General features: G+C 48.0%; 1 protein-coding gene across 1 annotated transcript; it reads right to left on the reverse strand.

Moving 5' to 3' along the window:
- Positions 1 to 17916: 17916 nt before the first annotated feature.
- Positions 17917 to 27936, reverse strand: LOC149439016 (uncharacterized). Its single transcript, XM_089659579.1, has 4 exons — positions 27619 to 27936; positions 23676 to 23939; positions 20645 to 20748; positions 17917 to 18394 (listed from the first exon to the last, which is right to left on the reverse strand). Exons 1-4 carry the CDS (start codon positions 27926 to 27928, stop codon positions 18365 to 18367), a joined length of 708 nt encoding a protein of 235 aa, XP_089515705.1. The 5' UTR covers positions 27929 to 27936; the 3' UTR covers positions 17917 to 18364.
- Positions 27937 to 72089: the final 44153 nt, after the last annotated feature.

The following is a 72089-nucleotide window of genomic DNA, read 5'->3' on the forward strand; positions in this document are numbered from 1 at the left end:
CTACTCAACAAATCATAAGACATTCTGGGTTTTTTATTTTTCCATATATATCTTGTTAACATCTTTTTAATTACCTTAAAAAAACCTCTGGAAGTTTAATTGGAATCATCTGGAATTTGTATAAGATTTTAGGTGCAGTTACCATTTTTATCAGATTTATACGCCCTATCCAAGACGGGTTACCTCCTCCCAATTTATTTAGTTCCCCCTTAATCTCATTTAAAAGTGATATATACCGTATTTTTCGCTCCATAAGACGCACTTTTTTCCCCCAAAAAAAGGGGGGAAAATGTCAGTGCGTCTTATGGAGCGAATATAAAGCGTCCGGTCCGGTATTTTTGCGGCCAGCATGTCAGAATACCGGGCCGGCCGCTCAGCTGTTCTCTCCTGCAGGGCCTTACCTGTTCCTCGCTCCAGCGCTGCACAGTCTTCCCGCGCTGGCTTCTGTGACAGCCGGGTGCCCACTGCGCATGTGCTGCGCTTTGTGAATGATCCGGTGTCTTCTGGGACACATGAAAGGTCCCAGAAGGCGCCGGGCCATTCACAAAGCGCAGCGCTTCTCGCACATGCGCAGTGGGCACCCGGCTGTCACAGAAGCCATCCCGGGAAGAAGAGGGAAGGCAACTCCGCGGAAGTGGGAGCGGGTACCTGTCAAATTCAGGTACCCGCTCCCCCTCCCTCCCAAAAGGTCAGCAGTCTCTGGTCATTCCCTGCACTGTCCACAGTCTCTGGTCATTCCCTGCACTGTCCGCAGTCTCTGGTCATTCCCTGCACTGTCCGCAGTCTCTGGTCATTCCCTGCACTGTCCGCAGTCTCTGGTCATTCCCTGCACTGTCCGCAGTCTCTGGTCATTCCCTGCACTGTCCGCAGTCTCTGGTCATTCCCTGCACTGTCCGCAGTCTCTGGTCATCCCCTGCACTGTGTCCGCAGTCTCTGGTCATCTCCTGCACTGTGTCCGCAGTCTCTGGTCATCTCCTGCACTGTGTCCGCAGTCTCTGGTCATCTCCTGCACTGTGTCCGCAGTCTCTGGTCATCTCCTGTACTGTGTCCGCAGTCTCTGGTCATCTCCTGTACTGTGTCCGCAGTCTCTGGTCATCCCCTGCACTGTGTCCGCAGTCTCTGGTCATCTCCTGTACTGTATCCGCAGTCTCTGGTCATCCCCTGTACTTTGTCCGCAGTCTCTGGTCATCTCCTGTACCGTGTCCGCAGTCTCTGGTCATCTCCTGTACCGTGTCCGCAGTCTCTGGTCATCCCCTGTACCGTGTCCGCAGTCTCTGGTCATCCCCTGTACCGTGTCCGCAGTCTCTGGTCATCCCCTGTACTGTGTCTGCAGTCCATTGGTTCAGAATATTTTTTTTTTCTTGTTTTTCACCTCTAAAACCTAGGTGCGTCTTATGGTCAGGTGCGTCTTATGGAGAGAAAAATACGGTAATTTATCTTATACAAATTCGTATATGAAGCAGTGAGTTTAACCCCTAAATATTTTATCTCTCTATCTTTCCATATAAAAGGGGATTCTTTTTGAATCTTTTCTTTTTCACTATTTGGAAGATTTACATTTAAGATCTCAGTTTTTGTTGGGTTGATTTTCAAATTTGCTAACTCCCCATAATCCTTTAGGCTCTTCATTAAATTTGGGAGTGTTATCCTAGGATTTACCACATAGAACAACAGGTCGTCCGCAAAGGCAGCCACTTTGTGTTCAATTCCTCCTATCTGTATTCCTTTTATATCCATATTTTTCCTAATTGTTGCCAATAAAGGTTCCAATGACAACACATACAGCAATGGGGACAGTGGGCATCCTTGTCTTGTTCCATTTGCCATCCCAATAGGTTCCAACCTCTCTCCGTTAACCAAAATAACCGCGGAGGGCTCTCTATACAATTTTCCTATCCACTCTATCATTCTAACTCCCAATCCTAGAGTCTCTAAGGTGTCCATCATAAAGCTCCAGTCTACTCTGTCAAATGCCTTTTCTGCATCGATCGAAAGCACCACCGTCGGGATTTTCCCCTTCCTAGCTTTCTGAATAAGCAACAAAGATCTCAACCCATTGTCTCTACCCTCCCTTCCTGGTACAAATCCCACTTGGTCTCCTTGGATCCATTCTGGCATTAAATCTTTCAACATATTTGCTAAGACCTTTGCATATAACTTAGTGTCTATGTTCAAAAGTGAGATTGGTCTATAACTAGAGCACTGAGAAGCATCCTTCCCTTCCTTTTGAATAAGCACCACATGGGCCTGTAACGATTCTCGCCTCATCTCCATCTCCCCACCTAGGGCGTTCATATATTTTTTCAGTTTTGGTATTAACAATTCACTATATTTTCTATAGTACCTCACAGTATACCCATCTGGGCCTGGGCTTTTCCCCGTCATGGTACTTTTTAATGCTATTTTTATTTCCTCCTGCGTGATTTCTAAATCAATGGAATTCAGTTGTTCTTCACTTAACTTCGGTAGTCCTGCGTTTTTTAAATATACCCTTCTTTTTTCTCTACTCGCATTTCCACTTTTATTACTGAGAAGTAATATTATACAACTTACTATAATATTCCTTAAACACCTTGGCAATCTCTTTAGTAGAATAAACCATTTCTCCCTTGGGGTTTTTTATTTTTTCTATATAGTTCCTGTTTTTCTTTTTCCTCAAGGCTTTCATTAAATATTTTCCTGGTCTATCTCCCCATCTATACCTCTCACTTGCCACTTTATTGAAAACCCTTCTCCTCTCCTCTTCCATCAGTATCTCTAGTTCTTCTTTCTTTTTTATTACCTTCTGTCTTATCTCTTTTGTTTTTCTATTTTTATGTAACTGCTCCAGATAAAATATTTCTTTTAACAACCCAGTAAGTTTCTCTCTTCTTTCCCTTTTCTTTTTTGCCCCGGACGCGATCAATATACCTCTTATGTAGGCCTTGTGGGATTCCCATACTGTAGCCACCGACACTTCCCCTGTCTCATTCTCCTGAAAAAATCTTTCAATCTCTTCCCTAATCTTCTGATCAATCTCCTGATCCAGGAGAAGAGCCTCATTCAACTTCCATCCCATACCACCTGTCAACCGCCTCCCCCACCCTATTTTCAATGTAACAGGGGCATGGTCTGAAAGAGACATTGCCTCTATTTCTACTTTAGCCACCATTTCGATAAGTTGATGGTCAACCAATATATAGTCCAATCTCGAGTACATCTCATGTACATTAGAGAAGAAGGTATAGTCTCTCTCTTTCCCATGTATTATTCTCCAGATATCCACCAGTTGGCACTCGTGCATCACCTTCTTTAAAGTTCTCAGAGACCTACCTCCCTCTCGCTGCACAGAAGAGGTCGTATCCATTTTTGGATCCATACAGAAATTCAAGTCCCCAGCCACGATCAAGCGCCCCTTTTTGAAGGCTATCAATTTTCTCAAAACCCCTTTCAAATATAACTCCGATCTTTTATTTGGACAATAGATATTTGCAAATGTACATTCCATCTCTTGCAGTCTACCTCTCAAGAACAAAAATCTCCCCTCAGGATCAATTTCTCTCTCCTCCAGCTCAAACCTTATGTTTTTTGCAAACCCTATTGCTACTCCTTTAGCTCTCTTAATTGGGGAATCTGCATAAAACCATGTTGGGTAGTTTCTAGAGCTCAACTTAATATTCGACTTAATCTCAAGATGTGTCTCCTGCAAAAAGACCACCGAAGCTTCTCTATGCTGCAGCTCCTTGAACAACTTAAATCTTTTCCCAGGACAATTCAACCCATTCACATTATACGTTCTAAACCATAGATCTTCCATACTTCTTGTATCTCTTTTTTTCTCCTCAAATTTCTCTTTTCCACCCTCAATTCCCTTATACTTCCCTTCCTTATGCGGAGTGTTAACTTTAATATCTCCTCCCCATTCTCTCCCTCCCCCCCTCCCCTGTAACTCCCCTCCCATCCCACATACCTCACCTCTCCTCCCATTACCCACCCCCCTACTACCTCCTCCTGCTCATTCCGTGGTCCCTCCCCCCCTCCCCCCATACCCCCCCTTTTGCTACCCCACCCATTTTTAGGCTTCTAAGTTGCCTACTAATCATTTGTGGGTCTATACCAGCAATGGGCAAACTACGGCCCGCGGGCCTTATACGGCCCGGCGGACCTTTTAATCCGGCCCGTGGAGCGTGATACTGTCAGGATGGCTGTCAGGATGTGTGTAGGCGGGGCAGCGTGACGAACGTGAGGGGAGCTAGGCTCCTCTCACAGTCCGCCCTGAAGACCGGAACGGCGCGGGAACACGGCGAGAGGAACGCGCAGAGCAAAGGTAAGTGAATTGACACAGGGGGGACTTGGCTTACTACTTGGGGGGGAATAGTACTATGGGGGATGAAATACTATATGAGGGATGAATTAATATGGGGGATGAATTAATATGGGGTATGAATTACTATAGGGGGGATGAATTACTATAGGGGGGATGAATTACTATATGGGGGATGAATTACTATGGGGGATGAATTACTATATGGGGGATGAATTACTATGGGGGATGAATTACTATGGGGGATGAATTTATATATGGGGGATGAATTACTATGGGGGATGAATTACTATGGGGGATGAATTACTATATGGGGGATGAATTACTATGGGGGATGAATTACTATATGGGGGATGAATTACTATGGGGGATGAATTACTATATGGGGGATTAATTACTATGGGGGATGAATTACTATGGGGGATGAATTACTATATGGGGGATTAATTACTATGGGGGATGAATTACTATGGGGGATGAATTACTATATGGGGGATTAATTACTATGCTTACTATGGGGGAATATTACTATACTTACTATGGATGACACATACACATCATTCATCTACTCTTGGTCCGGCCCCCGGGTCCAATATATGAACCAATTGTGGCCCTCAAGTCAAAAAGTTTGCCCACCCTTGGTCTATACCCACCATTGATTTAACCCTTGAGGCTGAACTCCTCCCATGAACGGCTCTCCCTCCCTCCAACCTCCCCAATTACCCTCCATCTATCTGTTTATTTCTATTAAACTTTAATTTTTACGGTGCGTTTGGAGAAGAAGAGAAAAAAAAAAACACCATAGGGAAAAAGAAGCAGAGAGGGGACAGAAGAAGAAGAAAAAGAAAAAAAAAAAACAACCCCCGCTGTCCCCTCTCCACCTCCCCCCCTCCCAACAGTCTGCCAACCCTCCTTTGCCCCAACACCTATTTCTCCCTCTTCTTCCCACCCATTGATCACTATTCTATGCAATTCCAGTCTATCACAGAAGTCTCTCAAGTCCTCTGGAAATCTCAAATAAGCTGTAACACCATTCTTCCATCCGATTAAACTCGCTGGGTTGCCCCATCTATAATGTACATTCCATTCTCTCATCTGCTCTAACAGGGCTTTCAAGGATCTCCTTCTCCACAAAGTCTCAGGCGATAAATCCACATAAATCTGAATGTTTATTTCTCCGTACTTAATAATTGTTCTTCCTTTAATCCTTCTCCAAATCTCTTCTTTATCCTCATACTTATACAGCTGAGCAACTACATCTCTTGGTTTTTCCTTCCCTTTTCCTTGGTGGAACTTTCCTGTTCTATATACTCCCTCCAATTTGACTAGCTCTGTTTCAGGTCTGTCCATAATGGAGTTTAAAATTTTACAGACTATTTCTTGCAGATCTCCTCCTTTAAAGGTTTCTGGGATTCCTCGTATCCTAAGATTGCTTCTCCTATCCCTGTTTTCTTGAACTTACATCTTATATAGCAATTTTTTCTGCTTGTTCCTAATAGTAGTAGTCCTTTTTTCTAAATCTGAGATGTTTTGGGTATGATTTTCCCTCCGGTTCTTCCATTCTCAGTAACAAATGCCCCAGATCCTGCCGTATGCTTGTCATTTCTTGCTTTAAAACTTTTTCCAGATTTTTAAACATTTCTGCCATTTCTCTTTTATTCGGGACTTATAAGTCATTTTCAGGATCTTTCCTTTCTATGTTTTCTGTCATTTGTTGGCTGCTACTATTCAGACCCAACGATAATCTAGGGCTACTTTCCAGACTCGTTTCCATTTCCCCTTCTTAGAGCCACTTAATCCCTTCTCTCTTCCTTTCCTTCCTTCTTTTCCCTCCTCCACACTCTTAAGTCCCCCTGGGGATCCCCCGTCACACTTTTACAGGATGCTTAACTTCACCTCCCACAGTCCAAGACACTGGACATTTAAAACTTAATGTTATCCTGGGCCGCTTTCACTCACCCTCCTTCATTTGGTTCTCCTGTGAGCCGGCCCAGGTCTACAGCTGTCCACTTTTCTCTCCAAAGTTGTGTCTCAGGGGGATTCCTTCAGGGTCTCTTGTGGCCCTCTGCAGCTGGATGTCCAACCGTAGGCTCTGCTGGGCTCCAGGTTAGGGATTAGACCGGCATCTCCCACTCCTTTGCGGGCGCCGACCGGCTTCTCACCTTCCCAGAGCTCCTTTGCGGCTGACCACGTGGTCACGCCGCGTCACTCCGTCACCTCGGCTGCCCCACTGGTGTTTCCCGGCTCGCCGCGTTAGGAAAGTCTCCTGGAGCTCGGTACCCGCTCTCTCTCCTTCCCCAGTCACAGCGCCGGCATCTCCGCCAAAGAACCTCCTCACCCAGGTAGGGCTCCACACACCCTACCGGGAGGGTTCTCAGGGTGGCTGGTACGGAGGTTGCCGGAGAGCACTCACATTGTGCTCTCCTGCACCGCCATGTTTAGGCTCCGCCTCCTCTAGCTCGGATCCCAGAGGTCAAGTCGACCCATTATTTGTGACATCTTGATCAGAAGGAAGTTTCCTACTGATTAGTTTATTTCTGAGGTTGGGGGGATGTCTGGAGGCCAGTATTGGGGGTTGCTGGAATATTTCTTACAGAGTTCCATCCTCTGTCATGATGGGTTGTAAATCTTTGATTATTTTTCTTCTTCCTTCTAGTGCTGGGTTGTATGTGGTTACTAGTGATACACGGTTGTTTGTTTTTTTCTCTTTGTACTGAAGTAGATTTTCTCTTCGGGTTCTCAAGGCTGTGTTTATGCCGGAGTTGATAGTTTTGTCCTTGTAACCTTTCTTATGGAAGGAGTCTGCTAGTGTCCCGAGGTGTGTATCTCTGCCTCTTGGGTCAGAACATACTCGGTGGTATCTAATGGCCTGACTGTGTATGATGGCACGTTTCGTGTGTTGGGTCAGAACATATTCGGTGGTATCTAATGGCCTGACTGTGTATGATGGCACGTTTCGTGTGTTGGGTCAGAACATATTCGGTGGTATCTGATGTCCTGACTGTGTATGATGGCACGTTTTGTGTGTTGGGGGTGGAAGCTGGAACTGTGGAGGTAGTTGCATCTGTCGGTGGGTTTCCTGTACATTGAGGTGTGAAGCGTATCATCCCTGATGTATACTGTGGTGTCTAGGAAGGTGACCTGTGTTTGAGTATTCCATTTTTAGTTTGATTGATGGATTAAAAGTGTTCATCAATGAGTAAAGTTGTTTTAGGTTTTCTTCACCTTCTGTCCATATGATGAAAATATCATCAATATAGCGATAGTATCTGGATGGTTTTTGTTCCATGCTGTTCAGGAATTTTTCCTCCAGGTCAGCCATAAATAAATTGGCATATTGGGGTCCCATTTTACTTCCCATCGCAGTGCCCATACATTGAAGATAGATGTCTTTATTGAAAGCAAAGTAGTTGTGTGTAAGTATGAATTCAGCGAGCTGTGTAACATCCTCAGCAGTGTATTTGTGGTTTGGTGAGGAAGATAAGGATCTGTGACATGCAGCTAATCCATCCTTGTGAGGGATATTACTATACAGGGATACTACATCCATAGATTACCATACAGGGATACTACATCCATATATTACTATACAGGGATACTACATCCATATATTACTATACAGGGATACTGCATCCATATATTACTATACAGGGATACTACATCCATATATTACTATACAGGGATACTACATCCATATATTATACAGGGATACTACATCCATATATTACTATACAGGGATACTACATCCATATATTACTATACAGGGATACTACGTCCATAGATTACTATACAGGGATACTACATCCATAGATTACTATACAGGGATACTACATCCATATATTACTATACAGGGATACTACATCCATATATTACTATACAGGGATACCACATCCATATATTACTATACAGGGATACTACATCCATATATTACTATACAGGGATACTACATCCATAGATTACTATACAGGGATACTACATCCATATATTACTATACAGGGATACCACATCCATATATTACTATACAGGGATACCACATCCATATATTACTATACAGGGATACTACATCCATATATTACTATACAGGGATACTACATCCGTATATTACTATACAGGGATACCACATCCATAGTCACTAGAAGTGTATTAGATGGTAATTGCTGGATGTTGTTGATCTTGTTCAGAAAGTCAGTTGTGTCTTGCAGGAAACTAGCAGTATTCTTGACTAACGGTTTTAAAAAATTTTCTACAAAGCCTGAGATTTGTTCGGTGAGTGTATTCATACCTATTATGATGGGTCTGCCTGGATTTCCTGGCTTGTGGACTTTGGGCAGCATGTAGAAGTCCCCGATTTCTGGATGATCCGGAATCGCATTTCTGAATGTAGGTGGGCTGGAAGTGTTTTAATGAGACCTTTTAATTGCTTTGTAAAGTCCTGGGTCGGATCATAATCAGTTTTTTATAGTAGATGGTATTTTCCAGCTGCCTCTGGCCTTCTTGTATGTATTTGTTTATATCCATTACAACAACTGCTCCCCCTTTATCCGCTGGTTTGATGGTGATGGGCTGATTGTTGCGCAAATCGTGTATCGCCCTTCGCTCTAGTGGTGAAAGATTTTACAGAATTTTCTTTTGCTGGGTGGACATCAGGGATGTAGCCAGGGGCGGACTGACCATTTGGAAACTCGGGCACTGCCCGAGGGCCCGGGGTCAGTAGGGGGCCACATGAGATGCACCTGGTACCTTTTTCATAGGCTTTTTTGAGTTTGGGCAAGGACACAGGGGCCCCATGATCCCCTATTGCCCGGGGGCCCCATGAGTTGTCAGTCCACCCCTGGATGTAGCTCGCAATCTGAAACTATCAATATAGGTGTCCAGTTTGGGGTTGCGTCCTTGTGGAGGTGTGAAGCAGCTGTTCCTTTTTCTTTGTGTAGCACTCCATTGTTGTAGGATTTGACACAAGAGATAACGGCCTGAACTTGGACATGGGATTCCTCAATCATTATCCAACAGTTTTATGACTATCACCTCAAGCATTATTGCACAAAATTGTTCACATTAGATGTTTATACATCCCAGACAGTGCAGCCTGTAAGAGGAATTTATGTTTATATTTATATTTATTTTATTTGTATATTATATTTTTTTTTAATATTTATAGCATGTAGGTGTTTTGTGTGGGAGTGCAGCACCATTTTTCTCCCTTTCTTTGCTATTCTATCCAGGTGTATAGCCAGGTGACAGCAGTTTCCCATCTTAGGTTATAGGTGTAGTCTGGGTAGCGCAGGTGGTTTACATATTATATATATTTTTTTTTTTTTGGTGAAAAGGAGACAACTGTTGGAATCATTATTCCCAAATGGAAGAAATACAAAATAACCACCAATCGCCCTTGGTGTGGAGCTCCATGCAAGATTTCGTCTCATGAGGGTAAGGATGATCATGAGAAAAGTGAGGGATCAGCCCCAGGGGCGGACTGACAACTCATGGGGCCCCCGGGCAATAGGGGATCATGGGGCCCCTGTGTTCTTGCCCAAACTCAAAAAAGCCTATGAAAAAGGTTCCAGGGGCATCTCATGGGGCCCCCTACTGACCCCAGGCCCTCGGGCAGTGCCTGAGTTTCCAAATGGTCAGTCCGCCCCTGATCAGCCCAGAACTACACGTGAGGAGCTTGTGAATGATCTCAAGGCAGTTGGGACCACAGCCACCAAACAAACCATTGGTTACACAATACGCCGCCATGGATTGAAATCCTGCAAGGTAACTCTCCTCAAGAAGGCACATGTACAGGCCGGTCTGACGTTTGCCAATGAACATCTAAATCAGGGGTCTCCAAACTATGGCCCTCCATGTGTGAAGGAACTGCAAGTCCCATGAGGCCTTGCAAGACTCTGACAGCCACAGGCAAAACTCCCAGAGGCAGAGACACGATGATACTTGTAGTACTTCAACAGCTGCAGGGTCATAGTTTGGAGACCCCTGATCTAAATGATTCAGAGAAGGATTGGGAGAAAGTGCTGTGGTTGGATGAGACCAAAATTAAACTCTTTGCTATAGATGAGCGAATCGAACCAGGCGAACCGGAATTCGATACGAATTTCAGGAAAAATTCGATTCGCGTCGAATCCGAAATTTTGCCTACTTCGGGTGCGCGAATCGAAATTTTCCCGATCAGCCGGCAAAAGTGTCCCTGCAGAGAGCTCCGCTATTTCTGACATTTCTCTGACAGTTCCTTCACATGTACAGCAGTTGAAACATTGTATCTATTAGTTTCCATTTAGGATACAGATGTTTCAACCGCTGTACATGTGAAGGAGCTGTCAGAGAACTGTCAGAAATAGAGGAACTCTGCACATACACTTTTTGCCGGTTTGGAATTCTTATTTTCATCCTACTTCTTCTTCTTCTTCTTCATCCTCATCCTCAGAAGAAGAAGAAGAGGTAGAGGATGAGGATGAAGAAGAAGAAGAAGAAGAAGAAGTAGGATGAAAATAAGAATAATTCCAAGCCGGCAAAAAGTGTATCTGCAGAGCTCCTCTACGTGTATCTGCAGAATAGAGGAGCTCTGCAGATACACTTTTTGCCGGCTTGGAATTAATCTTATTTTCATCCTACTTCTTCTTCTTCTTCTTCTTCCTCTTCATCCTCATCCTCATCCTCTTCTTCTTCTTCTGAGGATGAGGATGAAGAAGAAGAAGAAGTAGGATGAAAATAAGAATAATTCCAAGCCGGCAAAAAGTGTATCTGCAGAGCTCCTCTAAGTGTATCTGCAGAATGTCATTTATGGAAACAAATAGATACAATGTTTCAACCGCTGTATGGAGTGAGTGTCCCAGAACTGTCAGAAATAGACTATTTCTGACAGTTCTGGGACATTCACTCCATACAGCGGTTGAAACATTGTATCTATTTGTTTCCATAAATGGATCCATTTATGGAAACAAATAGATACAATGTTTCAACCGCTGTATGGAGTGAATGTCCCAGAACTGTCAGAAATAGTCTATTTCTGACAGTTCTATGACATTCCCTCCATACAGCGGTTGAAACCGCTGTATGGAGTGAATGTCCCAGAACTATCAGAAATAGACAGAAACTGTCACAGAACTGTCCTTCTTCTCATCCTTCTCCTTCTTCTCATCCTTCTTCTCATCCTTCTCCTTCTTCTCATCCTTCTCCTTCTTCTCATCCTTCTCCTTCTCCTTCTTCTCATCCTTCTCCTTCTTCTCATCCTTCTTCTCATCCTTCTTCTCATCCCTCTCCTTCTTCTCATCCTTCTCCTTCTTCTCATCCTTCTCCTTCTCCTTCTTCTCATCCTTCTCCTTCTCCTTCTTCTCATCCTTCTCCTTCTTCTCATCCTTCTCCTTCTCCATCTTCTCATCCTTCTCCTTCTCCTTCTTCTCATCCTTCTCCTTCTGCTTCTCCTTCTCCTTCTCCTTCTTCTCATCCTTCTCCTTCTTCTCATCCTTCTCCTTCTTCTCATCCTTCTCCTTCTCCTTCTTCTCATCCTTCTCCTTCTTCTCATCCTTCTTCTCATCCTTCTCCTTCTTCTCATCCTTCTTCTCATCCTTCTCCTTCTTCTCATCCTTCTCCTTCTTCTCATCCTTCTCCTTCTTCTCATCCTTCTCCTTCTCCTTCTTCTCATCCTTCTCCTTCTCCTTCTTCTCATCCTTCTCCTTCTTCTCATCCTTCTCCTTCTCCTTCTTCTCATCCTTCTCCTTCTCCATCTTCTCATCCTTCTCCTTCTCCTTCTTCTCATCCTTCTCCTTCTTCTCATCCTTCTCCTTCTCCTTCTTCTCATCCTTCTCCTTCTCCATCTTCTCATCCTTCTCCTTCTCCTTCTTCTCATCCTTCTCCTTCTCCTTCTTCTCATCCTTCTCCTTCTCCTTCTTCTCATCCTTCTCCTTCTCCTTCTTCTCATCCTTCTCCTTCTCCTTCTTCTCATCCTTCTCCTTCTCCTTCTTCTCATCCTTCTCCTTCTCCTTCTCCTTCCTCATCTCCAAGGGCATTTAAATTAAAGGTACAGTGTTCTGCACTAATTTAAAGGCTCTCTGAAGCCTAGAAACCCTTTTTATAAGTCATCTTCGTAGCGAATAAATTCGCATCGAATCGAATTTCTTCCTGAAATTCGCCGAATCGAATTTTTGAATACTTCGCTCATCTCTACTCTTTGCCATTAACTTGACTCGCCGTGTTTGGAGGAAGAACAATGCTGACTGACCCTAAGAACACCATCCGTACAGGCAAGCACGGAGGTGGAAACATTATGCTTTGGGGCTGTTTCTCTGCTAAAGGTACAGTACGACTTTGCCACATTAAGGGGCCAATGGTCGGGCCATGTATTGTAAAATCTTGGATGAGAACCTTCTTCCCTCAGCCAGAACAATGAAGATGGGTGGTGGATGGGTCTTCTGGCATGACAATGACCCAAAACATACCACCAAGGCAACAAAGGAGTGGCGCAAGAAGAAGCACATTAAGGTCATGGAGTGGCCCAGCCAGTCTCTAGACCTTATTCCTATAGAAAATGTATTGAGGGAGCTGAAAGTTCAAGTTGCCAAACGTCAGCCACCAAACCTTAAAGATTTAGAGAAGATCTGTACAGAAGAGTGGACCAAAATCCCTCCTGAGATGTGTGCAAACCTGGGAACCAACTCCAGGAAACGTCTGACCTCTGTGGTTGCCAAGGAGGGTTTCTTCACCAAGTACTAAGTCATGTTTTGCTTGGGGATCAAATACTTATTTTACTCACTGAACTGGAACTCCATTTATAACATTTGTATCGTGTTTTTTCTGGATTTTTGGTTGATATTCTGTCTCTACCATTTGAAATACGCCTATGATAAAAATTATAATTTCTTTGTAAGAGGGCAAACTTAAAAAATCTGCAGGGGATCAAATCATTATTTTCCCCACTGTATACTGTATGTAGTTGTATTCCTCATGCCGCATGCACAGAGCCATTACTGTGTACTAGTGACTTTGAAAACAATGATATAGACTGTATAAAACATATGATGTGGATGGTGTCAATAGCGCAGAGGATGATGTCAGTAGGGCAGTGGACAATGAAAGTAGAGCAGTGGATGGTGTCAGTAGGGCAGTGGATGGTGTCAATAGCGCAGAGGATGATGTCAGTAGGGCAGTGGACAATGAAAGTAGAGCAGTGGATGGTGTCAGTAGGGCAGAGGATGGTGTCAATAGCACAGCGGATGATGTCAGTAGGGCAGTGGACACTGAAAGTAGAGCAGCGGATGGTGTCACTAGGGCTGTGGATGGTGTCAGTAGGGCAGTGAATGGTGTCAGTAGGGCAGTGGATGGTGTCAGTAGGGCAGTGGATGGTGTCAGTAGGGCAGTGGATGGTGTCAATAGCGCAGAGGATGATGTCAGTAGGGCAGTGGATGGTGTCAGTAGGGCAGTGGATGGTGTCAGTAGCGCAGAGGATGATGTCAGTAGGGCAGTGGACAATGAAAGTAGAGCAATGGATGATGTCAGTAGTTTTTATGGTTATTAATTTTCAAAATATTTTTTTTTAGTATTTATTTTACAATTTTTTAAGGAGCCCCATTGGGGAGCACATGGGGGGGGGGGGGTCGGACAGCAGAAAAGAGAGGAACATGAATAGGAGGGGCAGCAGAGAAGGCATTTATTGGAACCTGCAGTAGCTGAATGCCAGTGGGAGGGAGAGGAGGATCAGCTTGTGCAGAAGGAAAATACAGGGGATCGTTGGAAGACAGGTATTTTGAAAATCCAAGTCACCAGATTTTACCCCCCCCCCCACCCTAGCACCCTAAGAAGCCTTATGCTAGTGCCAGCCCTGCCCATAGCAGTGTAATCTGTCCCCTTCACATCACCCCCCCCGCAACAAGTAGTGTCCTTTGACCCCCCCCCCCATAGCAGAGTCCTCTACCACCCTTCACATCACCCCATCATATAGGTGTCCAATGCCCCCCCTTCCCCCATACTAGTGTCCTCTACCCCCTTTCCCCCGATAGCAGTGTCCATTGCCTCCCACCCCCCTTCCCCCCAAAGCAGTGTCCTCTTTCTCTCTCCTCCATTCCCCTACATAGCAATTGTCACGAATTGCAAGATCGCCACCACCTACATGCTACAATCCCACGACCGGTGCCACCAATATGTCACGATCGCGGCGTCAGACCCCAGACCTTCTCACCAAACTCGTGACCGAAGGACTGGCCGATCCAGACCGCGATGTGACGGGCGTAACAATGCCACACCCAGCTGCACCCTGCACAGCGATTTTCCCGCTAATGGACTACAATCTGTGCCTGCAGCCTGAATGCGCTTGTTACTGGGTCAGGTTAATCCCGCAATTAACCCTCTACTGCCACCACCTCCTTTTTGGTACAGAGAAAGAGGAAACTCGGCTTCAGCTATGACACTATAATGGTCAATATAATCGGCTGTATAAAACGGTCATAACCCAGGTTTTTCATACAGAGGGTTAAACAAACAGTAGCGTCTCTTTAAAGGCAGGGATTTGTAAATTGCAATTTAAAAGCTATAGAAACAGTTCAACACTTTCAGAAAGGAAGATTTATTACTAAAAGGTCAAACAGGGTGCAATAAAAATACTTACAGAAAAAAGATGTAACTAAGATATATATATAAATATATAAAGAACCACAGCACAGCAAAGAGATAATAGGAAGGAAGTTAAAGGGTTAAGTTACTTGCCAGTACGCCTTGGTTTGTAAGCAGATCCAAGTTGCAGAGCGAAAGGGTCTCCCCAGGTGGTATTGATGTTAAAAATGGGAGATGTCTTTAACTTACTTATTGAGGCCTGCTAGCCTGTTTTTAAAATGTCCCAGCAGGGGGGTGGCTCTGAGTAACTGACCAATACTCTGTTTAGGGAGGGATCGTCAGGCGGAACCCTAAATTAGAACCAACATCTTTCATAATTCATATTCTGGTCTATAACTTATCAGCTGCATGAGCGATAGTCCCCTCGCGGGTATAATATTACACCGACAAGTCTGAGGATTATTTAGATATGAATTATGAAATTATATGCTGCACGGTTCACAAGATCTATGTTTCTGCTTCCCTGAGCGTGCAAGACAAGTGGAGTGACCTATTAAACGATTCGCCTGCTCACCGTCCATCCGATGATATGTCCGGCTTTTGTGTGTGTCTCCCATATTCCAAGATATGAGACATAGGATAAAAATTGATTTGAGGAATGTTCATTCAATTCTGTCACCTACGCTGCTAGGTTTTACGAGGTTAAAACCTCTTTCAATTCCTGGGAAAGCTGCCTTTTCTCTGTTACGAGGTGAGAGATTGCACAGGTTCTTGGGCAGAGAGGCTCTGTCTCTCTGGGGGGCTTTTGCAGCTCTGGGCCCCCTTCTGCTCTAGCCTGCCAGTGACCCACAACCAGATGTCGCTGTGGCTGAACAGAGAGGAAAGGGGGGAGGATGCAGGAAAATATATTTCAGGAAGGTTAGTCCCTTTGCCAAGATGGAGGTTGAAACCAAAATGGTTGAACCGCGTCCATCTCTGATGCGCGCTTTTGCGACAGCAATGTCTTCTGCCTCCTTCCTCTCCCTCCCATAGCAGAGATCTCATCTCCCCCATTAGCAGTGTCCTTTCCCCATCCCCCCCATGTAGCAGGGATCTCTGCCTCCCCCTTTCCTTCCCCCCATAGAAGTGTCCTCTGCCTCCCCCCATAGAAGTGTCCTCTGCCTCGCTTCTCTCTTTTCACCACATAGAAGTGTCTTCTGGCTGAGGGGTGGGAGGGTGCGGAGGACTGGCACCTCAGTGGCGGGGTTGGCAAAGTAGGGACCTGTTCTTGATCTACCAGTCATTTGCCTGCAGCTAGCAGGTAGATCATGATTGACAGGTTGCAAGCCCCTGATTTATACTGAAATCCCCAAATGCCTGGACCAGAAGAGATGTTGGCTCCACGTCCATCTTCTGTATGAGCACAGATCCATTCCCCAGAGCAGCCAATGGGCATATCTCATTTACAGTTGCAAGAAAAAGTATGTGAACCCCTTGGGATTACGTGGAGTTTTGCATGAATTGGGCATAAAATGTGCTCTGAACGTCATCTAAGTCACAACAATAGAAGAACACAGTCTGCTGAACATAATACTACACAAACATTAGATGTTGCCATGGTTTAATTGCACATAACATGTAAACATTCACAGTGCAGGGAGGAAAAAGTATGTGAGGCCCTAGCTTAATGACTTCTCCCAGAGCTAATTGGAGCCAGGAGTGAGCCAACCTTGACTCCAATCAGTGTGATGATATTGGATGTGTTGCTGACAGCTGTCCTGCCCTTAAAACACACACACCTGTTTTGGGTTTACTGGTTTCAAGAAGCACTGTCTGATGTGAACCATGCCTCGCAGAAAAGAGCTCTCACAAGACCTACGATCAAGAATTGTTGACTTGCATGAAGCTGGAAAGGGTTACAAAAGTATCTCCAAAAGCCTTGATGTTCATGTGTCCACGGTAAGACAGACTGTCTACAAATGAAGAAAGTTTAGCACTGTTGCTACTCTCCCTAGGCGTGGTCGTCCTGTAAAAATGACTGCAAGAGCACAGAGCAGAATGCTGCATGAGGTAAAGAAGAATCCCAGAGTGTCAGCTAAAGACCTACAGAAATCTCTGGCACATGCTAACATTTTTGTTGACACATCTACAATAAGGAAAACATTAAACAAGAATGGAGTACATGGGAGGACACCACGGAGGAAGCCATTGCTGTCCAAAAAGAAGATTGCAGCATGTTTGAAGTTTGCAAAAGAGCACCTGGATGTTCCACAGCACTACTGGCAAAATATACTGTGGACAGATGAAACCAAGATGGAGTTGTTTGGGAAGAACACACAACACTATGTGTGGAGAAAAAAAGGCACAGCACACCAACATCAAAACCTCATCCCCACTGTAAAACATGGCGGAGGGAGCATCATGGTTTGGGGCTGCTTTGCTGCCTCAGGGCCTGGACGGATTGTTGTCATTGATGGGAAAATGAATTCCAGAGTTTATCAAGACATTTTGCTTGAAAACATACGAACATCTGTCCGCCAACTGAAGCTCCACAGAGGATGGGTGATGCAACAGGACAATGACCCAAAGCATACAAGTAATTCAACAAAACAATGGCTGCAACAGCACAGAATACGCCTTCTGGAGTGGTCCAGTCAGAGTCCTGACCTCAACCCAATTTAAATGCTGTGGCATGACCTTAAGAGAGCGATTCACACCAAACATGCCAAGAATATTGCTACACTGAAACAATTTTGTGAAGAGGAGTGGTCCAAAATGACTCCAGATCGTTGTGCAGGTCTGATCTGCAACTACAGGAAACGTTTGGTTGAGGTTATTGCTGCAAAAGGAGGGTCAACCAGTTATTAAGTCCAAAGGTTCACATACTTTTTCCTCCCTGCACTGTGAATGTTTACATGTTATGTGCAATTAAACCATGGCAACATCTAATGTTTGTGTAGTATTATGTTCAACAGACTGTGTTCTTCTATTGTTGTGACTTAGATGACATTCAAAGCACATTTTATGCCCAATTCATGCAAAACTCCACGTAATTTCAAGGGGTTCACATATTTTTTCTTGCAACTGTATATATAGCTAGCTTAGGTTCTTTCCCTATGGTAGACCCAGATATATTCTCCATAGTAAGGACATTACATTATACAGTGTTTATATAGCACCAACGGTTTGCTCAGCACTGTACATTATAGTGGGGGACACTACAAGGACAATACAGTAATACAATACACGAGGGGTTCAAGGGCCCTGCTCCTTCGAGCTTACAATCTAGGAGGGAGGGTGTAGTGGTACAGGAGGAAGTGGCTGTGGGGGATGGAGTGGAGGAGATCGGCTGTTAGGTGTGGGTGGGGTAGGCTTCCCTGAAGAGATGGGTTTTCAGGGTGCGCCTGAAGGTGAGGAGAGTACGTAACAGTCTGATGGATTGCGGTAGGGAGTTCCAGAGGATGGGGAAGTCCTGGAAAAGTTTTTCATAGTAGGCACAGATCAAAGTATTGTGTCTTCTGGTGGCCTCGTTTTCTTGATCTAATTGGCCAAACTCCGCAAAAAACATCTCTGAGAATATAAAATGCAGGATGACAGGTCAGGTGATGGCACAGAATATCATCACAGATCTCACAGGATTTATGGCACATCATCCATTCACTGACTGTCCCCGGTCATGTGACTACTGGGGTGTCCTCCAAGACAGTATGGCAGCCCTCACCTTCCCTGATCACCTCCATACACTGCTCCCTGACTTCCCTGCCACTGCATACTGCACACTGACTGCCTTACCACTACATACTGCTCACTGACAGCCCTATCACTATATACTGGTCACTGACTTCCCTTCCACTGCATACTGCTCACTGACAGCCCTATCACTACATACCGCTCACTGACAGCCCTATCACTACATACTGCTCACTGACAGCCCTATCACTACATACTGCTCACTGACAGCCCTATCACTGCATACTGCTCACTAAGTTCCCTGCTGCTGCATGCTGCTCACTGACTTCCCTTCCACTACATACTGCTCACTGACAGCCCTATCACTACATACTGCTCACTGACTTCCCTTCCACTGCATACTGCTCACTGACAGCCCTATCACTGCATACTGCTCACTGACTTCCCTGCTGCTGCATGCTGCTCACTGACTTCCCTGCCACTGCATACTGCTCACTGACAGCCCTATCAATACATACTGCTCACTGACTTCCCTTCCACTACATACTGCTCACTGACTTCCCTTCCACTACATACTGCTCACTGACGGCCCTATCACTACATACTGCTCACTGACGGCCCTATCACTGCATACTGCTCACTGACTTCCCTGCTGCTGCATACTGCTCACTGACAGCCCTATCACTACATACTGCTCACTGACAGCCCTATCACTACATACTGGTCACTGGCTGCCTATCACTGCATACTGTTCACTGACTGCCTATCACTGCATACTGCTCACTGACTGCCTATCACTACATACTGCTCACTGACTGCCTATCACTACATACTGCTCACTGACTGCCTATCACTACATACTGCTCACTGACTGCCTATCACTACATACTGCTCACTGACTGCCTATCACTACATACTGCTCACTGACTGCCCTATCACTACATACTGCTCACTGACTGCCTATCACTACATACTGCTCACTGACTGCCTATCACTACATACTTCTCACTGACTGCCTATCACTACATACTGCTCACTGACTGTCCTATCACTACATACTGTTCACTGACTGCCTATCACTACATACTGCTCACTGACTGCCCTATCACTACATACTGCTCACTGACTGCCCTATCACTACATACTGCTCACTGACTGCCTATCACTACATACTGCTCACTGACTGCCTATCACTACATACTGCTCACTGACTGCCCTATCACTACATACTGCTCACTGACTGCCTATCACTACATACTGCTCACTGACTGCCTATCACTACATACTTCTCACTGACTGCCTATCACTACATACTGCTCACTGACTGTCCTATCACTACATACTGTTCACTGACTGCCTATCACTACATACTGCTCACTGACTGCCCTATCACTACATACTGCTCACTGACTGCCCTATCACTACATACTGCTCACTGACTGCCTATCACTACATACTGCTCACTGACTGCCTATCACTACATACTTCTCACTGACTGCCTATCACTACATACTGCTCACTGACTGTCCTATCACTACATACTGTTCACTGACTGCCTATCACTACATACTGCTCACTGACTGCCCTATCACTACATACTGCTCACTGACTGCCCTATCACTACATACTGCTCACTGACTGCCCTATCACTACATACTGCTCACTGACTGCCCTATCACTACATACTGCTCACTGGCTGCCCTATCACTACATACTGCTCACTGACTGCCTATCACTGCATACTGCTCACTGACTGCCCTATCACTGCATACTGCTCACTGACTGCCTATCACTACATACTGCTCACTGACTGCCTATCACTACATACTGCTCACTGACTGCCTATCACTACATACTGCTCTACCTTCTGCTCTGACTAATTTGAGCCGGTGACTGAGCCTAGATCCATCAATTAGGCCGAGCAGTTTTTGAACCGCGTTTGCTTCAAAAAAGTGCAAGAAAAGCTGAAGAAAAACGCTTCACTTTAAATTCTATACATGTCTTCACACTGATCCGCTGCGGTGTAAAAAAAATCCTGCTTGCTGCATTTTTGGTGCATGTTTGGTCAGTGCGGTTTTTGAGTCACATGTAATAGCACAATACAGCATATATAGAGAGAATATCACTCACCCAATATAGAACGTACAAAAATGCACTCAGCAATATTCCTGTGGAACCGAGACCAATCATGAGCCAATCAGCTAGGCTCAGTCTTCCTCGACGTGAGTCGGGGTCTGTGAGAAATGAAATGTACACACAATGTAGAAGATTTACATACATTTATAATACATCTGCAATCCGGTCCATTTACTAAAGGAGTAGAGAAAGATCACTTCCAGAGAGAATCGTCTATTATGTCAGTGAATGAGGTGAAGCAAAGTGTAAATTCACTTTTGGAAAGAACCACGGGGACCATGAGGCAGGATTCTGAGTGGTCTAGGGCCCTACAGCTGGGGACCATGAGGCAGGATTCTGAGCGGTCTAGGGCCTCACAGCTGGGGACCATGAGGCAGGATTCTGAGCGGTCTAGGGCTTCACAGCTGGGGACCATGAGGCAGGATTCTGAGCAGTCTAGGGCCTCACAGCTGGGGACCATGAGGCAGGATTCCGAGAGGTCTAGGGCTTCACAGCTGGGGACCATGAGGCAGGAATCCGAGCAGTCTAGGGCCTCACAGCTAGGGACCATGAGGCAGGATTCCGAGCAGTCTAGGGTCTCACAGCCGGGGACCATGAGGCAGGATTCTGAGAGGTCTAGGGCTTCACAGCTGGGGACCATGAGGCAGGATTCTGAGCAGTCTAGGGCCTCACATCTGGGGACCATGAGGCAGAATTCTGAGCAGTCTAGGGCCTCACAGCTGGGGACCATGAGGCAGGATTCTGAGCGGTCTAAGGCCCCACAGCTTGGAACCATATGGCAGGATTCTGGGCAGTCTAGGGTCTCACAGCTGGGGACCATGAGGCAGGATTCTGAGAGGTCTAGGGCTTCACAGCTGGGGACCATGAGGCAGGATTCTGAGCAGTCTAGGGCCTCACAGCTGGGGACCATGAGGCAGGATTCCGAGAGGTCTAGGGCTTCACAGCTGGGGACCATGAGGCAGGATTCTGAGCAGTCTAGGGCCTCACAGCTGGGGACCATGAGGCAGGATTCCGAGAGGTCTAGGGCCTCACAGCTGGGGACCATGAGGCAGGATTCTGAGCAGTCTAGGGCCTCACAACTGGGGACCATGAGGCAGGATTCCGAGAGGTCTAGGGCCTCACAGCTGGGGACCATGAGGCAGGATTCTGAGCAGTCTAGGGCCTCACAGCTGGGGACCATGAGGCAGGATTCCGAGAGGTCTAGGGCTTCACAGCTGGGGACCATGAGGCAGGATTCTGAGCAGTCTAGGGCCTCACAGCTGGGGACCATGAGGCAGGATTCCGAGAGGACTAGGGCCTCACAGCTGGGGACCATGAGGCAGGATTCTGAGCGGTCTAGGGCCTCACAGCTGGGGACCATGAGGCAGGATTCTGAGAGGTCTAGGGCTTCACAGCTTGGGACCATGAGGCAGGATTCTGAGTGGTCTAGGGCCTCACAGCTGGGGACCATGAGGCAGGAATCCGAGCAGTCTAGGGCCTCACAGCTAGGGACCATGAGGCAGGATTCCGAGAGGTCTAGGGCTTCACAGCTGGGGACCATGAGGCAGGATTCTGAGCAGTCTAGGGCCTCACAGCTGGGGACCATGAGGCAGGATTCTGAGCGGTCTAGGGCCTCACATCTGGGGACCATGAGGCAGAATTCTGAGCGGTCTAGGGCCTCACAGCTGGGGACCATGAGGCAGGATTCTGAGCGGTCTAAGGCCCCACAGCTTGGAACCATATGGCAGGATTCTGGGCAGTCTAGGGTCTCACAGCTGAGACCATGAGGCAGGATTCTGAGAGGTCTAGGGCTTCACAGCTGGGGACCATGAGGCAGGATTCTGAGCGGTCTAGGGCCTCACAGCTGGGGACCATGAGGCAGGATTCTGAGCGGTCTAGGGCCTCACATCTGGGGACCATGAGGCAGAATTCTGAGCAGTCTAGGGCCTCACAGCTGGGGACCATGAGGCAGGATTCTGAGCGGTCTAAGGCCCCACAGCTTGGAACCATATGGCAGGATTCTGGGCAGTCTAGGGTCTCACAGCTGGGGACCATGAGACAGGATTCTGAGCGGTCTAGGGCCTCACAGCTGGGGACCATGAGGCAGGAATCCGAGCAGTTTAGGGCCTCACAGCTGGGGACCATGAGGCAGGAATCCAAGCGGTCTAGGGCCTCACAGATGGGGACTATGAGGCAGGAATCCGAGCGGTCTAGGGCCTCACAGCTGGGGACCATGAGGCAGGATTCTGAGCAGTCTAGGGCCTCAGAGCTGGGGACCATGAGACAGAATTCTGAGCAGTCTAGGGCCCTACAGCTGGGGACCATGAGGCAGGATTCTGAGCGGTCTAGGGCCTCACAGCTGGGGACCATGAGGCAGGAATCCGAGCTGTCTAGGGCCTCACAGCTGGGAACCATGAGGCAGGATTCTGAGCGGTCTAGGGCCTCACAGCTAGGGACCATGAGGCAGGATTCTGAGCGGTCTAGGGCTTCACAGCTGGGGACCATGAGGCAGGATTCTGAGCGGTCTACCGCTTCACAGCTGGGGACCATGAGGCAGAATTCTGAGCAGTCTAGGGCCTCACAGCTGGGGACCATGAGGCAGGATTCTGAGCGGTCTAGGGCCTCACAGCTGGGGACCATGAGGCAGAATTCTGAGCGGTGTAGGGCTTCACAGCTGGGGACCATGAGGCAGGATTCTGAGCAGTCAAGGGCCTCACAGCTGAGGACCATGAGGCATGATTCTGAGCAGTTTAGGGCTTCACAGCTGGAGAACATGAGACAGGATTCTGAGTAGTCTAGGGCCTCAGAGCTAGGTACCATGAGGCAGAATTCTGAGCAGTCTAGGGTCTCACAGCTGGGGACCATGAGGCAGGATTCTGAGCGGTCTAGGGCTTTACAGCTGGGGACCATGAGGCAGAATTCTGAGAGGTCTAGGGCCTCACAGCTGGGGACCATGAGGCAGTTTATCCAGGTCAACCATAGAAACCATAGTATATGCCTTATAGAAATTTTGATAACAAAATATACAGTATATTCTTGTGTATACCGCTGATTTCCAACCGGTAGTCCTGGATCTCCTCGCTGACCGGGTTGGTGATCCTGATCCGGAATCTCCTCTCGGCGTCGTCTCTCTGCACACTGGGGATAATCAGCGTCCTATTGTCATCTATCAGCCGGTATCTTTCAGGGAGAGGCTCCCCGTCCACCTCCCAGGTCACAGCGCTCTCTTCTCCAGAGAACTGGACGCTCACCGCCATGTCCTCACCCAGCCGGCTGCCATTACTGGTGATGTTGGAGATGAGAACCGGATCTGGAATGGTCAGAAGGACAGTCACCATCCATCATAGGTCACCACCATGGAGCCCAGATACATGGCATAGAGTCCTAGCTACACACAATTTTTTTATTCACGCATGCAAATGCAACAACACTGGGAATAGATGTAAGAACCCCAGCAGGGGTCCCATGAGAAGCTGCGGGAGGCAGATCCATTGAAAGCAATGGCATGCTGCCGAGTCCTGCAGCTAATCGCATCCACTTGCTTTTAGTTGCTCATGGAACGTTCACATGCCAGTGATGGGCCCGGAATGAAGACTGCCTGAGGGAGATTTACTAAAAGTGGAGAGTGCAAAATGTGGTGCAGCTCTGCATAGAAACCAATCAGCTTCCAGCTTTTATTGACAAATCTTCATTCAACAATCTGAAGTCAGAAGCTGATTGGCTGCCATGCACAGCTGCACCAGAGTCTGAGTGCTCCAGTTTTAGTAAATCTCCCCTCCTGAGTCCAGGGCTGATCACTTGCATTTGACGCATGAGAGATTACACGCGATTCATGATCTCGGGTGCTCCATACTATTCCATAGAGAAGTACATATACTCCGTATATAGTATATACTCCGTCCTACTCTACTCTATTCACTGTGCTGTATGGTGTATATGCCATCCCACTCTAATAACTGCCTTCCATATAGAATACTCCAACCCACTCCACTATATACTCTGTGCTGTATGTAACATACTCCAACCCGCTCCACTGTATTCCCTGCGCTGTATGTAACATACTCCAACCCGCTCCACTGTATTCCCTGCGCTGTATGTAATATACTCCAACCCGCTCCACTGTATTCCCTGCGCTGTATGAAACATACTCCAACCCGCTCCACTGTATTCCCTGCGCTGTATGTAACATACTCCAACCAGCTCCACTGTATTCCCTGCGCTGTACGTAACATACTCCAACCCGCTCCACTGTATTCCCTGCGCTGTATGTAACATACTCCAACCAGCTCCACTGTATTCCCTGCGCTGTACGTAACATACTCCAACCAGCTCCACTGTATTCCCTGCGCTGTATGTAACATACTCCAACCCTCTCCACTGTATTCCCTGCGCTGTACGTAACATACTCCAACCAGCTCCACTGTATTCCCTGCGCTGTATGTAACATACTCCAACCCGCTCCACTGTATTCCCTGCGCTGTATGTAACATACTCCAACCCGCTCCACTGTATTCCCTGCGCTGTACGTAACATACTCCAACCCGCTCCACTGTATTCCCTGCGCTGTACGTAACATACTCCAACCCGCTCCACTGTATTCCCTGCGCTGTACGTAACATACTCCAACCCGCTCCACTGTATTCCCTGCGCTGTATGTAACATACTCCAACCCGCTCCACTGTATTCCCTGCGCTGTACGTAACATACTCCAACCCGCTCCACTGTATTCCCTGCGCTGTACGTAACATACTCCAACCAGCTCCACTGTATTCCCTGCGCTGTATGTAACATACTCCAACCCGCTCCACTGTATTCCCTGCGCTTTATGTAACATACTCCAAACAACTCCACTATATTCCCTGCGCTGTATGTAACATACTCTAACCAGCTCCACTATATTCCCTGCGCTGTATGTAATATACTCCAACCCGCTCCACTATATTCCCTGCGCTGTATGTAACATACTCCAAACACCTCCACTATAGTCCCTGCACTGTATGTAATATACTCCAACCCGCTCCACTGTATTCCCTGCACTGTATGTAATATACTCCAACCCACTCCACTGTATTCCCTGCACTGTATGTAATATACTCCAACCCGCTCCACTGTATTCCCTGCGCTGTATGTAACATACTCCAACCAGCTCCACTGTATTCCCTGTGCTGTATGTAATATTTTCCAACCCGCTCCGTTTTTTTTCTTCTTTGTTTGCCAGAAATCAATAGATAGATTTACTTCTGTCGAAAGAGACTGTTGGAAAATTTTCATTCAATCAGCAGCTGCAGCCAATCGGCACCAGTGCTGATCAGTGTATTCTGACAGCAGAGGGGTCCCCAGTGTCAGAATACAATGGCACAGCGGGCAGGATTCCACCATCCACTTTACTTGTGTAGATGGGGGAATCCATGTATACTCAGCTACTCTATATTGCCAAAAGTATTGGTCGGCCGGCCTTTCCACGCACATGACCTTTAATGGCCTCCCAGTCTTAGTCCGTAGGGTTCAATATTGAGTTGGCCCCGCCCTTTGCAGCTATAACAGCTTCAACTCTTGAGGCCGTCCACAAGGTTTAGGAGGGTGTCTATGGGAAGGTTGGACCATTCTTCCAGAAGCACATTTGTCAGGTCGGGCACTGATGTCGGGGGAGGAGGCCTGGCTCACAGTCTCCGCTCTAATTCATCCCAAAAGGTGTTCTATGGGGTTGAGGTCAGGACTCTGTGCAGGACAGTCAAGTTCCTCCACCCCAAACTGGCTCCTCCATGTCTTTATGGACCTTGCTTTGTGCACTGGTGGGCAGTCATGTTGGAACAGGAAGGGGCCATCCCCAAACTCTTCCCACAAAGTTGGGAGCATGAAATTGTCCAAAATGTCGCCTTAAGAGTTCCCTTCACTGGAACTAGGGGGCCAAGCCCAACCCCTGAAAAACCACCCCACACCATATCCCCCCTCCAAACTTTACACTTGGCACAATGCAGTCAGCCAAGTACCGTTCTCCTGGCAACCACCAAACCCAGACATGTCCATTGGATTGTCAAACAGAGAAGTGTGATTGGTCACTCCAGAGAACACGTCTCCTTTGGTCTAGAGTCCAGTGGCAGCGTGCTTTACGCCACGGCATCCGACGCTTTGCATTGCACTTGGTGATGGAAGGCTTGGATGCAGCTGCTCGGCCATGGAAACCCATTCCATGAAGCTCTCTACGCACTGTTGTTGGGCTCATCTGAAGGTCACACAAAGTTTGGAGGTCTTTAGCTATTGACTCTGCAGACAATTGGTGACTTCTGCGCACTGTGCGCTTCAGCATGCGCTGACCCCGCCCTGTCATGTGACGTGGCCTACCACTTGGTGGCTGAGTGGCTGTTCCCAGTTGCTTCCACTTTGTTATAATCCCACCAACAGTTGAGCGTGGAATATTTAGTAGCCAGGAAACGTCACGGATGGACTTATTGCCCAGGTGGCCACCTATCACGGGACCACGCTTGAATTCTCTGCGGATTCCTGCGCAATTTCATGTCATTCTGAATGGGCTACACAACTTCACACATTGACTGCAACCACATGGCACGGTACTTCTGTACCATGTGATCCAATGCAGGCAAACGCACGACATTTGTGACCTGCACTTGGGATGTCATTAATACTGACACCTGCTGCCGTGTTTTTGAATGCAAGTGCGAATGGCACACGGGTTTCCTGCACCATTTCCTGGTGTGGTCGGGCACTCAAGTTACCATACATAGGTCTGTGTTTAAAGTCACCAACCCTTCTTGGCCCAGAATGGACACACGATGCCCACACACCTCCAGTACCATACTGAGTAGGACAGATGGGGAAGTATCAGCGGGCAATGCCATGTGCCGATTGCATGACGCAACGCACTTCTTTGATTTCCTATCCTCACTCATCCTGTATAATAGACACATTTCTTCGCCCATAGAGTACAATGCAGTGCGGGGAGAAGCGTGATGCAGGATATGGACTCTTACCCAGAACACGGATCTCTGTAGAGGACAATAGATAATTCTTATCACAGTAACACAAGACCTTATACACACAGGAATCATCCTTCCTGGCATGTGTCAGCTTCCAGCAGCAGCTCCCTGTGTGCAGTCGGAGTCTGGGGTCATGATAAGAAGTGTGGTTGTAATGCATGTAATGCTCGATCACCGTCTTCTCTCCGCACCGTCTGTACAGCTCCATTTTACCTTCTTTATAAGGACACTTTATATTACAGTCAGTGATGTCGGATCCGCTCTGTACATACACCGTTCCTGGTGACACCGGGATGATCAGCATACACAGGAGACCTGGGAAGAGACCACAGATCAGAAATGTCAGCAGAACTTTCACAGTGGCCCCAAATACGAACTGCAATTTCTGGTGTCATGAACATTATTATTTTTATTGTTATTATACAGGACTTACAGAGTGCCAACAGTTTGCTCAGCGCTTTACAATATAAAGGGAGACAATGCAACAATGATACAGCTCAATACAAGAGGGTTAGGAGGGCCCTGATCCTGGGAGCTTACAATCTAAGAGGGAGGGGCTGGTGGTACAAAAGGTAATAACTGTGGGGGATGGACTGATAGGAGGAATAGAAGATTCCGTTATTAGCTGAAGGCAGGATAGGCTTCCCTGAAGAGAGAGGTTTTCAGAGATCGCATAAAAAGTGGGCATAGTAGGCGATAGTCTGATAGATTGGGGTAGAGAGTTCCAGATGATGGGGGAAGCCCTGGGGAAGTCCTGGAGACGAGCATGGGAGGAGGAGACAAGGGAACTAGAGAGTAGGAGGTCGTGGGAGGAGCGGAGAGGACAGTTTGGATGATATTTGGAGAAAAGATCGGTGATGTAATTTGGGCAGAGTTATAAATGGCTTTATATGTGATTGTTAATGTTTTGAGTTTTATAAGTTGGGCAATGGGAAGCCAGTGGAGGGATTGGCAGAGAGGGGAGAGGACACTGAGTGGAGATCAGTGGAGGGATTGGCAGAGAGGGATGGAGGACACTGAGTGGAGCAGTGGAGGGATTGGCAAAGAGGGGTGGAGGACACTGAGTGGAGACCAGTGGAGGGATTGGCAGAGAGGGGTGGAGGACACTGAATGGAGACCAATGGAGGGATTGGCAGAGAGGGGTGGAGGACACTGAATGGAGTAGTGGAGGGATTGGCAGAGAGGGGTGGAGGACACTGAATGGAGACCAGTGGAGGGATTGGCAGATAGGGGTGGAGGACACTGAGTGGATGTCAGTGGAGGATTGGCAGAGAGGGGTGGAGTACACTGAATGGAGACCAGTGGAGGGATTGGCAGAGAGGGGTGGAAGACACTGAGTGGAGGCCAGAGGAGGGATTGGCAGAGAGGGTTGGAGGACACTGAATGGAGACCAGTGGATGGATTGGCATAGAGGGGTGAATGACACTGAATGGAGCAGTGGAGGGATTAGCAGAGAGGGGTAGAGGTCACTGAACGGAGGCCAGTGGATGGATTGGCAGAGAGGGGTGAATAACACTGAATGGAGCAGTGGAGGGATTAGCAGAGAGAGGTAGAGGACACTGAGTGGAGGCCAGTAGAGGATTAGCAGAGAGGGGTGGAGGACACTGAGTGGAGGCCAGTAGAGGATTAGCAGAGAGGGGTGGAGGACACTGAGTGGAGGCCAGTGGAGGGATTGGCAGAGAGGGGTGGCAGATACAGAATGGTTAGTAAGGTGGATGAGTCTGGAGCAACATTCATGATAGACTGAAGAGGGGATAGCCTGCGATGAGGTAGGCCAATGAGGAGGGAGTTACAATAGTCAAGGCGAGAGATAACCAGGGATTGAATAAGTTGCTTAGTAGTTTCCAAGGTTAGGAACGGGCGTATCTTGGAGATGTTGTGGAGGTGAAGTCTACAAGATTTGGACAGTGATTGGATTTGGGGCTGGAAGAACAGATGGGAGTCTAGGATTACACCTGGTACCCTGGCATGAGGGGAGGAACTGATGGTCGTATTATCGATCTTGATGGAGAAGTCAAGGGAGGGGGCACGGGCTGGAGGGAATAGTATGAGTTCAGTTTTGGAAAGATTGAGTTTGAGGAAGTGGAGTGACATCCAAGCCGATATGTCACTTAGTAGGTTAGTGATGTGAGAGGAGACTGAAGGGGTGAGGTGAGGGGTAGAAAGATAGATTTGTGTGTCATCAGTATAGAGATGGTATTTAAAGCCATGGGAGTTTATCAAGTGACCAAGGGAGGAGGTGTAGATGGAGAAGAGAAGGGGTCCAAGGACAGAACCTTGAGGGATCCAAGGACAGAACCTTGAAGGATCCAAGGACAGAACCTTGAGGGACCCCTACAGAAAGAGGGAGTGGAGAGGAGGAGACAGAGTTATAGGTAATGCTGAAGGAGCGCTGCGATAGGTAGGAGGAGAACCAGGAGAGAGCAGAGTCTTGGAGGCCAAGAGAGTGCAGTTTTTTGAGGAGGAGGGGATGGTCAACAGAATCTAAAGCCGCAGAGAGGTCAAGTAGTAAGAGTACGGAGTAGTGGCCATTGGTTGGGATGAGTACGGCGTAGTGGGCGTTGGTTGGGATGAATACGGAGTAGTGGCCGTTGGTTGGGATGAGTACGGAGTAGTGGCCGTTGGTTGGGATGAGTACGGAGTGGTGGCCGTTGGTTGGGATGAGTACGGAGTGGTGGCCGTTGGTTGGGATGAGTACGGAGTGGTGGCCGTTGGTTGGAATGAGTATGGAGTAGTGGCCATTGGTTGGGATGAGTCCGGAGTAGTGGCCATTGGTTGGGATGAGTACGGAGTAGTGGCCATTGGTTGGGATAAGTATGGAGTAGTGGCCATTGGTTGGGATAAGTACGGAGTAGTGGCCATTGGTTGGGATAAGTATGGAGTAGTGGTCATTGGTTGGGATGAGTATGGAGTAGTGGCCATTGGTTGGGATGAGTACGGAGTAGTGGCCATTGGTTTTAGCAGTTAGTAGATCATTAGTGAGTTTTAGTAGGGCAGTTTCAGTGGAGTGTAGTGAGTGAAAGCCAAACTGTAAAGGGTCAAGAAGGTTATTGTCAGTGAGGTGGGAGGAGCTCAGGTGACTGTAGACTAAGTGTTCTAGGAGTTTAGAGGTAAATGGCAGCAGGAAGATGGATCTTAAGTTGTCCAGGTTGGTGGGGTCCAGAGAGGGCTTTTTAAGTATGGGAGTGATGTGCGCATGCTTTAGAGGGGAGGAGAAGGCACCAGTAGAGAGGGAAAGATTGAAGATGTGAGTGAGGGAGCATAGGATGGAAGAAGAGGGTGACCGTAGTAGTTGTGAGGGGACAGGATCCAGGGGGCAGGTAGTGAGATGGGCTTCTGAGAAAACCTTAGTGACCTCTTCTTCGGTAGTAGCGAGGTCAGAAGAGGAAAGTGTTGAGGGAGGTTTAGTATAAGGTATGCTAAATGGGATGGATGTCTGCAGTGGAGATGCCCCTACCAATTGCGTCAATCTTGTTTTTGAAATGATTTGCAATCTCGTGAGCAGTGAGTGAGGTACTGGGTAGAGGTGGAGGTGGAGAAAGTAGAGAGTTAAAAGAAGAGAAGAGACGACGAGGATTGGACGACAAGGTATTGATGAGAGTGACAAAGTAGGCTTGTTTGGCAGCATGGAGGGAGGAATTGTGAATATGGATTAAGGTTCCATGCACACTAGCAAATTGCGTTTTTTTAGTCGCATTTAGGAGCGTTAGCGTTTTATTAGCATTTTTACAGTACATATAGAAAAAGAAAAAGCTCAAAAAAAGCTGTTAGTAGCATTTTAGGAGCGTCTAGGAGCGTTAATGTTTTATTAGCGCTTTTACAGCACATGTAGAAAAAGCTAAAAAACGTCTGTTAGCAACATTTTTAGCGTTTAGGAACGTTTTTTTTACAGTACATATAGACAAAGCTCAAAAAAAGCTGTTAGCACCATATGTAGAAAAAGAAAAAGCTTGTAGTTGTTTTGTTTTCTTCTTCGGGGTCTTGCTAGCAGCTTTTTCTTTTTTTAAACCACCTTTTCTGTTACTCTTTCACCAGTTTACTACCAGGCTATAGCCGAAGGATGGCCTCAGCATGGTTCTCCAGTTCTGGGAGGGTGTCATATGACGTCCTCCTAGAATGCGCCCTCCCGCGCACCCACAGTGACGTGCACCCGGCACTGTCTGTGATCGCAGTGTCCAAAGGGCACAGCTGATCACATGTCATGGTAAAAGGCCAATCACAGCAGCCTTTTAGCACATGATCAGTTGTATCCAATTACAGCTGACCACTATGTAAATACTGTTGCCGGTTGTCGGCAGCACTTTCCTCACACTGTCACAGCAGACATCTGCACTGATAATTAGGGCACTGATTATCAGTGCAGCCCCAAAGGTGCCCAGCAGTGCCACCCATCAGTGCCCAGCAGTGCTGCCCAGCAGTGCCACCCATCAGTGCCCAGCAGTGCCACCCATCAGTGCCCAGCAGTGCCACATCAGTGCAGCATCATCAGTGCCTCCTCATCAATGCCCACCAGTGCCACCTCAGTGCCGCCTCATCAGTGTTCATCAGTGCAGCTTATCAGTGCCCACCAGTGCCACCTCATCAGTGCTGCTTCATCAGTGCCCATCAGTGCAGCTTATCAGTACCCATCAGTGCAGCTTATCAGTGCTGCCTATCAGTGTCGCCTCATCAGTGCTGCCTATCAGTGCCCATCAGTGCTGCCTCATCAGTGGCCATCAGTGCTGCCTACCAGTGCCCATCAGTGCTGCCTATCAGTGCCCATCAGTGCTGCCTATCAGTGCCCATCAGTGCTGCCTATCAGTGCCCATCAGCACTGCCTGTTAGTGCTGCCTCATCAACACACATCAGTGAAGGAGAAAAATTACCTGTTTGCTAAATTTTATAATAGAAACAAAAAAAAAACGATTTTTTCCAAAATGTTTTCCTTTTTTTTATAGTGCAACAAAATAAAAAACCCAGCTGTGATTAAATACCACCAAAAGAAATCTCTATGTGTGTGAAAAAAAAAAAATCATATGGGTACAGTGTTGCATGACCGCGCAATTGTCATTCAAAATGCACCAGCACTGAAAGCTGAAAATTGGCCTGGGCAGGAAAGGGGGGTAAAAGTGCCCGGTAGGCGAGGGGTTAAATAGCATTTTTCGTTTCCTTCTTTCAGTCTGCTAATTAAGGGGAGGGGTTAACTGGTCACAGGTGCTCCAGGTACTATAGAACTTTCTGTAGAGCTCACTCTGAGCATGCTCATTCTTGAGCTTGCCTGTATTTTGCTTGCTGGACCTTTGACCAAGTGGACATTTGATAAAAGGAGTTAAAAAAACCGGAGGTGAAAACAGGAGATTATAACAGGAATGTACTAACCTGTAAGTGACATCTGATATTTCCTGTTAATATTGTAACTGGGATAATGTGTGCTAGCGGGGTTACATAGTTACATAGTTACATAGTTCGTCTGGCTGAAAAAAGACAAAAGTCCATCCAGTTCAACGATTAAAAAAAAAAAGTTATAATCCTACACCACAGTTGATCCAGAGGGAAAAAAACAGCAAAGCATGATCCAATCTGCTCCTGCATGGAAACAAAAATTCCTTCCTGATCCCCCGAGAGGCAATTGGGTATTCCCTTGACGGTTTTGTGCCATAGACAGTGTGCCTCATGTATTCAGCAATGGAACAGCTCCAGGATGGATACCGCTGCAACAAATGTGAGCGGGTTGCCCTTCTGGAAGCTCGCGGAGATCAGGAGGAGCAAGTTGCAACACTGGGCAGAACCGAGAACCTTTAAAGAGGTCTTCAGCTCACTGAGCAGGTAGCTAATGGGATTGATGTGGAGGGCGAAGGGGCTAATCAGGATTATCAGGTAGGAAGATGGGTTACTGTAACAAGAGGGCTCACAGAAGAGGAAGGCTGGCCCTGGGTTTGAGCACCCAAACAGATTTGCCAAGTTGGGTGAAGATGTAGGGGTGGCAAGTTCAGGGGTGGCAGCCCTGGATGTCAGTGGTATCCCTAACAGCCGGGATGGTAGACCATCTTGGAGTGGTGGTGAGGGTAGTGCAGGAAGGCCTAGACAGCTGGTGGTAGTATTATTATTATTATACAGTATTTATATAGCGCCAAAAGGTTTGCTCAGCGCTGTACAATAGCAAGGGGGACAGAACATGAGACAATACAGTACAATACAATACATGAGGGGGTCGAGGGCCCTGCTCTTTCGAGCTTACAATCTAGGAGGGAGGGGAAGGTGGTACAGGAAGAAGTGGCTGTGCGGGATGGAGTGGTAGAAGGAGTGGAGGAGATTGGCTGTTAGGTGAGGGTGGTGTAGGCTTCCCTGAAGAGATGGGTTTTCAGGGAGCGCCTGAAGGTGAGGAGGGTAGGTGACAGTCTGATGGATTGGGGTAGTGAGTTCCAGAGGATAGGGGAAGTCCTGGAGAAGTCCTGCAGTCGGGCGTGGGAGGAGGAGACCAGAGAGCTGGAGAGTAGGAGGTCTTGTGAGGAGCGAAGGGCACGGGTAGGGTAGTATTTGGGTATCAGGTCAGTGAGGTAGTTCGGGGTGGCATTGTGGATGGCTTTGTATGTCAGAGTTAGTAATTTGAATTTAATGCATTGGGCAAGCGGGAGCCAGTGGAGGGATTGGCAGAGGGGGGTGGCGGATGTGGAGCGGTTGGTGAGGTGGATGAGTCTAGCCGCTGAGTTCAGGATAGATTGGAGTGGTGATAGCGTTTGTTTGGGTAGGCCAGTGAGAAGGGAGTTGCAGTAGTCCAGGCGTGAGATGATGAGGGAGTGTACGAGTTGTTTGGTGGTGTCTGGGGTGAGGAATGTACGTATCTTGGAGATGTTGCGGAGGTGGAGCCTGCATGACTTCGATAGTAATTGGACATGAAGTTGGAAGGAAAGGTTTGAGTCCAGGGTGACACCCAGGACTTTGGCGTGTGGGGTGAGATTGATGGTGGCGTTGATAGTCGTGATGCAGAGGACGGGGGGGGGGGGGCGTGGGCTGGGGGGAAGGTTTTGGACAGGTTTAACTTGAGGAAGTGGAGCGACATCCAGTCTGATATGTCGTTCAGGAGGTGGGCGATGCGGGCAGAGAGTGAAGGGGTGAGGTGGGGGGTGGAGAGGTAAATTTGTGTGTCGTCGGCATAGAGGTGATAGTTGAAGCCGTGGGAGTGTATCAGTTTGCCAAGGGAGGAGGTGTGGATGGAGAAGAGAAGGGCTCCAAGGACAGAGCCTTGGGGGACCCCAACAGAGAGGGGGAGAGAGGGGGAGGTGGTAGCGTTATAGGTAACGCTGAAGGAGCGTTGGGATAGATAGGAGGAGAACCAGGAGAGGGCGGAGTCTCTGATGCCGAGGGAGTGTAGTTTATTAAGGAGGAGGGGGTGGTCGACTGTGTTGAAGGCCGCGGAGAGGTCAAGGAGCAGGAGGACTGAGTAGTGGCCATTAGCTTTGGCGGTTAGCAGGTCGTTAGTGATTTTGAGTAGGGTGGTTTCGGTGGAGTGTAGGGGACGGAAGCCAGACTGTAGTGGATCAAGGAGGTTGTTATCGGTGAGGTGGGCGCTTAGGCGATTGTAGGCTAAGCGCTCAACGAGCTTGGAAGTGAATGGCAGCAGTGAGATGGGTCTAAGGTTGTTCAGGTCAGTGGGGTCCAGGGAGGGTTTTTTGAGTATGGGGGTGATGTGGGCGAGCTTTAGGGGGGAGTGGAATGTGCCAGTAGAGAGGTAGAGATTGAAGATGTGGATGAGGGAGTGAATGATGGAGGAGGAGGGTGACCGGAGGAGTTGCGAGGGGACAGGGTCAAGGGGGCAAGTGGTGAGACGGGCTTTTGAGAAGACCTTAGTGAACTCCTCAAAGGTAGCAGGGCTGAAGGAGCAGAGTGTTGGGGAGGTGAAGCTGGGTGGGATGTTCGGTGTGGTGGGTGGGAGGGCGGTAGTGAGGTCAGAGGAGGGGAGAGTTGATGGGGCTATGGTGGGGGGGAGGCTAGGTGGGGAGGTGGGTTGAGTTTTGGTGATGTCCTTACGGATTGCATCGATTTTATTCTGGAAGTGTCCGGCAATCTCGTGGGCGGTGAGTAAGGTACTGGGTGGGGGTGGGGGGGGAGAGTAGGGAGTTGAAGGTGGAGAAGAGCCGGCGGGGATTGGAGGAGAGGGTGTTAATGAGGGTTACGAAGTAGGCTTGTTTGGCTGCGTGGAGGGAGGAGGTGTAGGTGAGAAAGGCGGATTTGTAGAGGGAGAAAGCTTGGGAGGATCTAGTTTTGCGCCATAGGCGCTCCAGCGCGCAATTGTGTTGTTTAAGATATTTTGTGTGGTCATTCTGCCAGGGTTGGAGTGGTCGGGGTCTGGTGCTGCATGTGGTTGGGGGTACCAACAAGTCTAAGACAGCTGATAGCAGGTTGTTATACGCAGTAGTGGCCAGGTCAGGGCATGACAATGGAAGGATGCTGTCGTAGAGACGATCAGCTGCAGAGTGGAGAGGGGCCGGGTCCAGGTTGCGGAGGTTGCGGCTGGTGATTGTTTGACGTGTGAAGGGGGAGGTGTTAGAGGACCGGGGAGATGGAGAACGTAATGAGGTTGTGGTCAGAGAGGGGGGAAAGGGGTGTTTGAGAGGTTGCAGGGGGTGCAGCATGGGGAGAAGACGAGGTCTAGGGTGTTCCCGTCAGTGTGGGTGGAGGACTGTGTGCACTGTGTGAGCTCAAAGGAGGAGGTTAAGCGGATGAGTTGGGAGGTGGCCGGGCTGTTGACATTGATGGGGATATTGAAGTCTCCAAGGATGATGGTCGGTAGCTCAGAGGAGAGGAAGAAGGGTAGCCAGGCGGCAAAGTCATCAAGGAAGCAGGATATGGAACCAGGGGGCCTATAAATCACTGCAATTCTCAGAGGGGTGGGGGAGAAGAGTCGGATGCAGTGGGCCTTGAAGGAGGAGAAGTATAGAGGGAGGGGGTTTGGGAGGACCTGGAAGGTACTCAGCGGTGACAGGAGCATGCTGACCCCACCACCTCTAGGACCGCTCGGTCTGGGTGAGTGGGACCAGACGAGACCTCCATAGGAGAGTGCTGCAGGGGAGGTGGAGTCGGGGATTCTATAATCAGAAGGACTGATAGAATAATTTGTCGCCAGGATCGCCTCAACCGAATGGTTTGCTGTTTCCCTGGTACCTGGATTCGGCATGTGGTGGACCGGGTTGATAAATTACCAGGCATGACCCAGCTGTCTTGGTCCATGTTGGAACCAATGACAGAATACATGGAAGGTGGAGGCTCCTTAAGAATCAATTTAAAGAACGAGGCTGCAAGTTGAAGGGAAGGACCTCCAAGGTGATATTCTCTGAAATATGACCTGTGCCATGCGCAACTCAGGAAAGACAGGGGGAGATTAGAGAACTCATTGCATGGCTGAAGACCTGGTGTAAGAGGGAAGGATTTGGGTTTCTAGAGCACTGGGCTGACTCTTCATTGGGGTGCAACCTATATGCTAGAGATGGTCTGCTCCTAAATGGAAAGGGTTCTGTTGTGCTGGGGGAGGGGTTTATGGGACGGCTGAAGGAGTATTTAACCACCTCCCACCCACCATATAGTAATATGACGGACGCAAGGTGGTTCTCTTGTTCTGGGAGGACGTCATATGACGTCCTCCCATTCTAACCGCGCATGCGCGGCTCAGGGAGCGTGCAGCGTGGCAATCGGCGGTGCGCTGTGTCCCTCGGACACAGCGGATCACCAATCAATGGAAAGAGCCGAAGATATCAACTGCGTCATGTGATCAGCTGTGTCCAATCACAGCTGATTGCATGTAAATAGGGACATGTGCACTGATGATCTGTGTAGCCCCAAGCAGTGCCACCTGTCAGTGTCCATCAGTGCCAGCTCTCATTCATGTCACCTGCCAGTGCCCATCAGTGCCACATATCAGTACCCATCTGATCTGCCTTTCAGTGTCACCCATCAGTGCCACCTATCAATGCCAATCAGTGCTGCCAGTCAGTGCCACCTATCAGTGCCTATCAGTGCCCGTCAGTGCTGCCTAACAGTGCCACCTATCAGTGCCATATATGAGTGCTGCCTTTCAGTGCCCATCAGTGATGCCTGTCAATACCCATCAGTGCCACCTACCAGTGCCTCCTCATCAGTGTCCAGGATAACCAAGGAGTGGCTCCGTAAGAAGCATATCAAGGTTCTGGAGTGGCCTAGCCAGTCTCCAGACCTAAATCCAATAGATCATCTTTGGAGGGAGCTGAAACTCCCCGTTGCTCAGCGACAGCCCCGAAACCTGACAGATCTAGAGGAGATCGGTGTGGAGGAGTCGGCCAAAATCCCTGTTGCAGTGCAAACCTGGTCAGGACTACAGGAAACGTCTGACCTCTGTAATTGCAGACAAAGGCTTCTGTACCAAATATTAACACGGATCTTCTCAGGGGTTCAAATACTTCTGTTCAGCCGTGCGAGACAAATACCGTATTTTTCGCTCCATAAGACGCACTTTTTCCCCCAAAAAATATGGGGGAAAATGTCTCTGCGTCTTATGGAGCGAATACTGACCAGTCCTCCACCTGTCACTGCCGCCGTGTTAGTGCCAGCAGCTGTCCCATCCCAGTGCAGGCTGTCACCGAAGTTCACCCTGCCCTCTCTCAGCGGGCTGTCCCCGCAGCTCTTCATAGCAGGCAGTTCCCTCGCCGTACCCAGCCAGCTTCCTCTGCAGTCCGGTCCGCCCTGCAGGCGTGGCCTGTCCTCGGAGCTCCTCCCCGCTCCTGGCATGTCTATGTACTGAGCTCCCACCTCTGCAGTCCGGTCTGTGGGTGTGGCCTGTCCTTACAGCGCCTCCCCTTTCCTGGCATGTGTCCATAGTGTGCTCCCTGCTCTACAGTCCGGTCCTGTCTGCTGGTGTGGCCTGTCCTCGGAGCTCAGTGCGCTCCCTGCCTTCTATAGCCTGCCTTCTGTAGGTTAAAATGACAGATGCTGGGAGTTGTAGTCCTTTTCCTTGATGTATGGTGTCAGATCATTTGATATTCTGGGTGGAGGGGCCCTGTTGGGACTTTATATGATGTAGTATGTCCGCAGTCTCAGGTCATCCCCTGTACTATGTCCGCAGTCTCCGGTCGTCTCCTGTACTGTGTCCGCAGTCTCCGGTCGTCTCCTGTACTGTGTCCGCAGTCTCTGCTCACCCCCTGTACTGTGTCCGCAGTCTCTGCTCATCCCCTGTACTGTGTCCGCAGTCTCTGCTCATCTCCTGTACTGTGTCCGCAGTCTCTGGTCATCCCCTGTACTGTGTCCGCAGTCTCTGGTCATCTCCTGTACCGTGTCCGCAGTCTCTGGTCATCTCCTGTACCGTGTCCGCAGTCTCTGGTCATCCCCTGTACAGTGTCCGCAGTCTCTGGTCATCTCCTGTACCGTGTCCGCAGTCTCTGGTCATCTCCTGTACCGTGTCCTCAGTCTCCTGGTCATCCCCTGTACCGTGTCCGCAGTCTCTGGTCATCTCCTGTACCGTGTCCGCAGTCTCTGGTCATCCCCTGTACCGTGTCCGCAGTCTCTGGTCATCTCCTGTACCGTGTCCGCAGTCTCTGGTCATCCCCTGTACCGTGTCCGCAGTCTCTGGTCATCCCCTGTACCGTGTCCGCAGTCTCTGGTCATCCCCTGTACCGTGTCCGCAGTCTCTGGTCATCTCCTGTACCGTGTCCGCAGTCTCTGGTCATCTCCTGTACTGTCCGCAGTCTCTGGTCATCTCCTGTACCGTGTCCGCAGTCTCTGGTCATCTCCTGTACCGTGTCCGCAGTCTCTGGTCATCTCCTGTACCGTGTCCGCAGTCTCTGGTCATCCCCTGTACCGTGTCCGCAGTCTCTGGTCATCTCCTGTACCGTGTCCGCAGTCTCTGGTCATCTCCTGTACTGTGTCTGCAGTCTCTGGTCATCTCCTGTACTGTGTCCGCAGTCTCTGGTCATCTCCTGTACTGTGTCAGCAGTCTCTGGTCATCTCCTGTACTGTGTCCGCAGTCTCTGGTCATCTCCTGTACTGTGTCCGCAGTCTCTGGTCATCTCCTGTACTGTGTCTGCAGTCTCTGGTCATCTCCTGTACTGTGTCCGCAGTCCATTGGTTCAGAATATTTTTTTTTCCAGTTTTCTGCCTCTAAAACCTAGGTGCGTCTTATGGAGCGAAAAATACGGTACATTCTAATAATAAAATCATACAATGTGATTTCCTGAATTTGTTTTTAAATTCTGTCTCTCAGAGTGGGAATGCACCTCCAATGTGAATGTCAGACCCTCCATGATTTCTAAGTGGGAGAACTTGCAAAATCGCAGGGTGTTCAAATACTTCTGTTCCTCACTATATATATATATATATACACACATACATACATACATACATACACACATACACTGTATATATGATCATTGTATAAAAATACAGATAGTGACTGTTACAGCATTGAAAAGGGTCTCTATGGAGTTGTAGGACATAGTGGAGTCAGGTGGGTGTTGACCCACAAATAGGAATCAGGCCAGACAGACTTCTGTTGGAGCTGTGTGTGGACATACTGTATGCACTATGCATGGTTCCAGGCCCGTCTGGCCTTATAGACAGGCGCTTTGACTAGGTTCTTCCCCAATGCTTCATTCACAGGTATGGCTGGTTGATCGTCTTGATGCTATCCAGCACTTCTGGTCCCAATGGGTCATTGCCTCTGCACCACTAGACAAGCACTTTCAAGGCTTCCAACCTCTTTACTGCTCCCAACCACATGGAGGAGTCTGTCCAATTCCTGAACTAAAAGCCCTCACTTCTCTCCTCCTTCTCCTGTCCTGTAGAAGTGCATGGGGGGCACTGTGTACTGGGAGGGAGAGGTGGTGGGGCACTTTGTCCTGTGGAAAGGTGTGTGGGGGACATTATGTACTGGGGGGAGAGGTGGGTGGGGGGCACCATGTACTGGGGGGAGAGGTGGGTAGGGGGCACCATGTACTGAGGGGAGAGGTGGGTAGGGGGCACCATGTACTGAGGGGAGAGGTGGGTAGGGGGCACCATGTACTGAGGGGAGAGGTGGGTGGGGGGCACTGTGTCCTGGGGGAGAGGTGATTTGGAGCAATGTGTCCTCTGGGGGGGGGGGAGAGGTGGTGGGAGGGACTGTATCCTGGGGGCAAAGGTGTGGTTGGGAGGCACTGTGTCCTGGAAGAGACATGGTGGGGGGCACTGTGTCCTGGGGGAGAGGTGGGTGGGGGGCAAAGTATCCTTGGAGGAGAGGTGGGTGGAGGGCACTCTGTCCTGAGGGGAGAGATGAGTGGGGGGCACTGTATCCTGTGGGGAGAGGTGGTGGAAGGCACTGTGTCCTGGGGGGAGAGGTGGTGGAAGGCACTGTGTCCTGGGGGGAGAGGTGGGTGGAGGGCACTGTGTCCTGGGGAGAGACGTAGGTGGGGGGCACTGTGTCCTGGGGGGAGAGGTGGGTGGAGGGCACTGTGTCCTGGGGGGAGAGGTGGGTGGAGGGCACTGTGTCCTGGGGGGAGAGGTGGGTGGAGGGCACTGTGTCCTGGGGGGAGAGGTGGGTGGGGGGCACGGTGTCCTGGGGGAAGAGGTGGGTGGAGGGCACGGTGTCCTGGGGGGAGACGTGGGTGGGGGGCACTGTGTCCTGGGGGGAGAGGTGGGTGGAGGGCACTGTGTCCTGGGGGGAGAGGTGGGTGGAGGGCACGGTGTCCTGGGGGGAGACGTGGGTGGGGGGCACTGTGTCCTGGAGGAGAGGTGTGTAGAGGGCACGGTGTCCTGGGGGGAGACGTGGGTGGGGGGCACTGTGTTCTGGTGGGAGACATGGGTGGGGGGCACTGTGTCCTGGGGGAAGAGATGGGTGGGGGGCACTGTGTCCTGGGGGAAGAGATGGGTGGGGGGCACTGTGTCCTGGGGGAGAGGTGAGTTGGGGCACTGTGTCCTGGGGGTGGGGGGAGGTGGCTTAAAGACACTGTTTTGTGGGAGAGAGGTGGGTGGGAGACACTGTGGATCATCCCCCAAGCACAGCACCTGGCTGACAACTACAAGTGGATTGGAAGGATAATCTGTGACCAGCTTGTGGGGTGCTGTGATGGGGGGTGAGGTGGGAGGGAGGTGGTGTGGTTTGGGGGGTGAGGTGGGAGGGAGGAGTCATAAAACTCAGGAAATGCATGGATCCATGTAACATGTCACAGTAGGAAGCCCGGCCCACGTTCCCTTTTATCAGCAAAAAAAGAGACTTAACTAGATGCATCTTGTATGTCATCCTTTAGGCTCCGTTCACACTGCTGCAGTGCAAGTTTGAGCCGATTTCTAACACATTTTTGTGGTGTAGATGGAGTGCGACTTGGTGCAGTTTTTACTACTGCAACTCATCCCTGTTGTCAGCAGCACGGAAGAATCATTGGCTGTTAAGGAGCCAGCATTACTAACAAAAACAGCACAGGGGTCCCCCCCCCCCCCCAAATCGATACCAGGCCCAAAATCCCCCCCCCCCCTTTAAATTTCTTCTCCTAAAAATCCCCTCCTCCCCCAATTTTCCCTCCGTGACGTGCTCACCAGTCAAAAGCCATTTAGCCCGTACTGTCATCCCTGCACTGAGAGGAGAGAAGGATTTCAAATCCCCAGCATGCTATTCTTTGAGGTGCAATTTGCATCCATACATTTTGTGTTGATGCAAATCGCACCGCAAAGTATCGGTTTCGGGTATCGGGAGCATTTTCATGAGCATGCAGCCCGGCAGGTCAGGAAAGGGGGGGGGGACGAGCGAGGGCCCCCCCCCTCCTGAACCATACCAGGCCACCTGCCCTCAACATGGGGGGGTGCTTTGGGGCAGGGGGGGGGCCCCCAAAAGCACCTTGTCCCCATGTTGATGGGGACAAGGGCCTCTTCCGTTAAGCCCTGTACACACTATAAGAAAATCGTCCGAAAATGTACGTACGAGGACCGATCGTCCGATAATCGGATCGTCAGTACACAGCTTTCGAGAGACAATCACGACAATTCGTACGAAAATATCCGAAAGGGACAAGCGCAAAAATTTTTCTCGTATGATACCAGATCGTACGATTTTCGTTTAATCAGTAAAGTGGTCGTCTGAAAATACAATACAAATACAACGCAATACATGACATCACTTTCCAAATTCTTTTCTTTCATAGGAGACTTTTCGTATCTTAAGTAACCTTTTCACTTTCGATGTGAGACCAGCAGGCAAAAAAAACGGCCGATCGTTCGTCCGATATTCTCATCGTGTGTACGGGGCATTAGTGGGTTAATTGGTCGGCCGTTTTTCGGAATTTTGGCACATTTTGTTTATCGGTAAATTTGGAAAAAATTCGGCCAATTTTGCTGATCGGCCAATTTTCGCAGCAATGATTGCCAAAATTGGGCGATTTTTTTTCCAAATTTACTGATAAAAAAAGGGGCAAAATCCCAAAAAACGGCCGACCAATTAACCCACTAATGGCCCAAGAATGGGCCGTTTTTTTTCTTTCGCCAAAAAATCAGCCGATTTTAGACACATCTAAAGCAGACCATAGATGGTTCTAAAATCGGGCGATTTTTCAGCCGGAAAAAAAAAAATCAGGCGATTTTCGGGCCGTTAGTGCGTTAATTGGTCAGCCGTTTTTCGGGATTTTGGCACATTTATTTTTATCAGGAAATTTAGGGAAAAAAAAAAAAAAAATCGCCCGATTTTGCTGATTGGCCCATTTTCACGGCAATGATCATCAAATCGGCTGATCTTTTTACCGATAAAAAAATCTGCGCATGAGCCGTGTCCTGCAAGAAAAAGAAGAAAAAGAAGAAAGAACAAAAAGAAAAAGAATTAAGAAAAAGAAAAATGCAGGCCATAGACGGGACGAAAATTGACCGATTATTTTTACCGTTGGTGGTAACGTCGGCCTATTGAACGACTGATTTATCTTTTTTTTTTTTTTTCTTTTAAACGGCTGGTTTTCGACCCGTCTATGGCCTGCATTAATGTTTCAGCTGTCAGCGGGGTTCCCCACTGACAGCTGAATTTTAAATAATTTCCGTCAATTAAATAGATATTTAAAAAAACTGCAAGGGGTCCCCCCTCCTATCCATACCAAGCCCTTCGGGTCTGGTATGGATATTAAGGGGGAACTCCACACCGAAATTAAGGAAAAAAATGCGTGGGGTTCCCCCTAAAGTCCATACCAGACCCTTATCCGAGCATGCAGCCCGACAGGTCAGGAAAAGGGGGGGGACGAGCGAGCGCCCCCCCTCTTCTTGAACCATACCAGGCCACAGGCGACCTGGAAAAAAAAAAAAAAAAAAAAAAAAAGCTCCGCTCTAGACAGAGGCTAGCTGCCTTATACAGTGAGTCTCTCTCTGACAGTTCTTAAATAGGTAAGGGGCGGGGCCAGCCGGGGACATCAAGCATGTGATCCCACCCCATGTAACATCAATGATGTCACATGGGGCGGGGTCACTTGGATGATGTCCCAGGCTGGCCCCGCCCCTTACCTATTTAAGAACTGTCAGAGAGAGACTCACTGCATAAGGCAGCTAGCCTCTGTCTAGAGCGGAGCTTTTTTTTTTTCTTTTTTCGGGTCGCCGTGATTGACGTTGGATCTACTTCGGGGGACATTGTTTTATTAAAGGACTTGTCAAAGACCCTGTACTGTGTTTTTTTTACACTACACTTTTGCTTTTTTGTGAATTAGTAGCGGGACCATGTACCGCAGACTCATTCATGTGGGGTGGGGGGGGCGGGATATGGGGGCCTCTTTGTTAAAGGGGGCTTCCAGATTCTGATAAGCCCCCCCGCCTGCAGACCCCCACAACCCTGGCCGGTGGTTTTTTTTTTATTTCAGCGTGGAGTTCCCCCTTAATATCCATACCAGACCTGAAGGGCTTGGTATGGATGAGAGGGGGGACCCCACGCTGTTTTTTTCTTTGTTTTTTTTTAATTGCAGACCTTTATTTTAACATCTGTCAAAGCAGTTGTTATTTTAACAGCTGTCAAAATAATTATTATCCAGACCTTCGAAATAAGTAAAATCATTACAGAAATAATGATAAAGGATAAGAAACAAAAATAGAATCAATAGAACTAAGGAAATCCAATGAGAATACATAAAGATATGCCGAGTGCTGGTTGTCACACACAGGAGACGCCACCGAGTGCCGGCTGTCAGAGGAATCCACACACAGGAGACGTGACCGAGTGCCGGCTGTCAGAGGAATCCACACACAGGAGACGTGACCAAGTGGCGGCTGTCAGAGGAATCCACACACAGGAGACGCGACCGAGTGCCGGCTGTCAGAGGAATCCACACACAGGAGACGTGACCGAGTGCCGGCTGTCAGAGGACTCCACACACAGGAGACGTGACCGAGTGCCGGCTGTCAGAGGACTCCACACACAGGAGACGCCACCGAGTGCCGGCTGTCAGAGGACTCCACACACAGGAGACACGACCGAGTGCCGGCTGTCAGAGGACTACACACACAGGAGACGAGACCGAGTGCCGGCTGTCAGAGGACTCCACACACAGGAGATGCCACCGAGTGCCGGCTGTCAGAGGAATCCACACACAGGAGACGTGACCGAGTGCCGGCTGTCAGAGGAATCCACACACAGGAGACGCGACCGAGTGCCGGCTGTCAGAGGAATCCACACACAGGAGACACGACCGAGTGCCGGCTGTCAGAGGACTCCACACACAGGAGACACGACCGAGTGCCGGCTGTCAGAGGACTCCACACACAGGAGACGCCACCGAGTGCCGGCTGTCAGAGGACTCCACACACAGGAGACACGACCGAGTGCCGGCTGTCAGAGGACTCCACACACAGGAGACGTGACCGAGTGCCGGCTGTCAGAGGACTCCACACACAGGAGACGCGACCGAGTGCCGGCTGTCAGAGGACTCCACACACAGGAGACGAGACCGAGTGCCGGCTGTCAGAGGACTCCACACACAGGAGACGCCACCGAGTGCCGGCTGTCAGAGGACTCCACACACAGGAGACGCGACCGAGTGCCGGCTGTCAGAGGACTCCACACACAGGAGACGTGACCGAGTGCCGGCTGTCAGAGGACTCCACACAGAGATTTACTATTGAGCAGTGGCTAAAAAGCAAGCGACCAGAGAGGACGTCTACAATGTGTTCTGCACATGCGCATTTATATCGGCCAAATACACTGCACGGGCGTCTAGTTCTTCACTGTGTCGACTTGCTTAAAAAAAAACAACACATTTTACATTTTTTTCGAAATGTCAGATATTGTTTAAGGTGAAGTCCTGATATTTGGCAAAGCAAATTTCAATGTGAACGTCTCTGCAGTGATTTTTCATGGTGTTAGATGTGCCTCTTAGCAAGTCTGCTTTTTGAGTCTGATTCCTGATCTGCGTCTCGTTAGTAAATTCGATTTGGCGTCTACTGGTTGACGCTTCTCTTTAGCAAATCTCTTAGCGGGGTAAAAGTAGACGGTCGCAAGTAAAAACTAGACGTTCGCCTACGGAAATGCGCCCAGGCACAATAGTAAATCAGGGCCATTGTGACAAACTTGAAATTATCATTTTTATGCTATATAATAGCCAAGATGCATTATGGTACATTTCCAGCCAAAATTGAACATATTTAACCGCTTGCCACCCTGCCACTGTATATATACGTGTGCAGGGCGGCAGTGGAGCACAAAAGCACGTTTTAAAAGGGGCTCCGCGCTCCCGCCGTTCTCGCCGGCAGGGGGCGCGCGCTCCCGCCGACCCGCGGGTGACACCATTCAATCCCGGAGGGATCAATCATTAGATTTCAGCCAGTGATGTCCGGCTGAAATCAGATGATCGGTCCCTGTCCTATCCTGTCCTGTGTTGACATTTACACAGGACAGGATATGATGTCATTCTTCTCTGCCTGGACACATTCCGTTTCAGACAGAGAAGAAGACATCCAAACAGTGAGTACAAAGCACTACACCAACAGTTAGAACACACCTAGGTCACATTTAACCCCCTGATCGCCCCCCCCCCCCCCCCGTTAACCCCTTCACTGCCCTGTCACCAGTGTCATTGATCAGTGAACCGATTTTTACTGATCACTGTATCAGTGTCGCTGGCGACTTCCGATAGTGTTAGCGCCCCTCCCAGATAGCGCCAGATTGCCCGCTAATACACCAATAATCCCGTTTAACCCCTTGATCGCTCCTCCCCCCCCGAGTTGACCCCTTCACTGCCCTGTCACCAGTGTCACTGATCAGTGAACAGATTTTTACTGATCACTGTATCAGTGTCGCTGGCGACTTCCGATAGTGTTAGCGCCCCTCCCAGATAGCGCCAGATTGCCCGCTAGTGCACCAGAAATCCCATTTAACCCCTTGATCGCCCCCCTCCCCCCCAGTTAACCCCTTCACTGCCCTGTCACCAGTGTCATTGATAACAGTGAACAGATTTTTACTGATCACTGTATTAGTGTCACTGTTGACTTCCGATAGTGTTAGCACCCCTCCCAGATAGCGCCAGTTTGCCCGCTAATGCACGGGATTTTTTTTACCAAAAACATTATTATTATTTTATTATTATACAGTATTTATAAAGCGCCAATAGTTCACTCAGCGCTGTACATTACAAAGGGGGACAGAACATGTGACAGAACAATACCAATACAATGCAAAACATGAGGGGATCGAGGGCCCTGCTCTTTCGAGCTTACAATCTAGAAGGGATGGGAAAAAACATGGAGCAGAATACATTTTGGCTTAAATTTATGACTAACTTTGAGTTTACAATATATTTTTTATAGCTGAAAGTAGAAAATATTGTTTTTTTTTTCAAAATTTTCGTGTTTTTTTTGATTATAGCGCAAAAAATAAAAAGCGCACAGGTGATAAAATACCACCAAAAGAAAGCTCTATTTGTGTGAAAAAAAGGACGTAAATTTTGTTTGGGTGCAGCATTGCATGACCGCGCAATTATCAGTTGAATTAGTGCAGCGCCAAACAGCAAAAAAAGGCGTGGTCATTAAGGGGGGTAAATCCTCTGGGGCTCAAGTGGTTAAAGGTTTGTTATTAACCACCTCCTGTCCAGCAGTTCTATATAAACGGCCAGACGGTGGCAGTGCAGGGTCAGGTGGGTGTTTATAAACGGCCTCCCCGCACCCTGCTTGTGTGCACTCCCTGGGAGCGCGCAGCACCGCGATCTGGTGCCCGCTGTGTCCTCCGGACACAGTGAAACACCGATCGTCGGACGGGACCTCTGTACGAGGTCCCGATCATGTGATCACTGATTGGCCAGTCAGTGATCACATGCAAAGTAGTAAGCAAGATGTCACTTGTGACATCATTGTTTACTACGTGTGAAATCTGTGAATGATCACAGAGGTCACATGGTACAAGGCTATTCACAACAGCCTTGTACCATGTGACAAGCTGTGACCAATCACAGCTCACACAGTATTACTCAATGACTGCAAAAATGCAGCCAGAGAGAAGGAGAAATGATTGCTTTTACATCCTATATGGGTGTAAAAGCAATCAGTGTAAAAAAAAAAAAAATCTTCACCCCCCACAAGTAGTACAGTGTCACCATGGTGACACTGTACTGCTAGGGTGACAGTATGTAAAAAAATAAAATAAATAAAAAATAATATAAAAAAAATAAAATAAAAATGTAAAAAAAAAAGTTTAAAAATTATAATTTTTGGTTATAAACTAATTTGGATTTTTTTTTTTTACTAAAAAGATAACGGCATAAATTTTGGCCAAGATTTATGATGAAATATTATTTATTTGCAAAATTTTATAAAAAAAACACTTTTTTCAAAATTTTTCATTTATATAGCAAAAAAAATAAAAATCCCAGCAGCACCAAAATAAAGCTTTATCTGTCTCAAGAAAATGGTAAAAAATTCATTTGGGTACAGTGTTGCATGACCGCGCAATTGTCATTTAAAGTGTGATAGCGCTGAAAGCTGAAAATTGCCCTGGTCAGGAAGGGGGTGAAAGTGTCCGGTCTGGAAGTGGCTAAGGCATCTATTTACTATATTAAATTTTACTTGTGCTATGACATTTTTAGAGATTTTTATATAAAAAGTACCTTAAACTGAAAAAGTTTGTAAAAATGTAAGGTGTATCCACGATTTCGGCCACCAGTGTAGGAGACACTGTTTAGCTTCCAGGAGCAGAACTAAAAATGCTGATAACAGGAGCTTAAAAAAACGCTAGTGTGCATGGAGCCTAAGTGAGTTGTTTTTATGTTTGTTTTGTGTTGTGTCTGTCTTTTATGTAAAAACTAACCTGGAATGCACAGGATCCGGGAGCGGTAGGTATTGGGGCTGCTGCTCTTCAAGGCTTCGGTCTCAAGGAGAAGATGCATTGTCTCCATGGTTGATGTGTCCACCAAAGGCAGAGTGGGTAAAATTGGATCTGGTGAGTGGTCAGCAGGGATGATGCTCACAAGTGAAAGTATGAGGGTGATGCAGTCTGTTTATATATAGGATACAAAATTCCAAAACAAAACTGAAAGCAGACTGTGATTTTACAGAAAGCGAAGGTAAGAGACTTAGTAAGTTTCATTTTGAGTTTCGTATTCTGTGAGGCTCTGACTCTGTGCAGTTGGGATTTGCCGGCAGATTTGGAGATAAACTACTCCGGTGTAATTTAGTACCATTGGAAGTTATTGTAGTTGTGGTTCAAGGTGGTAGCAGTTGGATTAGGTTTACTTCAGCCTCAGTGTCAATGGGCTATCAGGACAGGAATCTGTTCTTGGACAAAAAAGTTAACAAAACCCCCCCCCCAAAACAAAAATTTTAAAAAAAGCCCCAGCCTCGATGTACCACTCGGTCTTTCCCTGCTATCACTTTTCTATGTTGCCAGGAATCCTCTGTATGTGGCAGCACAGATCACAATCATTTGGCCTGGCAACCCATTGGGATATGACAAAGTAATTAAACGGTACTTGTGAGCCACGACATGGATACGAACGTATTTTCCGGCGTATAAGACGACCCCCTACTTTTCCTGTTAAAATATAGAGTTTGGGCTATACTCGCCGTATAAGACTACCGCTCTTCCAACGCACACCAAATAAATATTAAAAAACATCATATTTTATTTCAGTATGGTATACCAATGATGGGGCACTATTCCTCCTACTGACACCAATGATGGGGCACTATTCCTCCCACTGATACCAATGATGGGGCACTATTCCTCCCACTGACACCAATGATGGGACACTATTCCTCCCACTGATACCAATGATGAGGCACTATTCCTCCCACTGATACCAATGATGGGGCACTATTCCTCCTACTGACACCAATGATGGGACACTATTCCTCCCACTGATACCAATGATGAGGCACTATTCCTCCCACTGATACCAATGATGGGGCACTATTCCTCCCACTGATACCAATGATGGGGCACTATTCCTCCCACTGATACCAATGATGGGGCACTATTCCTCCCACTGATACCAATGATGGGGCACTATTCCTCCCACTGATACCAATGATGGGACACTATTCCTCCCACTGATACCAATGATGGGACACTATTCCTCCCACTGATACCAATGATGGGGCACTATTCCTCCCACTGACACCAATGATGGGGCACTATTCCTCCCACTGATACCAATGATGAGGCACTATTCCTCCCACTGATACCAATGATGGGGCACTATTCCTCCCACTGATACCAATGATGGGGCACTATTCCTCCCACTGATACCAATGATGAGGCACTATTCCTCCCACTGACACCAATGATGGGGCACTATTCCTCCCACTGACACCAATGATGGGGCACTATTCCTCCCACTGACACCAATGATGGGGCACTATTCCTACCACTGACACCAATGATGGGGCACTATTCCTCCCACTGACACCAATGATGGGGCTCTATTCCTCCCACTGACACCAATGATGGGGCGCTATTCCCCCCACTGACACCAATGATGGGGCGCTATTCCTCCCACTGACACCAATGATGGGGCGCTATTCCTCCCACTGACACCAATGATGGGGCGCTATTCCTCTCACTGACACCAATGATGGGGCACTATTCCGCCCACTGATACCAATGATGGGGCACTATTCCTCCCATTGACACCAATGATGGTGCCCCATCATTGGTGTCAGTGGGAGGAATAGTGTCCCATCATTAGTGTCAGAGCAAAGAATCGTGCCCCATCATTGCATGGAGACTAAGTGAGTTGTTTTTATGTTTGTTTTGTGTTATGTCTGTCTTATGTAAAAACTAACCTGGGATGCACAGGATCCGGGAGCGGTAGGTATTGGGGCTGCTGCTCTTCAAGGCTTCGGGCTCAAGAAGAAGGTGCGTGGTCTCCATGGCTGATGTGTCCACCGAAGGCAGTTGAGGGGGTAAAATTGGATCCGGTGAGTGGTCAGCAGGGATGATGCTCACAAGTGAAAGCATGAGGGTGAAGCATTTTTTTTATATACTGGTCCAAAATTCCAAAACAAAACTGAAAGCAGACTGTGATTTGACAGCAAGCCAAGGTAAGAGACTTAGTAAGTTTCATTTTCAGTTCTGTATCATGCGAGGCTCTGACTCTGTGCAGTTGGAATTTGCTGGCAGATTTGGAGATAAACTACCCGGGTGTAATTTAGTACCATTGGAAGTCATTGTAGCGGTGGCTCGAGGTGGTAGCAATCAGATTAAATTTATTTACCCTCAGTGTCAGTGGGCTATCAGGACAGGAATCTGTTCTCGGACAAAAAAGTTAACAAACCCCCCCCCCCTCGATGTACCACTCGGTCTTTCCCTGCTATCACTCTGTTTCCAGGAATCCTCTGTATGTGGCAGCACAGATCACAATCATTTGGCCTGGTAACCCATTGGGATATGACAAAGTAATTAAACGGTACTTGTGAGCCACGAAATGGATACTATACGTCTCTTATATTGTTCGCAGGCTCTTATGCAGGCCTTAGATGGGGAGAAAAACGGACGATTTTTCTTTAAAAAAATGAAAAATCGGTCGTTCAAGCGGCCGACGTCACCAGGAATGGTAAAAAAAAAAAAAAAAAAAAATCGGCCGATTTTCATCCTGTCTACAGCCGGCAAAAAGTGTCCCTGCAGAGAGCTCCGCTATTTCTTTGACAGTTCTTTGACATTTATAGCAGTTGCAACAATGTATCTATTTGTATCCATTTAGGATACAGATATTTTTATTCAGAAACAAATAGATACAATGTTGCAACTGCTATAAATGTCAAGGAACTGTCAAAGAAAAAGCGCAGCTCTCTGCAGGGACATTTTTTGCCGGACTGGAATTCTTCTTCCTCATCCTCTTCTTCATCCTCTTCTTCATCCTCATCCTCTTCTTCTTTCATCCTCTTCCTCCACTTCTTCTTCTTCCTCCTCTTATTCTTCTTCTTCATCCTCCTCTTCTTCATCCTCCTCTTCTTCATCCTCCTCTTCTTCATCCTCCTCTTCTTCATCCTCCTCTTCTTTTTCCTCCTCTTCTTCTTCTTCTTCTTCTTCATCCTCCTCTTAATCCTCCTCTTCATCTTCCTCTTCATCCTCCTCTTCATCCTCCTCTTCATCCTCCTCTTCATCCTCCTCCTCTTCATCCTCCTCCTCTTCATCCTCTTCTTCATCCTCTTCTTCTTTTTCACCCTCTTCCTCTTCTTCCTCTTCTTCATCCTCCACTTCTTCTTCCTCCTCTTATTCTTCTTCTTCTCCTTCCTCCTCTTATTCTTCTTCTTCCTTCTCCTCTTCTTCTTCTTCATCCTCTTCTTTTTGTCTTCCTCTTGCAGGTCACTGCTCATGTGCAGATTTTTTTATCGGTAAAAAGATCATTGCCGCGAAAATCGGCCGATCGGCAAAATTGGCCGATTTTTTTTTTCAAACTTTACCGATAAAAAAAATCTGCCAAAATACCGAAAAACAACCGAACAATTAGCCCACTAACGATCCGAAAATCAGCTAATTTTATTTTCGGCCGAAAAAAATCGGCCGATTTTCTACCCATCTATGGCCTGCATTAGTCACATCCTCATAGGTAAAGTAATAGCTAGAAAAATGTTTTGTAAAAGTGCCACGCCCTTAAGATCAAATTAATAGAAATATAATAAATCTATATTAGTGGAATAAATAAATCTTCTCAAAATAAAAATAAAATAGAAAAAGTAAATAAAAAAATAAAATTAATTTGCTTATGTGAAAACTCTAATATTATAATACCGAAGATAAATGTGAAATAAAAGCACTATAAAAAATATAAAAACGCACCGGCGATCAATTAGTGGGGAAAAAGGACATAAATTGCATTTGGCCACAGCGTTGCATGACCGAGCAATTGTCAGTTAAAGTAACACAGTGCTGTATCGCAAAAAATGGCCGGTCAGGAAGGGGGGGGGGGAATCCTCAGGAGGGCAAGTGGTAAGATAAAATGTTTTTTTCCCACAAATTTTGTTTACATACTGTCACCAGAGCATCATATGACTGGTGTGACAGTGATCAGGGACACGGACTGGTGTCAGTATATAAAACAAAAAAATATATATACACACTATATTGCCAAAAGTATTGGCCCCGCCCTCCCAATCATGTGATTCAGGTGTTCCAATCCCCTCCCAATCATGTGATTCAGGTGTTCCAATCCCCTCCCACTCATGGGATTCAGGTGTTCCAATCCCCTCCCAATCATGGGATTCAGGTGTTCCAATCCCCTCCCAATCATGGGATTCAGGTGTTCCAATCCCCTCCCAATCATGGGATTCAGGTGTTCCAATCCCCTCCATATCATGTGATTCAGGTGCTCCAATCCCCTCCATGGACACAGGTGTATACAATCCAGCCCCTAGGCATGCAGACTGCTTCTACAAACATTGGGGAAAGAATGGGTCGCTCTCAGGAGCTCAGTGACTCCAAGCGTGGTCCCGTGATAGGTGGCCACCTGGGCAATAAGTCCATCCGTGACATTTCCTGGCTACTAAATATTCCACGCTCAACTGTTAGTGGGATTATAACAAAGTGGAAGCAACTGGGAACAACAGCAACTCAGCCACCAAGTGGTAGGCCACGTCACATGACAGGGCGGGGTCAGCACATGCTGAAGCGCACAGTGCGCATAAGTCGCCAACTGTCTGCAGAGTCAATAGCTGCTGTGTCATTGGACACAGCTGATCACGTGGTAAAAGGCCGCTGTGATTGGGCGGAGATCGCCAGGTTTGCGCCCCTGGGGGCATGCGGCAGGGTGCGTTCATATGATGCCCTCCCAGAACTGGGTAACCGCGCTGTATAGAGTGTATACAACACACCGTATATCTCCAGGTAAAATATATATATACATACTGCCTTTCTGAATACAAACTGCGCTCGAAATAATAAAAATATATGTGATAAAAAAATATTGAAATAAATTAAGCTGCTACTTTCCATTGTGAAAAAATGATCACAAATAAATAAATATTGTGAGATGACAAAATATATATGCAGCACTCTGTAAATAATAATAAACATGGTGGTTTTATTTGAATTATTATACTCACATGGTGATTGCAAAAGGACTTTATTGATGGACTTTTTGTTTGTGATTATTTCTATTATATTACTTACAGGGCGCTGCATATATATTTTACAAAAATAATGAAGATCTCCCGCGCTACTATTACGTGATAAATTAGGTGAGTGGGAGCTGCTAGCACCTAACCATATACAGTGGGGATCGAAAGTTTGGGCACCCCAGCTAAAAATTTGTATTAATGTGCATAAAGAAGCCAAGGAAAGATGGAAAAATCTCCAAAAGGCATCAAATTACAGATTAGACATTCTTATAATATGTCAACAAAAGTTAGATTTTATTTCCATCATTTACACTTTCAAAATAACAGAAAACAAAAAAATGGCGTCTGCAAAAGTTTGGGCACCCTGCAGAATTTATAGCATGCACTGCCCCCTTTGCCAAGCTGAGACCTGCCAGTGTCATGGATTGTCCTCAATCATCGTCTGGGAAGACCAGGTGATGTCAATCTCAAAGGTTTTAAATGCCCAGACTCATCTGACCTTGCCCCAACAATCAGCACTATGGGTTCTTCTAAGCAGCTGTCTAGAAAACTGAAACTGAAAATAGTTGACGCTCACAAAGCTGGAGAAGGCTATAAGAAGATAGCAAAGCGTTTTCAGATGTTAATATCCTCTGTTCGGAATGTAATTAAGAAATGGTAGTCATCAGGAGCAGTAGAAGTTAAAGCAAGATCTGGAAGACCAAGAAAAATATCAGACAGAACAGCTCGCAGGATTGTGAGAAAAACAATTCAAAACCCACGTTTGACTGCACGATCCCTCCAGAAAGATCTGGCAGACACTGGAGTTGTGGTCACTATTCCACTATAAAGAGATACTTGTACAAATATGGTCTTCATGGAAGAGTCATCAGAAGAAAACCTCTTCTACGTCCTCACCACAAAAATCATCGTTTGAACTTTGCAAATGAACATATAGACAAGTCTGATGCATTTTGGAAACAAGTTCTGTGGACCGATGAGGTTAAAATTGAACTTTTTGGCCGGAATGAGCAAAGGTACGTTTGGAGAAGAAGGGGCACAGAATTTATTGAAAAGAACCTCTGTCCAACTGTTAAACATGGGGTTGGATCAATCATGCTTTGGGGTTGTGTTGCAGCCAGTGGCACAGGGAACATCTCACGAGTAGAAGGAAAAATGGATTCAATAAAATTTCAGCAAATTTTGGATGGTAACTTGATGCCATCTGTGAAAAAGCTGAAGTTAAAGAGAGGATGGCTTCTACAAATGGATAATGATCCTAAACACACCTCGAAATCCACGGGGGATTACATCAAGAGGCGTAAACTGAAGGTTTTGCCATGGCCTTCACAATCTCCTGACATAATTAAAAATCTATGGATAGACCTTAAAAGAGCAGTGCGTGACAGACAGCCCAGAAATCTCAAAGAACTGGAAGAGTTTTGTAAGGAAGAATGGGCAAAGATACCTCAAACAAGAATTGAAAGACTCTTGGCTGGCTACAAAAAGCGTTTACAAGCTGTGATACTTGCCAAAGGGGGCAGTACAAGATATTAACTCTGCAGGGTGCCCAAACTTTTGCAGACGCCATTTTTTTGTTTTCTGTTATTTTGAAAGTGTAAATGATGGAAATAAAATCTAACTTTTGTTGACATATTATAAGAATGTCTAATCTGTAATTTGATGCCTTTTGGAGATTTTTCCATCTTTCCTTGGCTTCTTTATGCACATTAATACAAATTTTTAGCTGGGGTGCCCAAACTTTCGATCGTGTGTGTGTGTGTGTGTGTGTCTGTAAATATTTCTACTGCACCCTTTTGACCTTTTTAGTAATAAATCTTACTTTCTAAAAGTGTTGAACTGTTCTCATGAATGTAACTTACGAGTCCCTGCCGCTGAAGAACGCTACTATGAGTATTTAACCCTCTGTATAACCGGTCTGTAGAGATAGCGGGATACTGACGGTTAACCAATTAGTGTAGTGCCGAGTTTCCTCTTTGTATAAAAAGGAGGTGGTGGCAGTGTGAAGGGTTAATTGCGTAATTAACCTGATCCAGTAACCATCGCATTCAGGCTGCCTGTACGTCGATCGTTGTCCAATTAGCGGGAACATCGGTGTGCAGGGTGCAGCTGGGTGTGGCATTGTTATGCATGTGACAGCGCAGTTTTAGATTGGTTAGTCCTTCGGTCACGAGTTTGGTGAGAAGGGCTGGGGTCTGATGCTGTGCCCATGACAGCTGGGATAATGGATACTGAGGCAATTTTGGCAGAGGAATTCCTGGCTTTACCTCTACATTGACTGGAGGCACATTCAACACCCCCACATCCTCTCTTGGAGGCAGCCCAGAGTGTCTCTGGCAATTCTTAAAGCACTGGGGGATGTCCTAGGTGTGATGCTGCTGCGACTAGCATATGCAGACTGTCACACACCTTGTTCTATTTCAGTCAATGGTGAGGCTGCAAAGACTCCCTCTGGTGTATAAGTTATGGTACATTGCAGTTTTGACAAAATATCTCTTCCCAGCAGGTTACAAGGCCCTGTATCAGACAACAGAAAGGTGGATTGTAAGGAAACCTCTCCTAATTTTATTTGGAGGGGAGGAGTTTCCTTTAACATTACTGTAGAACCATTCAATCCTACAACTGGCACACTATGCCCTGTGGGCAGAGGGGGAGCAGTTTGTGTTAATATAACACTTTTATTGGCCCCCCGAGTCCACAAAGAAAGGGAGTTCCTTTTCCTCAAAGAATGGCATCATTTTCAATGTCAACCCTACAAATGCAACCATCTGTTTCTGATATTACTGGCAAGACTGGGCTTAGTCAATTTCTTTTGACTCATGGCTTTCTGGCTTGTTTCCTTGGTCCCCAACAATCTCGGGCCATGTGACCAATTTTACCACAGTTGAAACAAGTCAGATTGGGAAACCGTTTTCTTTCCCCCCCTTGCGCAGGTCCATTTGGAACCTAACTGGTCAGCATCACACGCTGAGGTCTTTTCCCTTCCATATCATCCATATTCTTTTGTATATTGGATGCTACAGTGGTCAAAGCTTGTAAGCTCATGGTCGTCCATTCTGGATAGCGTATAGTCAGCTTGTCTGATGGATTGGCGCAAACCTGTACCCCACATGGTAACAAGCATAGGCGCCAAGGCAGTAGAGTCTGCATCAGGGGCGGACTGACAACTCATGGGGCCCCTGGGCAATAGGGGATCATGGGGCCCCTGTGTCCTTGCCCAAACTCAAAAAAGCCTATGAAAAAGGTACCAGGGGCATCTCATGAGGCCCCCTACTGACCCCAGGCCCTCGGGCAGTGCCCAAGTTTCCAAATGGTCAGTCCACCCCTGGTCTGCATCTTGCCCTGTCTCTGTGACAGCTATTTTAAATCTGTCAGGGTATTCATGTACCTCCTCTTTACTCCCCTGTGTCATTGTACTCCACCTTGGTCCAGGAAGCTGCAGGGAATATCTTACCTATTTCTGCCTTCAATTTAGTGAACTGAGTTATTGCGGTCTCAGAGGAATCCTCTGGGGTTGTCAGTGTTTTACCGAAATCCTCTGGCTTCTACAACCCTGCTTCTAGGATCATTAACTCATAATCACTAATCCCAACTACTCCCTTAATAATCCAACACATGTCTGTCCAATTTACTGCATAGCTTGTTGCTATATATTACATATTTGTTGGGCAAACAAGTGAGGACTGTGTCTTGGTTTCTGAATGGTATTTAAGAAGGTATTCATCTCTCCTGGAGTCCAGGGGACATGATGAGTTATTACTCCTGTTAATTTACCAGCTTGGTCAAATGCTCTTTGTTCCCTTACTGGGTTTATTTTATCTACTGCCCTTCTTTCTTTCCTCGTATTGTAATAGGGCCCCCTACTTACCTCCTGTGTGGTATCTGGAGCGTCCTCTTTTTCCCAATCTTCATCAGGTGGCAGAGGGGGATATAAAGGGATATCATATGGACTCTGTCCTCCTGAAGAAGTACTATATCCACTTGCTTTCCTTAATGTTCCCATACTAGATCCTTCTTTTTCCCCCCCCATTCCCTCTTTCCAGGGGCTTCTCTTAGGTGCAGAGGCAGCTGCTGCATATGGGGGTGGGTGACTACTACTAGTGACCTCACTACTGCCTGGAGACACTCCCTCTATTACTGGCCTACTAGGGTCCCATATGAGTGTTTTTGCTAGTAAGTGGGTACTCATTATTTCCTCTGATATGTCACCCTCTTCTTCTCTTTTGGCACCACTGCCAGAGTTTTGCTGACTTATTGGAAGATTCACTATTCCATCTTGCCCAAGCTGCCATTTCATTTGGGGCTCTCATTTTACTTTTAAAATTATGATGTAAGGCTGTCCAAGAAGGAATATCATATGTCCCTTGGATTGGTATGGGGTAGTCTGTGATCTGTGTCAGTTTGCACCATTTCTTTAAAAACTTTGTTACCCACTTGCCATAAAGATTTCTTAACTCTTGGCAAGGAGTCAAAGGGGGTTTCTTAATTTTATCGCCTCCCCCAATTGATTTCCCATTTCTAGAAACCCTTAGGTACTTCTATATATCCCTTTTCCTCTTCAGAATTGCGTAGGCAGAAACCTGGCCAAGGCTTCTCCTTATTTTTACACCACACTCTTCTCCTAGAAGGTGTCACTTTCCTGCCTCCAGGACAGGACACTCAATTCTCTTGCACCTTCTTTCCCACACAAAGAAGGAACGCCTTCACCCCCGGACGGTGAACTAAAAGGGCTGGTTATTCAGGTTACTTAGTTCAACCACTAAATGGTTTATGCTCCCAGAAACCACACTCCTCCCCCGCTGCTACCATTTACTTGGGGTAGTCTTATGCACCCACAATCACCCTCTCTTGTGTACTGTGACTGTCACACAGAATAGGGAGGTAAGTCTATTTTATTTCTAGACACTATTACCATTTACTTCCCTTCACCCCTTAGTGCAAACTCACTCTTTTGCTCACAAAAGGAACCTAAGATCAGACAGTGAAACCCCTTTGCCTATCTCTCCAAACTATCAACCCCAAAATGAAAAAAAAAATACAATACAGTAACATAGAAAAAAATGCATCAATTACAACCCACAATCTATCACACCTATCATGGGCTACTATGGGATAGCAACTCTGGGTCAAACTGGATGGATTCATGGACAATGCTTTGCAACTTCACATATTCTCCAGTCTCCCCATCAGTGACTTGATCAGGGTCACAGACCTGAGGTGGAGTTAATTGTTGATTATATACAAAAATTGTCAATAGAATCCAAGCAATTGCTCCCCATACAACTATTACAATTTCAAAGATATATAAGGGAGTATGAAATTTATTCAATGTATTATTCATTTAAAATTTTCACCATTAGACTTTACCTAGTTTCTACTTACCTTCCCTGTTGATAAAACAAAGTTACAGACCTCTACTTATTTACTAATTTTTTAGCACATCGCAAAGTGTTATTTTCGCTTAGATTAGTACATTCCTGGCAAGCTGTCAAGGTCTCCGTATCAGCACAGCCAGTTTCCTGGCTTTCACCCAGCAATAAACTGGAATCAGCCCAACGGAAGACACTTGGCTTTGCAGTTAGCTTATTTTAACACTTAAGAAAACAAAGTTAAGAAACTAGAAAAGCTACAATTTCTGGGAAAAGAGTGTGAAGTGTTCTTCTTGCCTCCACCAGTAGTCTACAACTGGAGTGGCTTGAGCAAGGGCGGACTGACCATTTGGAAACTCGGGCACTGCCCGAGGGCCTGGAGTCAGTAGGGGGCCCCATGAGATGCCCCTGGTACCTTTTTCATAGGCTTTTTTGAGTTTGGGCAGGACACAGGGGCCCCATGATCCCCTATTGCCCGGGGGCCCCATGAGTTGTCAGTCCGCCCCTGGGCTTGAGTAACTGTTGTGTGGTTGGAGTGGAGTTTAGAAATCATGTTCTGATTTTTTAGCTCACACTCTAGTTTTGAACATTCCGCCATTCATTCCTATGGGACCAATTTCACCACAAAAACGCCGAAATTTCGTGAACCATTCGGCGAAACGTTCCACAAAGTAATAGCACACCAATCGGGAACAATCCGCACGTTTCAGTATATTACTGTCTATGTAATGTAAAAACTGTGGGAGCAGTTAGGGTGGTAAATTTGGCTATAATAAGAATATATATGTGAGTGTCAGGAATGGACTGGCCAGCAATGGTGGGACTCGCCTGCCTTATGGGCTGCAGTACCAGGGCTGGCCAGCGGGTGCTCCCAGCAATCAGAGACTCAACCTTGCAGCCAGCTAAACACCTGAAACTGCTTATACTGGTGTATTTAAGGGATGGCCAGACCTGCAGACTCTGCCTTGGTTTGTGTTTTTCCTGGGCCCTGTATCCTGTTCCTGCATCCTGTTCCTGTCTTGTTGCTGACCCTGCCTGATCTGACCTCTGCTGACTTCTCCTGCTCTGACCCCGGCTCGCTCCTGACCATCCCTCTGCCTGACCCTCTGTACCACGCTGCCCGCTACCTGCTGAACCTGGCTTGTGACCCCGACCATTCTCCGCTTGCTCCCCCTGTACCTACCTGCCCGATTGATATTGACCCGGCCTGCCTGAAGACGCTTGCATTGTATGTACTGTCATCTGTGGGTGGTTGGTTGGGTTTGTTTGCACTGTGTTATGTTTTAGTATTGCACTGCGTTTATGTTTGTATTGTTAGTGTCAATAAATTATATTGTTTATAACTTATCTGAAGTCTGCGTTTCCCTGCGTCAGTCACACACCTCTGGTCATACCCGGGAGCCCTGACATTACACCAAGGCCAATCCTGACCAGAAGTGGCTGCACAGGGAAGCCATCTTGGTTTGTTGATGGGAAGGATGGATCTGGATGAGGTTGTGTATTTATATCTGCTAGTGTTTGATGACAGAGAATATGCTTATCAGACTCTGAAGAAGGAGTATCCCCGGGATCAACTGCTAGAATGTATACGGCTCGCTCATGTTCTAGTAGATCAGGGCACAGAATTCTCTGAGGTGCAGCCATTGATTCAGATTTGTGCGGAGTTGGTTTCATCTGGTACCCCTGAAAGCAGGGATGACTTTTTGCCGCAATTTAGTGCCGACCAGGTAGAGTCCCTGGTGTGGTTATTAGAGGATGATGTGGATTGCTTCTTGGAGCGTTATTCTGCATGTTCACCACAGACACTATGAGATTGTATAAACGCAGTGCAGTCTTTGGTCAGACAGGCTTTGTGTAAGCTCAGCTTTGTTCAACCCGTACTGCAGACATGGACAGATTTGTTGCACCCAGCCTCAGTCAGCTTACAAAGACCCAGTCCTGCTTCTAATCTATTTCATCAAAGCTCTACTCCTGTATTCCCAACAGCTCCTCCTGCCCTGCTATCTACCGCATGTCAGTACCCTGTTCCCACTCGCTGCACCTATCCTGCCTTTAACCCTGTAAAAAAGCCCTCTGTAGCAACCGCTCCCTCTCCTGTTCCATCCTCCAGTTCTTCTCTGTCTCCAGCTGCTCCATTCGTTTGCAGACCTGCGTTTACTTGCAGTGCTCCAGTAGTTAAAACCAGAAAAAAGCGAAAATTCTTTCCAACCAATACCATCCTGCCAGTATCCAAACCGGTCAGCCTGCTGTCCGAGAACCTGCCTTCCGCACTTCAGCCTGATGCCTGTACCCAGCCTGATGCCTCTACTCAGCCTGACGCCTCCACTCAGCCTGATGAACTGATCCAGCCTGATGATCCTATTAGGCCAGTTGACTCGATGCCCGCTGTTGATCCAGATGATCCAGTACCTGATCCGGTGCCCAATGTCATGCCAATTGACTCAGAGCCCGCTGTCGTACCTGGTGACTCGGTGCCCACTGCCTTGCCAGATGACGCGGTGCCCGCTGGCGAGCCAAATGACCTGATGCCTGGTGACCCAGTGCCCGCTGTCGAGCCAGACGATCCAATGCCTGGTGACCCAGTGCCCGCTGTCATACCTGGTGACCCGATGCCCGCTGTCGAGCCAGACAATCCGGTACCTGATGACCCGGTGCCCGCTGTCGTGCCAATTGAGTCAGAGCCCACTGTCGTGCCTGGTGACTTGGTGCCCACTGTCTTGCCAGATGACGCGGTGCCCGCTGTTGAGCTAAATGACCTGATGCCTGGTGACCCGATGCCCGCTGTCCAGCCAGACGATCCAATGTCTGACCCAGTGCCCGCGGTCATACCAGTTGACTCGGAGCCCACTGCCTTGCCAGATGACGCGGTGCCCGCTGTCGAGCCAAGTGACCTGATGCCTGGTGACCCGATGCCCGCTGTCCAGCCAGACGATCCATTGTCTGACCCAGTGCCAGCGGTCATGCCAGTTGACTCGGAGCCCACTGTCGTGCCTGGTGACCCAATGCCTGTCGCTCTGCCTGGGGGTCAAGCGCCCGCCGCTCCGCCTGGGGGCCCGAGACCTGTCGCTCCGCCTGGGGGTCCGGCGCCCGCCGCTCCGCCTGGGGGCCCGAGACCTGTCGCTCCGCCTGGGGGTCCGGCGCCCGCCGCCCCGTCTGGGGGCCCGAGACCTGTCGCTCCGCCTGGGGGTCCGGCGCCCGCCGCTCCGCCTGGGGGCCCGAGACCTGTCGCTCCGCCTGGGGGTCCGGCGCCCGCCGCTCCGCCTGGGGGCCCGAGACCTGTCGCTCCGCCTGGGGGTCCGGCGCCCGCCGCTCCGATTGGGGGCCCGAGACCTGTCGCTCCGCCTGGGGGTCCGGCGCCCGCCGCTCCGCCTGGGGGCCGAGACCTGTCGCTCCGCCTGGGGGTCCCTCCGCCTGGGGGCCCGAGACCTGTCGCTCTGCCTAGGGGTCCGGCGCCCACCGCTCCGCCTGGGGGCCCGATGCCTGTCGCTCCGCCTGGGGGTCCGGCGCCCGCCGCTCCGCCTGGGGGCCCGATGCCTGTCGCCCCGCCTGGGGCCCGATGCCTGTCGCCCCGCCCGGGGGCCTGATGCCTGTCGCCCCTCCTGGGGGCCCGGCGCCCGCCGCTCCGCCTGGGGGCCCGGCGCCTGCCGCCCCGCCTGGGGGCCCGGGGCCTGTCGCCCCGCCTGGGGGCCCGGGGCCTGCTGCTCCGCCTGGTGGCCCGCTGCCTGCTGCTTCGCCTGGTGATCCGATGTGCCTCTGCCCGGAGTCCAGCCCGATGTGCCTCTGCCCGGAGTCCTGCCCGATGTGCCGCTGCCCGGAGTCCTGCCCAATGTGCCGCTGCCCGGAGTCCTGCCCAATGTGCCGCTGCCCGGAGTCCTGCCCAATGTGCCGCTGCCCGGAGTCCTGCCCAATGTGCCGCTGCCCGGAGTCCTGCCCAATGTGCCGCTGCCCGGAGTCCTGCCCAATGTGCCGCTGCCCGGAGTCCTGCCTGATGTGCCGCTGCCCGGAGTCCTGCCCGATGTGCCGCTGCCCGGAGTCCAGCCCGATGTGCCGCTGCCCGGAGTCCAGCCCGGTGTGCCGCTGCCCGGAGTCCAGCCCGGTGTGCCGCTGCCCGGTGTGCCGCTACCCGGAGTTCTGCCCGATGTGCCTCTGCCCGGTGTGCCGCTGCCCGATGGGCCGCTGCACGGAGTCCTGCCCGGTGTGCCGCTGCCCGGAGTCCTGCCCGGTGTGCCAGTCTTTGATATCCCGCCAGTTACCAGACCCGGGCGGTGGAACATTTTGCCCAGCTAGGACTGTTTGGAGCGTCCTGAGGCCGCTCCTTGAGGGGGGGGGTACTGTCAGGTCATACCTGGGAGCCCTGACAGTGAGATAACAGTAAGTGGTCGCCATGCAAGAACACTTAAATCTAGATCACAGATAGGTACATAGAAAAAGACGGAAACGGCAGAGGATCCTAAGCAGGCTTAGGTTCGCCGCAATACACCGACTATACTTCATTAACGTCCTTGCCCCGTGGCACTTGGCACTTTCTTAATTCATCAGAGTCTGAAGGATTAATGAATTGGTGGCCTGTTGGCCACTGAGGTGGTTTGCTACAACCAGGAGAAACTAAAGTGCGTAACTTTGCGCTCCCTAAGGAGTACCTAGACACCTTCTGTTTCCTTTAAAATTTTACCCGAAGTACTTCAGGTCAGAAGGTGTCAAAAGTCAGTGTAAAAATGAAAGGAAAGTGGAATTTTGACAGGAAAGAAGGCTGAGACAGTAAAGGAGTAAGGGCTGACAGTATGAGAGTGATTTTTTTTTTTTGTTTTATTTTTGTACTCTGCGTTCCGTATCTCTCAAGTGCTCAGCAAGGGGGTTGCTCACCTCAGCCGCGTCTTACCCAGCAATCTCTCACACACTCATAGCCCCTCCATTGCAGTCACTAGCTGAAATAGCAATGACCGTTTTTCTGCCCATAAGGGCGTATAATCTCTGCTAATTCAGGGACTATACCTGGAACCCATTCACATACCGCAAGGTTAGAGAATAGCAGCAAGACAAGAAGACAAGACAAATAAGAGATGATCAATTACAATACAATACACTCTCGTCTGGGTTCTTTTAATCATGCGTTTAGCATCTGGATCACCTGCCTCCTCTCCATTCCCCAACCACAGACAAGTTTATGTGAGAATTAAGCTCACTTGTTAGGCCTTACTTGCCTGTAGTTGAGATGTTTGTAGGCTGCAGCAGGGCGGACTGACCATTTGGAAACTCGGGCACTGCCAGGGGGCCCGGGTCAGTAGGGGGCCCGGGGTCAGTAGGGGGCCCCATGAGATGCCCCTGGTACCTTTTTCATAGGCTTTTTTGAGTTTGGGCAAGGACACAGGGGCCCCATGGTTCCCTATTGCCCAGGGGCCCCATGAGTTGTCAGTCCACCCCTGGGCTGCAGTGATCCTGGCTTCAGCAATGATCCGGGTCAAAGGCACCAATAAATGTATAATGTTTTCACGGCTTTAAACCTGAAATGAACAACTTTGCAGACGAGAGCTCCAAATGATATATTTATTGATAATACAGCTGTATGAGAGCACCCGTGCCCTGCCCATCCTATGCTCTGATTAGATTGATGTCCACATTTTTATAGGGTTCTTTATGGCTGGCTGCCCACCTTTATGCTTATCAGTTACACTTCAGAAGATCTGTCTAACAACTTACTGAGACACTTTATCAAACATTCATCATTATAATCGCCTGAGTTCCCACCCCACCGACAACAACCTCCTTGATCTCCTACAGTCTGGCTTCCATCCCCTACACTCCACCGAAACCGCCCGACTCAAACTCTCCAATGACCTGCTTACCGCCAAAACTAATGGCCACTATTCAGTGCTCCTACTCCTCAACCTCTCTGCGGCTTTCGACACTGTTGACCATCCCCTCCTCAAAAAACTACACTCTCTTGGCCTCAGAGACTCTTCTCTCTCCTGGCTCTCTTCTTATCTATCACAGCACTCCTTCAGTGTTACCTATAACACTGCCACCTCCTCTTCACTCCCCCTCTCTGTTGGGATCCCTCAAGGTTCTGTCCTCGGGCACCTTCTCTTCTCCATCTACACCTCCTCCCTTGGCCAATTGATACACTCTCACGGCTTCAACTACCATCTCTATGCCGACATCACGCAATTGTGTCTCTCTACCCCTCACCCCTTCAGTCTCCGCCTGTATCACAAGCCTACTGAGCGACATGTCGGATTGGATGTCACTCCACTTCGTTAAACGAAATCTTTCCAAAACTGAGCTCCTAGTTTTCCCCCCAGCCCGTGCTCCTCCCCCCCCCCCCGACTTCTCCATCATGACCAACAACGCCACCATCAGTCTCACCCCGCAGGCCAGAATACTAGGTGTCATTCTAGACTCCAATCTGTCATTCCAGCCCCAGGTCCAATCGCTGACAAACTCATGCAGACTCCACCTCCGCAACATCTCCAAAATACGATCATTCCTAACCCCAGAAACCACTAAGCATCTCATCCACTCCCTCATTATATCACACCTCGACTACTGTAACTCCCTCCTCATCGGCTTACCTCATCGCAGGCTATCCCCGCTTCAGTCTATCATGAATGCTGCGGCCAGACTCATCCACCTTACTAACCGCTCCGTATCCACCACCCCCCTCTGCCAATCCCTCCACTGGCTTCCAATTGCCCATCAGATAAAATTCAAAATGCTAACATTGACGTATAAAGGTGTTCATAATACTGCCCCAAACTACATCACCGATCTGGTATCCAAATACCACCCAAAACGTACTCTCCGCTCCTCACAAGACCTCCTACTCTCTAGCTCCCTGGTCTCCTCCTCCCATGCTTGTCTCCAGGACTTCCCTCATCCTCTGGAACTCCCTACCCCAATCCATCAGACTATCGCCTACTCTGTTCACCTTTAGGCGCACTCTGAAAACCTATCTCTTCAGGGAAGCCTACCTCACTGTCAACTAATTACTGACCTCCTCCACTCTTCCTACCACTCCATCCCCCACAGCTATTTCCTCCTGTACCACCATCCCCTCCCTCCTAGATTGTAAGCTCCAAGGAGCAGGGCCCTCGTACCCCTCGTGTATTGAATCGTATTGTTACTGTACTGTCTTGTGTACTGTCTCCACCCATAATGTAAAGCGCTGAGCAAACTGTCGGCGCTATATAAATCCTGTATAATAATAATCATTACTCAGCAGTCTTTTAAAACTTACAAAAACATCATTTAAAAAGCCTTTTTAGCATCATAAGCCATTTTTGCTGCTAATGGAATATGATTTTTTATATATCTATATATCAGCTTATCAAAATATGCTAGCAATAATAACCATGTCTAATACAATAGACCTGAATCTAAGACACAAATATATACAGTGAGGAACAGAAGTATTTGAACCCCCTGTGATTTTGCAAGTTCTCCCACTTAAAAATCATGGAGGGGTCTGACATTCACATTGTAGGTGCATTCCCACTCTGAGAGACAGAATAAAAAAAAAACAATTCAGGAAATCGCATTGTATGATTTGTAAAGAATGTATTTGTCTCGCACTGCTGAACAGAAGTATTTGAACACCTAAGAAACAGCAAGAATTCTGGCTCTCAAAGACCTGTTACTGTGCCTTTAAAAAGTCCACCTCTACTCCACTCATTCATCTCACTTAGTAGCACCTGTCTGAGCTCTTTAAAGACACCTGTCCACCCCACAGTCAGTCAGACGCCAACTACTACCATGGGCAAGACCATAGACACCAGAGACAAAATTGTGGACCTCCACAAGGCTGGAAAGGGCGACAGGGCAATTGCCAAGCAGCTTGGTGAAAATAGATCAACTGTTGGAGCAATTGTTAGAAAATGGAAGAGGCTAAAGAGGACTGTCAGTCTCCCTCGGACTGGGGCTCCATGCAAGATGTCCCCTCGTGGGGTATCACTGATGATAAGAAAGGTGAGGAATCAGCCCAGAACTACAAGGGAGGAGCTGGTCAATGACACGAAGAGAGCTGGGACCACAGTTTCACAGGTCACTGTCGGTAGAACACAACGCCGTCATGGTTTCAAATCATGCATTGCACGGAAGGTTCCCCATGTCATCACATGTCCAGGCCCGTCTGAAATTTGCCAATGACCATCTGGATGATCCAGAGGAGGCATGGGAGAAAGTCATGTGGTCAGATGAGACAAAAGTAGAACTTTTTGGTCTAAACTTCACTCGTCGTGTTTGGAGGAAAAAGAAGGATGAGTTGCATCCCAAGAACACCATCCCTACTGTGAAGCATGGGGGTGGTAACATCATGCTTTGGGGGTGCTTTTCTGTGAAGGGGACAGGACGACTGCACTATATTAGGGAGAGGATGAATGGGGCCATTTTATTGAGATTTTGAGCAACAACCTCCTTCCCTCAGTCAGAGCATTAAGATGGGTCGTGGCTGGGTCTTCCAACATGACAACGACCCAAAGCACACAGCCAGGAGAACCAAGGAGTGGCTCCGTAAGAAGCATATCAAGGTTCTGGAGTGGCCTAGCCAGTCTCCAGACCTAAATCCAATAGAACATCTTTGGAGGGAGCTGAAACTCCGTGTTGCTCAGCGACAGCCCCGAAACCTGACAGATCTAGAGGAGATCGATGTGGAGGAGTCGGCCAAAATCCCTGTTGCAGTGCAAACCTGGTCAAGGACTACAGGAAACGTCTGACCTCTGTAATTGCAAACAAAGGATTCTGTACCAAATATTAACACGGATCTTCTCAGGGGTTCAAATACTTCTGTTCAGCCGTGCGAGACAAATACATTCTTTACAAATCATACAATGGGATTTCCTGAATTTGTTTTTTAATTCTGTCTCTCAGAGTGGGAATGCACCTACAATGTGAATTTCAGACCCTCCATGATTTCTAAGTGGGAGAACTTGCAAAATCGCAGGGTGTTCAAATACTTCTGTTCCTCACTGTATATGTATTAGCTGATTTAAACACTCATTATTATTATTATTATTATTATTTCATTATAATATATTATGATGTAGGATATAGTAAGGATCACCTCTATCCCTATACAATAGGTTCATCACTTAAGGAACAGTTGTTTGCAGCAATATGACCTAATGCATGGCAACTATAACACTTTATAGGTGCTGCACCCAGACCTCTAAACAGCCTCACGGACCTTCCTGACCTATTTGGCCAGTCTCCAGGTTCTGAGCCCACAGTCTCATTATCTGAAACAATAGTCCTGTAATTTTTTCCCTGAGCTTTTCACCTCTGGAACAGTCTTACCGGATCCTCTGGGCAGTTTTTCACCCCTAGCAACATTGGGGTGGGGCACAGATGAGTGCAACAGCGGCTGTATATCTCTCCACTAGGTCCACCAGCTTGTTTGCAGACTTAGGGTCTCCATGGCTGACCCACTTCCTCAAGGTGGCAAGGACCGCACGTAAATACCGGTCCATGAACCCACGCTCCACAACCTGAGGGGCTGACAACACCTCTGGCTGGAGCCACTTTCTGGTGAGATGTATCAAGTCAAACATCTGGGACTGGGGTGGCTTGTCAGTACTGTAATACCACTGAAGCACCCGTTGAGCCCAGACTGCAATGGTGACGCCTAGGCATGCAAGGACCGCAGCCTTCAGCTTCTCATAATCCTGGGCAGCATCTGGTTCCAGGTCATAATTGGCTTCTTGGGGTTCACCTGTCAAAAATGGAGCAAGCAGTCCCACCCATTGCTCTTTTTGCCATCCTTCCTGAACAGCAACGCTATCAAAAGTTGTGAGGTAGGCTTCCACATCATCTGCAGGTATCAACTTTTGCAGAAAATAGCTGGCCCGCACTATTTTCTGTTCCACTGGCAGCGGACTCCTTTAATTGCACTAGGTGTTGGGCCAGCTCCTTAAGGAGCTCTCGGTCTTCTTGATGGGCCTCCACAAACTGGCGATTTGCCTCTGCGAACTGGCGATTGGTTTCCTGCTGGGTTGCAGTGTCCTGCAGCAAGGTTCTTATCCCCTCTTCCATCTTCCCATTTGCTCAGGAAGTCGCTCATCAAATCCACCATATGTGAGGGTAGCTCAGGTGGGGGATTACCTTCCCTTGGAAAAAGGTAGTCCAGACAGCAGGGCTTTCTTAAAATCTGACTTGTCATCAGTTTTATTTACAAGGTTGCAAGCATCACTAACTAAACATAGGAGATTCCTATCTCTACAGTGAAGGGCTTCTCCCTGTCACCAACAAAATCAAAACCGTATGCAAACCTTTTCCTTTCTTGTACAAATGCACTCTTTCATCCATAGCTCACTCCGATATGACTTCGAGTCCCAAGCCAAAAGCAACTTCTTGCTCCAGTCCTGCCTGATTTATACCACCTGCTGGTGGTCATCAGTGGACCACAAAATCCGGTCCGGAACCACCTCTGCCATAGTAGCCCGGAAAACCTGGAGTGGACTCCACCTTAATCTCGCATATGATCGCATGCGAGGTGACAGTGTCCATCGATCACCTCGCCTTTGATAGTGTCACAACATACATACACACTATATTGCCAAAATTATTGGGATGCCCGCCTTTACACACACTTGATCTTTAACCACTCGGTAATGACGGCTACAGCGCGGTTACCCAGTTCTGGGAGAGCGTCATATGACGTCCTTCCAGAACGCACCCTCAGAGGCGCGCACCCGGCGATCTCCAGCCAATCACAGCGGCCTTTTACCACGTGATCAGCTGTGTCCAATGACACAGCAGCTATTGACTGTGCAGACAGTTGGCGACTTCTGCGCACTGTGCGCTTCAGCATGCGCTGACCCCGCCCTGTCATGTGACGTGGCCTACCACTTGGTGGCTGAGTGGCTGTTGTTCCCAGTTGCTTCCACTTTGTTATAATCCCACTAACAGTTGAGCGTGGAATATTTAGTAACCAGGAAATGTCACGGATGGACTTATTGCCCAGGTGGCCACCTATCACGGGACCACGCTTGGAGCCACTGAGCTCCTGAGAGCGACCCATTCTTTCACCAATGTTTGTAGAAGCAGTCTGCATGCCTATGGGCTGGATTGTATACACCTGTCCATGGCGGGGATTGGAGCACCTGAATCACATGATTGGGAGGGGATTGGAACACCTGAATCACATGATTTGAAGGGCAGGGCCAATACTTTTGGCAATACAGTGTGTATATATATTTTTGTTTTACATGCTATCACCAGTCAGTGTCCCTGATCACTATCACACCAGTCATATGATGAAATTACATACTGTCACCAGAGCAGTACAAACAAAATTTGTGAAAAAATTTTATTTTACCACTTGCCCTCCTGAGGATTCCCTCCTTCCTGACCGGCCATTTTTTGTGATACGGCGCTGCGTTACTTTAACAGACAATTGTACAGTCATGCAAATGAAATTTACGTCTTTTTTTTTTTTCCCACGAATTGAGATTTCTTTCGGTGGTATTTGACCGCCGGTGCGTTTTTTTTAATTTTTTGCGCTATAGAAAAAAAAGTGACAATTTTGAGAAAAAAAAAATATTTTGGACTTTTTGCTATTAAACACGTCCGGTAAAAAATTTTTAAAAATCAAATTTCGACCAAAATGTATTCTGCTCCGTGTCTTTCCTAAAACAAATCCCAGTACGTGTAAATTAATTGGTTTACGTGAAAGTTATAGCGTTTACAAATGGCGGTATAGATACTGGGATTTTTTTTTTTAATATTTACTAGTAATGGTGGCGATCAGTGAGTTTTAGCGGGACTGCGGTGGACATTCTGACACTGGGGGGGAACTGACTTGGTGTCACTGACATCCCCAGTGACACCAATACAGTGATCAGTGCTAAAAAAAAAGCACTGACACTGTACTAATGGCACTGGGCAGGAAGGGGTTAACATGAGAGGCGATCAAAGGGTTACCTGTGTGCTGGGAGTGTTTTACTAGGGGGCGGGGTCTGGTGCTTCACTGTAAGCTCACTGCTTTGGATGGCTGTGCTGTGCAGTGTGCCTGAGCTGACAAGGAAGAGAACTGAGAAACTCAAAATTGAGAAAAGAATCTATAAACCGTCCAACATCTTCCAAACCTTCAATGAATGTCCCCCCCAGGCGGCTCTCACATCATATCCCAATGGGTTACCAGTCCAAATGATTGTGATCTGTGCTGCCACATACAGATGATTCCTGGAAACATAGAAGAGTGATAGCAGGGAAAGACCGAGTGGTACATCGAGGCTGGGGCTTTTTTTTACATTTTTTGTTTGGGGGTGGGGGGTGTTTTTTCTAACTTTTTTATCCAAGAACAGATTCCTGTCCTGATAGCCCACTGACACTGAGGGTAAGTAAATTTAATCTGACTGCTACCACCTCGAACCATCACTACAATAACTTCCAATGGTACTAAATTACATCAGTTTATCTCCAAATCTGCCAGGAAATCCCAACTGCACAGAGCCAGAGCCTCACAGGATACAGAACGCAAAATGAAGCTTACTAAGTCTCTTAACTTGGCTCGCTGACAAATCACAGTCTGCTTTCAGTTTTGTTTTGTAATTTTGTATCCCTATATAAACAGACTGCATCACCCTCACTTGTGAGCATCATCCCTGCTGACCACTCACCAGATCCAATTTTATC

This window comes from Staurois parvus, unplaced genomic scaffold (assembly GCF_062004578.1).
Source record: "Staurois parvus isolate SC_StPar_1 unplaced genomic scaffold, SC_StPar_1.0 ptg001166l, whole genome shotgun sequence".
In the NCBI taxonomy this organism is placed as follows: domain Eukaryota; kingdom Metazoa; phylum Chordata; class Amphibia; order Anura; family Ranidae; genus Staurois; species Staurois parvus.

Excerpts from the sequence above, each read along its gene's own strand:
- LOC149439016 (XM_089659579.1), bottom strand. The coding sequence starts at position 27,928 with ATGCTGATCATCCCGGTGTCACCAGGAACGGTGTATGTACAGAGCGGA. Across the intron at positions 20,749-23,675 it reads CTACCGGTTGGAAATCAGCG|ACCCCGACTCACGTCGAGGA; the intron begins GTATACACAAGA and ends CATTTCTCACAG. Across the intron at positions 18,395-20,644 it reads TTTTGTACGTTCTATATTGG|AGATGTTTTTTGCGGAGTTT; the intron begins GTGAGTGATATT and ends TTATATTCTCAG.